This window comes from Lynx canadensis, chromosome B4, assembly GCF_007474595.2.
Source record: "Lynx canadensis isolate LIC74 chromosome B4, mLynCan4.pri.v2, whole genome shotgun sequence".
NCBI classification, from domain to species: domain Eukaryota; kingdom Metazoa; phylum Chordata; class Mammalia; order Carnivora; family Felidae; genus Lynx; species Lynx canadensis.
The window spans coordinates 122,939,134-123,011,222 of NC_044309.1; the positions used below are offsets into that span (position 1 = coordinate 122,939,134).

The following is a 72,089-nucleotide window of genomic DNA, read 5'->3' on the forward strand; positions in this document are numbered from 1 at the left end:
GGAAATAGGACCAGTAAATTAAAAAACCAGAAACTGGGGAAAAGTAAAAGAGAAGAGGGGAAGGGGGTGGAGGGAGAGGCAGAGGGAGGGTGTGGGAAGGAGAAGAATAGAAACCCCAATGCATACTTGATTATTGAATTGGTCTGAGGCAGCATTGACATGTCCACAGTTTCAGAATTGACACACTTGTGCAGTGTCTCCCAATACTGGTTCTTTTACTTTCTAGTTAAAGTCCAAGAAGGGAAAGCAGAATTGTTAAGTATTCAGTGTGCTGTCTAGGGTCAAGAAAAATCCTCCCAAGAGCATCCCTATGCCCTCCCCTGCCTCCCCATTTTGTCCCCTTTCCAGATTCACAACAGGGTATTACCGAGGCCTTATTCGGGGACAGAAACCATTCCGAGTGCTTTACCATGCATTCCTCCATTTAATCCTCGCAACAACCCTAGAATGTAGGTACTGTTAGTAACTCTGTTTTACAGACCGGGAATTTGAGACACAGAGAGGTTGAGTAGCATACCCAAGGCCACACAGCTGTCAAGTGGTAGAGCAGCGTTCAAAGACAGTGTGGCTGCGGTGTCTGTGCTCGCAAATGTATACGTGGCTGTCTGGAATCAGACCCTCTTGGGTCCTCACATATGAGATGGTTAACCTCGGGTGCATCTTTAAACCAAGACTCATCTGGGCATAGAAACAGGTATTGGTTCGAGCATCTGGGTGGCTCAGTCAATTAAGCGTCCAATTTCGGCTCAGGTCATGATATCGCACGCAGTTCGTGAGTTCAAGCTCCACATTGGGCTCTCTGTTGACAGCACAGAGCCCGTTTCAGATCCTCTGTCGCCCTCTCTCTCTCTGTCCCTCCCCTGCTCATGCACATCCTCTCTCTGTCTCTCTCAAAAATAAGTAAACATTAAAAGAAATAGGTATTTGTTTGCCTGAGGTTTGTCAGTGTGTGTGTGTGTGTGTGTGCACGCATGCACACTGTGTAGAACCATATTTTCATATGTACTGAATAAATGAATCCTTCTCAAGTTTTAGCACTTGCTACTGGGAAAAAAAGCCCCAGAAATACAGCTTGTTTAGATTTAATAAGCAGAAGTTTCCAGCTGTTATTCTTTTGAGCTAGCCAAACACTCCATGCTCAATTTGAAATTTGTTTCCTTTAGTTTCCAAGGTCCTGACTGATATGCCAGAATCGAAGTGTCTTTCCTCCTGATATCTTAACTACTTGGTTCTATGTACAGTTAGGACATTTCAGAGTTTCCTTTTGTGAGAAAAGAGACAATATTTGGAGAAAAAAAATCACTCCTTTTTTTCTCATCTATGGCTTATTGAAAAGACTTAAGTGAATGCCTTACCTAAGTTCAGCTGAATTTTAATCCTTAATTACCAATTCTGCATTTTCATTGGTGTATCCTGTATCTCCATTTTCCTATGACTGACTTCTGGAAAAGAAGACCCTTATTTCCGGGAATAATTCATCTAGAAACATTGGGATAATAATTTGATTGAAAATAAATTCATTGAAAATTAAATCATTTAAGATGAAAGAAAAAAAGTTGATGGAATTAGGGGAAAAAGATATAATAGTTATCTTTTATACTGTAAAAGAATATCATGAAAAACCTTACGCCAATAATTTTGAAATCTATATTAAACGCATTAATTTTTGAAAAAAATGTAAAAAGTCTGTACTGACACCAGAAGAAACAGAAACCTTGAATGCCCCACCTATTAAAGATAATGAAATCATATGCATAAAATCCTTTCTCTCCCCTCAAAATAAAGTTCTAACATTCAATTTATTATATCACATGTCATTCAGCTTCTGGAAAGTGAAAGTAAAAAAATAAATAACTCCTTGCAGTGCCTGGGTGGCTCAGTCAATTAAGTGTCCAACATTTGATATCTGTTCAGGGCATGATCTCATGGTTTGTGAGTTCGAGTTCATTGTCGGGCTCCACACTGACAGTGCAGAGCCTGAATGGGATTCACTTCTCTCCTCTTTCTGCCCTTCCCCTGCTTGCGTGTGCATGCTCGTGCACATGTGTGCACACACACACACACACACACACACACACACACTCTCTTTCTCTATCTCAAAATAAATAAATAAATTTTAAAAAATAAACTTAAAAAAACTTTCTTACTATAATTATGAAAATCATTTTTATCTTGCAGACTCCTTGAAAAGGTTACAGGGACCACTAGAAGCTTTCCGACCATACTTGACAACTAGTGATAAATAAACACATCTGACCCTGATCAGGATAATTTTTGACTCTTTTAAGGGATACAACAAAGGTCTGAATAAGATGGAAAATAAATCATTTTCATGGGTAGATTGACAACATTGTTTAAAGTAAATTTCTGTCTCAAAATTGCTCAATGAATACAAAAAATTCCAGCAAGATTTTTGGGGTGGGGGGTGAAGTGGGTGAGGGAATTTAATGAACTCATTCAAAAATGAAAATATTAAAATAGAGGTACACAAATAACAAATTTTTAAGGAGAGCAAAAAAATTTTGTAAGACCACGTAGTTTTACTGAAAACTACTAATTTTTATGTTTAAAGTGCTTTGTTCTCATCTTATCAGAATGTAATTCTACAAAGTTGTGAAACTAAGGGTAAATGATAAAAAACATTGACTGAAGGGGTTGCTATGGAACAACAGTATTTAAATTATAGTGTCATTACCACCAGCCTTGGCCTCCAAAGACAGAAATTGAACAGTGGGAGCAGGAGTTCTCTAGTGCAGTACCATTGGGATGGATAAGATAAAATGGTTTTCCAGTTTAAACATTTCTTCTTTTACAGGGAGCTTGGGTGGCTCAGTTGGTTAAGCGTCCAACTCTTGATTTCGGCTCACGTCATGATCTCACGGTTTGTGAGTCTGAGCCCCATGTTGGGCCCTGCACTGACAGCACGGAACCTGCTTGAGATTTTCTCTCTCCCTCTCTCTCTGCCCCTCTCCCCACTTGTTTGCACATGCCTGTTCTCCCTCTCTCTCTCTCTCTCTCTCTCTCAAAAATAATATAAAATAAAAAATAAACTAAAATAAAATAAACTTTAAAAACTAAATAAACATTTCTTCTTTGAAAAAGTCATGTAATATTAGAGACAGGGCATCAGAACATGACTCTGATCTCCTCAGATTTCTGACTCAAACAAAGCTGTGAAATCTAGTCACATCCCTCAGCTGAGGGCTTGGGACACCCAACTGGCTCCACTCAGTAGATGCTGGAGAGGACCCACACGGCTTAAGCAGTACTCCATCAACAGTATGACCTGATGAAGAGGGAATTCTCATTGGAATTCCAGAAGGTTTGCACTGGCTCAGCAAGCATTCACTTTAAAAGCCTTTCTTTAGCTGTTCCATGGATCCCTCCAAAGTGACCCCACTCAATGGACACACGGGGGAAATAGTCTCTCAGAAAAGTTGGTTCAGTTCATCTTCAGATGTGGTATCAGCAAATGAGGGGACAGTTTTCCTCCTGATCACCAGGGCCAGCTCCCACATGTGAGACTCCCCTTGGCCCTGATGGACATCACCACTTGCCCAAGAATTGACTTGAATTCAGTGTTGTCTTTCACCAGGAGTCTTAAAATGTATCAATACTGCATCAGCTAATTTGTGTAACATACTTAAGATAATATTTATTCATTGAAAGACCAAACATATTTCTATGCAAGATCACTTTTCAAGAGCAAACCACAACTTTTAATTACGCTAGCAAAGTTCATAACTATAATTGTTGTCTTGTATCGTTGCCAGAAAAGAAAAGAAAATAGGCCAAACCATTTTCATTTTGTCTTTTGTTCTTACAGATTTGAGTTTGAAAGCCATAGGGTCAGGTGTTGATTAATACCCCTGTGCAACCCAGACATCCATGTGGGATGTGCTGTTATGTGCTATTCCAATCCCTAGCAAAATGTAAATCTCAGCCCCTCTTTACTTTCCCAGACAGAATCCACTGCCCAGAAGTACAAGTGATTGATAGAGATTTTACTCAAGATTGTAATGAAAAACAGTAAAATCTTTGACATCATACATTCCACAGGAGAGCACAACCTCAAAAATAACTGACTTGTCTTTTCTCCTAGGACCCCCACCTGCTCTCCCAAATAGATATTCTACATTGTTTTGCTCAACACACTGCCCAGTCTTCATACCTTGCTTTCCTTCTTCTCACTTTCTAGGATTCCCCACCCCCACCCCACCCCCAGTATAGCCCTGTCTTCAACTGGGAAAATGAGTTGCATCCCATGCCTTCCAAACTTTTATATTCTTTGTCTGGGTGCTGGGCAAGGAAGAAGCTCTCTGGTGATCACAACCCACTTCCTAGGAAAACAAGGAGGATTCTAAATAATAGCTCAATGCAATTATAACAGTAACATCAACAATAACCTTACTCAATAGAGGCTCAATGAAAAGCAAATAATGGTTGGCCATTTCCACTGATTCACCCTTTCTGCTGCCAGTAGCTGCTCTGCCCAAGATCTTGCTGTACTGAGGGCAACACCAAGATGCTGAGGTATGTGAAGCAGTGAGGAAAATACAAAACAAAAATCTTAACTTGGTCATTACTTTCTAGAAGCTTATTTGTTGACAAAAGTTTATACTCTTGAAAGGTTGCTGTACATAATGTTCACATATTCAAATATTTTTATACCTCTATTCTGAGCCAGAAGCTTAAATCTTAAGGATTTTAATATTCATCTCTTAACAAAAGTCATACCTATTTTTATTGCTGTCATATACAGCACTCTGCCATGTTGGAAATATCTGATTTGTTAACTTACTGCCTTCAAAGGGATCAACTAACCCGGGCTCATGTAGATTATAGAAAATCCATTTAAGAGTCAAAAGGTTATAAATGTAGCACCATTGTTATTTAGGGTGCTTGTTTTTGCCTGTGTTAGGGTTCTCCAGAAAAACAACGAACAGGGTGCATGTGTACACACTCGTGTGTGTGTGTATAATATCTATCTATCTATCTATCTATCTATCTATCTATCTATCATCTATGTATCTATCATCTATGTATCTGTTGCAGCTTCATTCTGTAGGCAGTCTGCTAGCAGAGTCCCCTCCTTCTCTGGGGAGGTCAGTCTTTTCCTTATAGCCCTCGATCGATTGGATGAAGCCCATTTGCATTATGGAGGGTGTTATGGTCCAAATGCTCATGTCCCTCCAAAATTCATATGTTGAAATCCTAACCTCCAATGTGATGGTGCTGTGGGGGAGGGCTTTTCTTGGGATGGTGATTGGTCATCACAGTGGCGCTCTCATGAATTGGATTAGTGCCCTCATAAAAGTCCAAGGAGGTCGCTGGATATAAAATCAACCAAAGCATCAATAACTTAATACCAGCAAAAACACACGAATGATACTCATCTCTCAAAGAGGTGGACCATCACTCCCCATCTTTGATGTTTGGGCTGCGCATAGCAACTTCCTTCCAAAGAGGACAGTATGGAAAGGGAATAAAAAGAGTGACTTTACAGGGGAGGAACCTGACAGTGATTTCTCTCACCTTCTTTCTGCCATGTGGGGACCCAGCAAGAAGATGGCCCAGATGCAACCCAGAGAAGGGCCCTCACTAGAACTTGACCATGGTGGCATCTTGATCATAGACCTCCAGCCTCCAGAACTGTGAGAAATAAATTTCTGTTGCTTACAAGCCACCCAGTATACTTTGTTATAGCAGCCTGAACTAAGATAGAGTATAATCCACTTTGCTCAAAGTCTATTGACTTAAATGTGAATCTCATGTAAAAAATACCTTTAAATCAATATCTAGATGTTTGACCCAATATCTGGGTACCATGGCCTAGCCAAGTTAATACATAAAATTAATCATTATGCTAACAAGTGTAAAAATGGGAAATATTTTCTATGGGAAGCCTCAGAAGCATTTTTGATTATTGATTGGATCTTTTTTACGATAAAGGAAAATGGGGGTGCCTGGATAACTTAGTCTGTTGAACATCCGACTTTGGTTCAGGTCATGATCTCGCGGTTGGTAAGTTCAAGCCCTGCGTTGGGCTCTGTGCTGACAGCTCAGAGCCTGGAGCCTGCTTTGGATTCTGTGTCTCCCTCTTTCTCTGCCTCTCCTCTACTCGTGCTCTATCTCTCTCTCCCAAAAATAAATAAACATTTAAAAAATTTTAAATGGTGTATGAAATTGAAAATAGCTATTTTCAAGATATACTTCTAGAAATAATTTTTTCCCCTCCACTGGACAAAAACAGGCTTTTAAAAAAAATCATGTCTTTTTTTCTCCACTAAGAAAAAAGAGGAAGCAAAAACAGTCCAAGTGGTAATATCACAGACGAAGCATCATGGGATTTGCAAAAATGAAGCCTACACCGTCATCTGGAAGGAAGGCAAAGGGAGCACTGGAGGGAGTTTTGGGGATGCTGGATGGCTTGTCTCTGCTCACCCACTTGGCTCAGGCTGGGCACGTTGTATCTGTCATCAGTATGAGTGAGATGCCCCATCACCTCTTGGTACATGCTGATTCAAAACAGCAGACAAAGACAGGTAGACGAGACAAACCCCTCTTTGGCTGTTCACATTAGCAACGTGGACATTTCACAAAGGCTCTATGTGGGGAAGACACCCCGGGGAGGAGGGTCTGATGACACCTCATGACAATGGTTTTCAAGTTATTCCATAGAAACACCTTTATTATCAGAGGCAAATGACGTGTGTGTGAGTGAGTGCACAGACCCATACACGGAAACCAGGAGGCAGAGCCCAAAGGATCTTGGCCCAAAACGAAAATGTTTTTCCGTTTGGGCTTTAAAATGTCATATGAATGTTTCATTTTTTTTCCCCTATCCTTTTTAATGTAATATAAAACAACATCTCAAACTGACGTCTGAAATTGACAAGGTTCCCCAGCATTCCATCCTGTGCCTCGGCGTGTCACCATCATAATCTGTGGGCATGGAGTGAGGTGCTGACAGAGAACACAAGAGTCAGTGGCTGGTACGAACAGAATCTGTCCACTTGTTCGTGTCCTCAACCGCCATCTGGCTTATCGCCCTCAGTAGAAAATCAACATTCTCAAAAGCAAGTCCAAAGCCCTCATGGTCTGGCCCCCATCAGTGTATCCAACCTCATCTCTGACCACAGTCTCCTCACTCTCTGTGTCCCAGACAAACTGGCCTCACACATGCTAGTTTATCTCCTCTCCATTCTTGGACCAGCTAATGTCCTTCCTGAAATGTCCTTCCCTTTAACCTTGTTTCCCTTTAACTTCTTGTTTCAACCCCCTGAAGAAGTCAATTTTCTCTGAAGCCAACAGCATTGTGTGTCTCCCACCCACTGGTGCTGAGCTCCTTCAGGAGAAAGGTAATGTCTGCTCTGTACCAGTCTGTTTCTCATGCCTCACACCTTCCTTGACATGTAGTAGCTGCTCAATAAATGCTTTATAAATGACAGAATGAATGAGCTAGGAAATCGTTCGTCTTCTTTCAGGTCCAGTAAACTAAAGCCAAGAGAGAATAAGTAACTTGCAAGAATTTTCAAATGCAATGCATATTTTCTTAAAAGTCCATTCTAATTATTAGGATGGAAAAAAAAAAGTTAGCCTGGAACCTTTGTGCCAACTTCATCTAAGGCACAATTTAGGTAACTTTGGGGATAAAGAAGAAATTTGAGTGGCAGAGTCGCGTCTAAACCTTGGGACAGCGGCACCTGGGTGACTCAGTCAGTTAAGCATCCAACTCTTGATTTCAGCTCAGGTCATAATCTCAAAAAGTTCGTGAGTTTGAGCCCCATGTCAGGCTCTGTGCTGACAGTGCAGAGCCTGCTTGGGATTCTCTGTCTCCCTTTCTCTCTCTCTGTCCCTCCCCCACTCGTGTTCTCTCTCCCTCTCTCTCTCTCAAAAATAAATAACATTAAAAAAAGAAAGAAAAAAAAAACTTGTGACAGAGTATATGAATCTTTCCTGAGTTCTGACCCCTGAGTGGTCCTAATCAAAGCTGTCCCCTGAGAACATTAAATGACATGGCAAGGGCTTCTTATCTTTCCAAAATTTCAAAACTGCTGTAGATATAAATAACTATTTGGAGTTTGTGTTTTTTATTCCATCATGCCTATTTGGATGCATAGGGAAACAGAATGTTTTGCTCACGAGCATCATCATCTTTTGACCATGATCTTGTACTGGCTTGAGACAAATCTGAAGGAAAGGGTAGAGTGAACTAAAATTGAAGCTTAGAGCATTCATTCAGTAATCATTCCACTGGCTTTCTGGAGATCCACCTGCTGCCTAGAGATGCAACGGAAGTGACCAACACTCCCCAACCACAGGTGGCTCAGGGCTTTATGGGGAACATGGGCATCATCACAGAGGCGCTAACCATCTGTGATTTGGGTCTGGTTCCTGAACCCTCTCCATCTATTTCCTCACCTGCAAAATTTAGGGAAGTGACAGCACCTACCTCTTAGAATTGCTGTGGGATTAAAAAGATAATGGCTATAAAAGGTTTAGCAATACCTGGCCACAATGATTTACGTCCAATGGAATGCTTTTGCTTATAAGGGGCAGAAAACCCAACTAGTGGTGGCTGAAATCATGTAAACGCTTGTAATTCTGTTGACAAGAAGTCTGGAGGTGGGCTGTCCATCACCTGTTTAGCAATAACAGGGACATTATCCAGCATCTCTGGAACTCTCTTGACCTGCCTATCCAGAGTAAAGACGGCTGCCGCTGCCCTGAACTGGGACTTCTCACATGCCTCTCCTTGAACAATGATGAGTAGACCTTTCCTGAGCAGCCCAACAGATTTCTTTTATGCTCCACTGGTCAGAGGTGTGGATAAAGTGCTTAGCACATACTAAGTAATCAGTACACTTCAGCCATTCATCATTATCAGTATTATTATTTCTATTACTTTGGAATAAAGAGGCAAAACATCTGTAGTTTCTCTTTATGATTAAGACTCAACTTCTAGATGTTTGCCCCTCTTTTCCAAGGCCTGACATAGAGAAGAAAAATAAATGGATCCGCGAGTATGGGAGTGAATTGGAATAAAATCAAGTATTCTATGGGATAGCAAGTAGGAAGGGTGGTGCCGAATAAATGGACGTAGTTAAAACAGGATGGAGAAGGTAGAGTCGAGGGAGGTGGACAAAGCTGGAGAATGCACAGAATCATAGAAAATCAGCTCTGAAAGTCCTTCCCATTTTTCAGATGAGGAATCCAGGGCCAGAGAAGTGAAATAACTTATTCAAGGTAATACAGAATTTAAATTAGAAATCAGGTCTCCTAAAGCTGAGGCTTAAAAAAAATGTAATGAAAATGCGTTCTCGGGGTAACAGAGAAAAAAATACCTAAAACAGACTCAAATTATTTGTGGGATCAATTGCTGTCAATCTGCCAGATTTTTATCCCTCCACCCTGACCCAGGAGGGGTTAATAAGTAGAAGTTTTCTGACTGTTAACAACAGAGAATTCCAAAGTTTCTTCGGTTAGTTGAGTGACACAAAAGCCCAGGGGACATAACTTGCTTTCAAAAGACTTCCTAATCTATAGCATGTGCTTTAATGACAAACTGGACTTTTGATTCCTTGCCCCTGGTAACAAAGAGGAATCTTTTTTTTTTTTTTTTTAACGTTTATTTATTTTTGAGACAGAGAGAGAGCATGAACGGGGGATGGTCAGAGAGAGGGAGACACAGAATCTGAAACAGGCTCCAGGCTCCGAGCTGTCAGCACAGAGCCCGACGCGGGGCTGGAACTCACGGACCGTGAGATCACGACCTGAGCCAAAGTCGGACGCTTAACCGACTGAGCCACCCAGGCGCCCCAAAGAGGAATCTTTAATTCAGTACTCAAATAGATGGTCTGGGTTCCAATCATGGCTTATTTTCCCTTGAAAAAGTCCAGTCTCTTTGTCCCTCTGGAAAGAGAAACAGCCACTCAAATCATAATCCAATGATATTTAATAGTATATATTGGCTTTGTTTCCTGATTTAGCAATTTATCCATGGTCTGGATACATATACAATAGATGAGAAGTAAGTGATGTGTCAAATGCTATCTCAACATGAATACATAAATATCTGATCATTTTTTGGATCCTAAAAATGATGGGATAAACTTGAATATCAGAGAGAGACAAAACACAAAGGCACATCAGAGGCAATGGCAGCCAGAGCTAAATCCTTAGTAATAATAATAATAGCTAATACATGATCAACACCTTCCACGTGTCAGATATTATGCTAAGACTTTGATGTGCATTGTCTATCGAGTTTAATCTTCAGGATGACCCTATAAGGTGGGGACGGCTTTTGACGACCCCACCTGGTAGATGAGGCAACTGAAGTTCAGAGGGCACCACCCAAGTGGAAATGATAGGCCAGGATTTAAGTATATTCAATTCTATACCGTAGAAACCAGACTTCAGTAGCTTAACCAAATGAGTATAATCTTCCTACGTAAGTGGAAATCCAAGGGTAGAGAATTCAGGCTCACACACCAGCTCAGTTTCCTTCCAGCTTTCAGCTGTACCATCCTTGGCTTGTGGCTCTTGTCCTCGGGGTCAGGAGATGGATGGCTGCTCCATCTCTGGGTATTGCATCTGTCATGAAGCAAGAAGGAGAAAAGCAAGGGACAAAGGACATGCCAGCTGAATCTGTTCCCTTTTTTTTCAGGAAAATGGTGGTCTTTCCAGTAGACTTCTGTTTCTAACGAGTTGACCAGAACAGGTTAACACAACTACTCTAGCTACAAGGAAATACGGAGATGAGAATATTTGTAACCCAGCGTATTGTTGCCCTAAATAAAACTGGGGTTCTGTTACTAAGAAGCAGAGAATGAATATTGGGTAGACAATTAGCAGTGCCTGTCACAAATCCGGATGGCTATTGAATACTAAAGCTCAATAAATACATGTGTACATAACCTCTGTGCCAGCACAAAAATCACATATTCTGTCCCCACCCCAAAAATGTTTGAGGCCCACTTGTCACTTGAGTGATCGTTTTTGTTACACTGCCTCTTCTGAAAACCCAGCCCCGGAGTATAGAGGAAGGGGGCCTGAACGGTGTCCAGCCCTCTAATCGCCACTTGCCTCCCATACCCTTTGTCAATGCAGTAAATGACCATCAAGCCTTCTGCTCCCTGATGACCAAACACCGAAAATAATTTTCTTTGAGAAGACTTTGTTCCACCTAATTTGTGAGTAAAATTTCCTAAGGGCAGCAGTGAAAAGCCTAAGATAATGAGGAAGTCTTCAAACTCAGGGGAACGGATGAGCCCTGCTCTCAGAGTTACCATCCACCATTAATCAATTGTTACTAGGCAGAGTCACGGAGCCCAGATAGAGGTCAGCAGATCACATGACCCACGGCCTGCCAAACGGCCAGTGTCCTGCTGCTCCAAGGAGAGCAGGAGTGACTTTGTACCTATTCCCGCTTCGCGGAATTCACAACCCACGCTGATTTCTCATCTCCACCCTTCAGTTCAGACTGCAGAGAGCCACGGAGTAAAACGAAGGAGAAAGCTAGAGGTGGGGGCTAAAAGGTCAGGGTTGGGGCGTCGCAGAGTCAGGCGGGGGACTTGGCCATACAGCTTACAAGAAAAAAAAATTGGAAATACACATTACATTTAGCACTCCATGCAATTTCATTTAACGTGTCCTTATGAGAGTTCTCAGTACTTTCACTCATTATTTTCAATACACATTCAAATTTAATCCTGCCTTCTTTATTTCAACCCAAACCACAGATGCTAGAGTTCATCATTTTGCACAGAGCACGGTATTTTGAGTTTTCAGGCATTTTCTAAACCAGACGCCATTATGCCAGACTTGTGACAGAACTTGCTCTTCATTGACTTCTGTTTGATGCTGCTTATAGGTAAGGCACTTTATTTATAAGTATCTTTAGATGGTTCTGAAGGTAAATACATAAACATCTCAGCATCTCTAACTATTTCTAACGTTAGCAAAACCTCAAATCCAAGCTCCCCGTTAGTTCATTCTTCCTCCGATTCTGACATTTTCTTAATACTGAAGAAAAATATGAAAAAATAAAATAAAAAACAAAGAAAAATACGAATTAGAACGAAAAGTAAAATTACTTATCACAAGGAACAGGGCAATTTTTATTTTATTTTATTTTATTTCATTTCATCTCATTTTATTTCATTTCATTTTATAAATGATTCCCTCCTATCATGGGTCACCGTGTTCTTTGTAGTCATATGTGGGACACAGTCCTTGGCAACAGCCACATTTAATGGAAATACACAAAAGAACATCCAGAGAAACAAACTGGACGATGTTAAGTTTCTGCTTCCATATCAGTTCAGATATGGAACATTAGTGCTGTTTCATTATATATTTGGAAGCTCCCAGTTTTAGTTTCTGAAGTGAGAGAAATCTTCAATTTTGTAAAAACGTTCCCTCAATAAAGAAAAATCTATGTAGATCGAATTCACCATGACAAAAGGTGAAGAGGCAAAATGATTTAATTTAGGATCTCTGGTGTCTATCTTTGTTTAGGCTAAATCTTTTGTAACATCACCTCTTCTTTAAGTTCTGGAAGTCAGAGAGCATGTCAGATGAAACACTTAGCAATCTTTCTGGACAGGGCAAAAGATAATCAAAAGTTAAATCCTGCATGCATTTTGAACAACAATCCCACTTTTAGGAATTGTCATTACAAAAATAACCAGAAAAGTACATATAAGGATATGTAAAATATATTCATCATATTCATCACAAAAAGTATCTGCAGTAGTGAAATTTGGAAGTCCCAAAAATGTCCTAACATAATGAATTGGTTAATTAAATTATGATGGTACAATGAAATTCCGTGTAGGTATTTAAAACGCTATGATAACAACTATTTGTTGATTTGGCAAAGATATCCGCATTCATTGCGATAGGGAAAAAATCCAGACAGTGTGTGCAGTATGGTCTAATTTTTCCAAAAAAAAAAAAAGTGCAAGAAATGTAATAAGCTAAGAAAAAGATATGAAAGGATATGCTCCAAAATGTAAACAATGGTGGTCATTGGGTTATTAGGTCATAGATAACTTCCACTTTTTCCACAACAGACCAGGCATGTCGAAGTCTGAGCATTGTATCTGACACATGGGGAGTGCCGATACATATTAGGTATTATTATTATTAGGCTTTTAGCTCTGTCAGCCATTGCCTCTGATGTGCCACTGTGTTTTTTCCCACTCCAAGTAATTTCTTTTGCCATTCTTTCCTTTTTAACAATAATGATAAAACTATGCAAGAAGTGATTTCCATTTTGAGGAAAAAAAAAGCTGGGGAGAGGTTAGGGGAGAGGTTCCTGCACCAAGGCCAGCCTCCCCATCTGCATGCAAAGGGCCTAAAGGGTGAAGTGGAGGGAAGTGAGGAGGAAGGCTCACCACACTAAATGAAAGGCAAACAGTATGCATATCAGCATCCTAAGACGTACCACTCCGCTGGGAAAACCCAAGACAAAAGAATTATCGGACACAACAGTTCAAAGCATATTGCACCTGTCAAAACGTCTGTCATCTTCTATAGAAATGCACCATTCTGCGAAAGAAAAGGGAAACTTTAGCAAAGTCACTCAGGAACAACAGCTTACTTTGTCTCCTTCCTCTGGCCAACTCCTCCATCTGAAAGCCATTTAGCGCCATGCTAAAGATTGCCTGGAAGGACCGGACAATAGGAAGGTCTCTTTCATTGTCAAGGACAGTTACACTTTGAAGATGACGCTCAAAAGAGGTTAAAATGGGTCAACAAGCAATTGTTGGGCTTATGCAAGGACATGTGAAGAGAATATTGTTAAAGTCACACACACACAAAATCGCGATCTCAAAGAATTCAACTTTAACCTAGAGGAGGTGTGGGAAGGAAGGCACTAACTTGCAATACTGATTTCATCCCAAAGAAAGATTAGAGAGAGGGGAGAGGACTTGTTAATAGTTTGGGGATGGCCTTTGCCATTCCAAACCTCTACCCACAATGCGTATTAGAAATAGAAGTATAATTTGGGGCAAAGTGACAAAATGTGAGTTTTTAAAAAAATGATACAAAATGTGCAAGGGGTGCTAATTCCAAGCAGGCTATGTTTGTAAGAATGATATTTTATGGATGCTCTTTAGGAAATATACGTAGCATTTAGTTGGATGACAGGTAAATGGCGGGGGGGTGGTGTGTATATTTAAATGGAGGTTATTACTTTTGTACAATTTCTTAGCCATCCTTAAAAGGAAAGCCCAGAAACCCCTCTGAGAAGAGCTGGTCAGAGAGAAGCGCTAGGTTTATGGCCTGCATAGGTCACGTGACTTTGGACAACAGCCTGAACCTCACAATTCTGTTTCCACCTGTGCCTAAGGGGGTAACAACGATAAGCCACAGGAGCACCGAGAGGATTAAGGCCTCCAGGAAGAATGAACACAGATGTCTCCCCAAAAACTTGCACACAAATGTTTATAGCAGCATGACTCGTGATAACCAAGAAGTGGGAACAACCCCAGTGTCCATCAACTGAAGAATGAATAAATGCAGTGTGGCAGAGCCACATGAGGGAATATTGTTTGGCCGTGAAAAGGAATGATATATGACACCTGCTTACAACATGGATGAATCGTGATAAATCACATTAAATGGAAAAAGCCAGCCGCAAAACGCCACATATTATATAATCCCATTCATACTGAGTTCCCAGAATAGGGACATTTATAGGGACAGAAAGATTAGTGATCATTTAGAGCAGGGGCAAAGAGGAGGGGTGGAAGATAATAGCTGAGGGGTATAGAGTTTCTATGGGAGCACATTTTCGTGTGATCACTAGCTGTGATCACGGCTGCACAGATCCGTGAATATACTAACAACCGGTAAAATGTACACTATAAGCAGATGATTTGCATGATATGTGAATTATATCTTAAGAAAGCTATTAAAAATAAATAAACAAATAAAAGGAGCCAAGCAGGAATGACCGTCAGATCTTCACGGCAAAAACAAAACACAAGAGAGGAGGGTGGAGATACCCTGTGATAAAGGAATCAGCATAGCACTTGGTCCATAGTGAGTTTGCACAAAACATTGACTATCAGTATTATTTGTATGAATAAATATGAATCATTGTGTATAGCTTTGGAAAAGAGTAGTGCTATGTAGTCTGACTAATAGACTGACATTTCCAATTTAATCTTAAATTACTCATCTCTGAAGGTTTTTTGTAAATGCAAGTGTATCCCCTAAGATCTAAAGACAATCTATGCCTAGTCTATTTAAAAATTTTTTTCAAGTGAAATGCAGCTTTTCCTCTCCTTTAAAGAGCCTGTCATTTAAGTATATTAAATTATTTATGATTGTCAAATCTTCTTGTAGCTTTAGAAGTTGACTAGCTACAGAATCAAACATGGGAAAATTGAGAAAGGTCATTCATTCTGAAATACACTCATAATTGGATTCATTCTTTAAGGAGAAAAAAAACCTCTTTGGACCATTTTTCAAAGGCCATGCATATTACGCCTTGATTAAAAAAAAAGAGTTTATTGTGGTTATCAATTTTCAAAATCTCAAACAATTCAACAGGATGAAAATGGTCAAATTCACTCCTTTCTCCTATGAGAATTCAAGTCTTCTCTCTTTCTTCCTCACCAACATAGATCTACAGGTGTATTTCATTTTGTAAAATAAATGATCTATGCTTTTGGCCTTGCTCAGAGATAGATTTACTAAGAAACAAACAACACTTAAGCTTCAGGGCCTTCCATCTGCAAAGGTTCTTCCCAGGCTGTCTACCCAATAATATCCATAACTTTATATTCTATTCCTTAAAAAGCCCCCCTCAAAATGTGGAAGCTTTAGGCCCCATAAAAGGGAATCTTTTCCTGATTGCTACTTCCCATTCCATTCATTTCTTTGTTCCTTCTCCAAAATCAAAGTTCAAATCCTGCCACAGGAAGCCTTCTACGACTGCTCCAACTCAGACTGACTTCTCCCTTCTCTAAGTTGCCACTGCTTTTATCCATTAGACAACTTCAAAATCCTTTTTCCAAAACCCTCCAGGTTGCGTTCAGGAATTTAAATGTTTTTGTACGTGATAGTGTATAAAATGCCCTATATATTATGTAATGGTGTATAAATTGTGTTTTATGTAACACTACCCATCAGGTCCAAGGTAACCCCCCCTAATCAAATATATTAATGCATCTTTGTCAATATACATTACTATTCACTCCAGTGAGACAAAGCTATACAATGCCTCACCCTGGTTTGGGTCATAACTGATACCAAATGAGGTGTAAAAGAATTTTTCAATTTCCATGGAGCACCTTGGTGGCTTAATAGGTTAAGTGTACGACTTCGGCTCAGGTCATGATCTGCAGTTTATAGGTTCCAGCCCATGACCTGCTCTCTGCTCTCAGTGCAGAGGCCACTTCAGATCCTCTGTCCCCCTCTCTCTCTGCCCCTCCCCTCCTCACATGCTCTCTCTCTCTCTCTCTTTCTCCCTCACTCTCTCTCTCTCTCTCTCTCTCTCTCTCAATTTTAAAAAACTTAAAGAATTGGCAAAAATTTTTAAAAAGAATTTCCAATTTTCAGAGATTTGGGATTCCTGAATTATGACTAAAGGATTATAGACTTTAACATTATTGTGTCATTATTTCATGTCTCACCCCTTAGGTTTTACTTGACCAAGATGACTCTTCAGCTCTATACTGTAATTTGATAGAATGAATGAATGAAAGAACTGAGTCCTATAGCAGGTTGAGCTTGTCAAGGAAAAGGATTGCGTCCTCTTCAGTCAATATCCCCAACACCAAGGCCAGCGTCTGGCACCAATAAATGCTGGTTGAGTGAAACCAGATTTCTCAACTCTCTCGCAATGACTACCTAAACTCGTAGGTACCCGGTAGACGCTGATCCCGATATCGCTGACTTACAAAATCAGGTTGATTCCCACAGGAGTGGGAAAGCACTGGGTAGTGAGGATGGAAGGTGCAAGAGGAGGAAGAGCCTAGACATAGTGACAAACTTGTACGAAAGTACAGGTGCAAGGATTTGTATTCCACAATGACCTTGGCCTGTGCAACAGGGATGCCACATCCTTTCAAAATTCTGGGGCAGTTTTCTCAATGTCAAGTCTCCTCCTGACAACAACCTCTTTCCTGGGTCCCCGTGTGATTTAGAACCCTTGACATCGCATACGTAGTTTACAAAAACGTTGCGTCATTCTGCCCCTTTTCTGGGTAGTTTCAGACTTTTATAGAAAATCAGGCTAAAAGATTAGATGTGATGCTCGATACTGCAGACTGGCATTCTGTGCTCTAAACTGCACTTTTCTGGGGCACCTGGGTGGCTCAGTCGGTTAAGCGTCTGACTTCGACTCAGGTCACGATCTCGCGGTCCGTGAGTTCGAGCCCCGCGTAGGGCTCTGAGCTGATGGCTCAGAGCCTGGAGCCTGCTTCCGATTCTGTGTCTCCCTCTGTCTCTGCCCCTCCCCTGTTCATGCTCTGTCTCTCTCTGTCTCAAAAATAAATAAACCTTAAAAAAAGTTTTTTTTTTTTTTTTAAACTGCACTTTTCTAAATTGGAGGTTCTAAATGGAATGGTTTGTTAATTTATCAACTACATATATTGTTTTTTAATGCACAATGTCTGTAAGCGTGGGTACTGGAGGCAGTCATCATTGCGGCGAATTGGCTTCTCTGTTTCAGTTTCCTCACCAGTAAATGGGATACTATGACTTACCCCAAGCGCTGTGATGAAGGTACAGTACTTCGTAGAGGGACACGATCACATGATCACCAGAAATAGTACTCCCTGGCAGTGTGAGCAGACGTTGGATGAAAAGTCCTTAAATTAGCCCTGCAGAGGGCGCCTGGGTGGCTCCGTCGGTTGGGCGGCTGACTTTGGCTCAGGTCTTGATCTCACCCTTCATGAGTTCAAGCCCCACCTTGGAATCTGTGCTGACAGCTTGGAGCCTGGAGCCTGCTTCGGATTCTGTGTCTCCTTCTCTCTCTGCCCCTCCCCCGCTCACACTCTGTCTTTCTCTCTCAAAAATAAATAAACATTAAAAAAAAAAAAACTTCAGAAAAAATCAGCCCTGCATAACCAATGATAGTGTTGTGCCAGTTACTGTTGGTATTGGTCACCAAAGAAGGACTTGCGTTTGCATAATGTTCTTACTTTTCAAAATGCCTTGATTTGATAGAAAACTTAACTCCCGAAATCACCTTTGCTGTAAACAAAACATGTCATCCCAAATTCACAGTGACGAAAGTCCAGCCAAAGGATGGAGTGACACTGAGTTCAGGTTCACGTATGCCAGAATGCATTCTTGGTTCTCTGGATCCAGGGGGATCTCAGCACCTTAGCTCTTCCTTAACTCCCCGCTCTGCAGCACCCCATCCCTTCCACAAATCTGATGTCAGCTCCAGTAGCCTTGAAAAAGTGCTGCCGTCTTTAATGAGCCTCAAAACCACCTTCTCTTCTTTTATTTTCTGAGCCTTCGTTCACAGAGATGGTGTTTCAAACAAAAAGAACAATGTGATAATAGTCTCAGACCCCACTTTGCTCTTCAAAGTGTTGAAACATATTATATGTCATCAACCCATAGTTACCAACTCCCACTCTGTACCTTGTTATCAGGAGGAAAGGGATAAGAATAGACTTTCTATAGTTACCTCACTTAGGCACCCCTATCATGGTATATTTACAGATTTATAGATGCTGTCTATTGTAAGTGGAATACACACACATATGTACATATATGTCAACTTTAATAATACACTATATAATAATGTAACTTTGTATATCAAATAAATTGCTTAATATATAACATTAATGTAGTTTTTATTTATTTATTTTTATTTTTTAAAATTTATTTTAGCAAGAGAGAGCAAGCTCATGAGCCAGGGAGAGGGGCAGAGGGAGAGAGAGAGGGAGAGAGAGAGAGAGAGAGAGAGAGAGAGAGAGAGAGAGAGAGAATCTTAAGCAGGCTCCACACTCAGTGCGGAGCCTGATTCCTGATGTGGGACTTGCTGTGGGGCTCGACCCCACCACCCTGGGATCATGACCTGAGCTAAAATCGAGAGTTGGATCCTCAACTGACTGAGCCACCCAAGTGCCAGGTGCCCTGCAAAGCTTTTATATATATATGTGTGTGTGTGTGTGTGTGTGTGTGTGTGTGTGTGTGCACGCATATATGTGTTTATATACCTACACATACATATATATGTATCTTACAACTGCTAAAAATAAAGCTTCCTTTATCCATGAAACAGATATAATAATAATAGTGAGTACTTCATAAAGCCATCGTGACTAGATGAATTAATATATGCTAAACACTTACAACAGTCCCTAATACATAATAAACACTTAATAAATGCCACCTGTCATTATAATTATTTACTTTATATATTATCAAAGGATTCCTCATTTGTAAACATTATTCACTGAAGAGTGTGTTAAATATTTAGTTTCTTCAATGCACCAATTTAAAAAATTTATCAATATCTATTTTTTTCTAAGTTCATTTATTTAATTTTTTTTAACGTTTATTTATTTTTGAGATAGAGAGAGACAGAGCATGAATGGGGGAGGGTCAGACAGAGGGAGACACAGAATCCGAAACAGGCTCCAGGCTCTGAGTTGTCAGCACAGAGCCCGACGCGGGGCTCGAACTCACGGACCGAGAGATCATGACCTGAGCCGAAGTCAGCCGCCCAACCGACTGAGCCACCCAGGTGCCCCTTATTTATTTATTTTAAAGAAAGAGCAAGAGCAAGCAGGGAAGGGCAGAGAGAGAGAGAGGAGAGAGAGAGAATCCCAAGCAGACTCCATACTGCCAGCATGGAGCCCAACGTTGGGCTCAAACTCACAAACTGTGAGATCATGACCTGAGCTGAAATGAAGAATTGGATGCTCAGCCAACTGAGCTACCCAGATGTCCCATCAATATCTATTTTCTAATGCAAATTTCAGTAAAACATTTTTTGCTAAAGTGGCATATCATCTTCCTTATAAGACACTTACACTATATGGTAAAATGTACCATAAGTTGAATCACATACCCCTGAAGAAATATAAGCAAGTTGTAATTCAGAACCTTAGTAACAATTATTTTAAACTATAGGACTTCTTTCTATTCCTCAGTGATAGTACTATAAATAAATACATATTATTTATATCCTAAAAGCAATTCATCCTCAATTATGGTTGTTTAATTCAGCATTGTTTTCAGAAATAATGGCATTGAGAAAGATTTAACTGCATTTACATTGGGGCATTTGTGTCTAAGTTCTAATAAAAAAGTAGTCGCCATTCAGAACTGGAACACCCACAGCCCATGAGTGTCACAGTCAAATTGAAAATGTCCCTCATCCATCACTATCAAAGCATGGTCATGGATGGACTGACCAAACTTCTCCCAACCATGTGTATCCAAAATGAGAAAAAAATAACTGGAAACAGCTTGTTACATTCCTCCAAGGAAGAATGTGTTCCTGGAGGTATTTATTAAGGGATGCTTTCTTTCTTCTTTTTTTTTTTAATTAATTTATTTTTGAGAGACAGAATGTGAGCTGGGGAGGGACAAACACACACACACACACACACACACACACACACACACACACACACACACAGAATCTGAAGCAGGCTCCAGGCTGTCAGCACAGAGCCCGACATGGGGCTTGAACTCACGACCTGAGCCGAAGTCTGATGCTGAACCAACTGAGCCACCCAGGCACCCCAAGGGTTTCTTTCTTTAGTTCTGATACTTTCTTTACTACCTTGAAAAGAAATCCTTAATCTGAACCTTACCAGTTTACATGAATTCTGGTATATTTAGAATAGAGTTTAAGCAAAGTTTTCTCACCTGTGTTCCATAGGACACAAGTGCTACAAGATATCGATAGGTGCTATTTAAAAATATATATATTGGGGCACATGGGTGGCTCAGTAGGTGAAGCATCTAACTTTGGCTCAGAGCCTGGAGCCTGCTTCGGATTCTGTCTCCCTCTCTCTCTACCCTCCTGTGCTTGGGTTCTGTCTCTTTCTCTCTCAAAAATAAATAAACATTAAAAATGTGTGTGTGTGTGTGTGTGTGTGTGTGTGTGTGTATACACACAAATGAACACATAAATCAGGATTTGCTGACCAAGGTAAATTGAAAAACACTAAGCTAAACAGAGTTATCAGATTTTTTTATCATGCTAATTTCTGGGGATTCTTAATATGTTACTGTGCTTCTCCAAGAGGGAGCATGCTGGACAACATCCCTCACACGTATTTATCTATAGACCCCCCATCTCACAAAGCATCTTTGTAATTCCAGTGTTCCATGGAACACACTTTGAGAAACCTCTTTACAATATGGCATACCACACATTTCACATCTTTTGCTTGTATCCCTTTTCTCAATTATGAATAGAATTGCTTCCTCTGTATTGTATTTTTAGTAAATTCAGTGTTTCACTTCCACAAGTGAATCTATTGATGATATCAAAAACATTCTCCACCCTTGTAATTAACGATTATAAATTTTTGGTTAATTGGGGCACCTGGGTGGCTCAGTTGGTTAAGCAACCGACTCTTGGTTTCGGCTCAGGTCACGATTTCACAGTTTATGAATTCGAGCCCCCAGTCGGGCTCTGCATTAATAGTGCAGAGCCTGCTTGGGATTCTCTCTCTCCCCTCTCTGCCCTTCCCCCACTCCCTCTCTCTCCCTCTCTCTCTCTCTTTCTCTCTCAATAAGTAAATAAACTTTAAAAAAATTTTCTTGGTTAACTGTTTTACAATCACTTAAAGCAATAGTTTCTTGATCTGAAAAAGTTGTACTAACTCATCATTAGGTAGCAAATTAAAATATCCCAGAATCAAGGGATGCCTGGATGGGTCAGTCGGTTGGGTGTCCAATTTTGGCTCAGGTCATGATCTTACAGTTCGTGGATCTGAGCCCTGCATTGGGCTCTGTGCTGACAGCTCAGAGCCTGGAGCCTGCTTGGGATTCTGTGTGTGTGTGTCTCTCTCTCTGCCCCTCCCCGACTCGTGCTCTGTTTCTGTAACAAAAATAAATAAATATTAAAAAAATAATAATAATAAATATCCCAAAGTCAAAATTTTACGTACACCCAGGAGTTAACCACACATTTCTCTCCAACCAAATGGCATGAAGTTGAACTTATAATTGTCATGTGAACTCTGGTGAGCAGGTGCCACTATCCCCTCAGGAAACAATAGCGACCACCACTGATAACCCATATGCTCTCTTACAATAAAGTCATGTTAATACATAAATACTAAAAATAAAAAATGTATTTATTATAAAACCATAGTCTGGAAGAAGGTAAGCTCTAAAGTTCGGGGATCCTTTTTTTCCTTTAAAGCGCATTACCCCTAGCGAATGCCAGGAAATCAAATCTTCCTCAAAGGACTAACCAGACTTCTAAATGTTAAGCAGTTACTGGTTATTACATTTCATTCCTATTAAAATTTGAGACGTAAATTTGGACGTTAGATTTGATAAGTCTTGAATATAGGCATATTCTACATACTAATTTGAAATGAAGGGGGGGTCAGAATGCAGGAGGATTTATGAACTCCACTTATCAGACTCTCTGAATACAAGCCTGGGGGAGGAAAATAGCAAGGAACTTGAGTGCAAATCTCCATAGGGATGTATTGGTCTCATTGATTCGCGTTTCTCTTTCAACGCTGAGAAAAAGAATACTACATGTAAAAAACTGAAGTAAAATTAAATCATTTGATAGAGTCAGTCTCCGCATTAAATCATGGTGAAAAGACGCTGTGTTTAACCTAAGTTAACCGAAGCAAAAAGTAGTGCCTAAAATGACCAATTTGATAGAATGTTAGCTAAGGTTCTCCAGTGTTTCTTTATCACCAATAAGAGAACTCAGTATGTCTTTTGCATTAAACTTAGTTCCAAGAGTCTCGGGACCTCAAGGGAGGATCCAGCTTCGGGTTTCTGACATAAAGACCTTCATATGGTCTGAAGAATTCCCCTAGGCACCTCAGGAGTAATCAAATTTCATGTTAACTATTAAATTACAGACATTCAATTAGGTGTCCCAACCCTCTGTTTGGAAATTCAAAAGGCCCTTAGAAAACATCCCCTAAACCACAGCTCGAGTTGGCAGATGAAGCCGTTTACCTGCAAGAGCCAAACAGAGAGAGGTCCTCACAGTCCCTGCAGGCGCGGTGCGAAGTGGCACGCCGTGTACCCCATCCCCATTGTGAGGCACAAATTCTTTGTGACACCGGGAGACACCGCAGAACAGAAATACTATTAGAAATGCTTCAAAAGGAACATTTTTGGCGGCGATAGAGACTTTTGACATTATTTATTAGGTTCAAAACTGCTCCACAAAAGCCGAACAATGGTTCTGTGGAAACCAGTACATCTGAGGCCCTTTCTGTTGTTCTGGGCAGGCATTGATTCGAAGATGGGCAGCACTCGCGGACAATTCCCTCGCAGCGGTCAGTGTAAGGGAGCATTCACCCTCGGCCTAGGAGGGGCCTGTGAACAAGCCGTATGGAAACGCTGGGGTGGGCGGCGGGGGGGGGGGGGAGGAGAAGAGCAAACCTTGATTAACCTCTTGGAGGGAGGGTGGGTGGGAGCACCGGCGGGCAGAGGAACGGGCGCCCCTGCCAGATTGCCGTGGAGGGAGGTGTCCGCCTTGGGTCCCCTTTTCTCCCCCCCCCCTTCCCCGGGATGAGGATGCTTGGGGAGCATCTCCGGTGCCATGGCAACCGCGCCCCCCACCCCCCCACCCCCCGGACTTCCGGACGCGCCCCAGGGCCGGCTTTGGAGAGGTGGGTCAGCCAGAGCGACGACTGCGTCTGCCACCCTGTCCTCCAGCTTGGGCTCTGGGGGACTCTGGGAGACCCCCGACGAGGCCAACGGGGCCTGGCTTCTCCTGCAGAGGCCTGTGGCGCTGGGAGGCCTCGCAGGGGAACCTGGAAGGCAGACAGGGAGGAGTGGCACTGAAATGGGTGGAATTCACCCGCCCCGCCGGGACTTGCAGAAGGTCTCCGCTGATGACTGGATGTTTGAGAAATCAACATTTGCAATGTGCTGAGAGCGAGTGAGAGAGCGAGAGCGAGAGCGAGAGCGAGAGAGAGATCCCTGGCATTACCTTCCATGGTTCCCCACATTGCTTTAAGAAAACAAAATGCGATCTATTCCTTTCCTGCTGTTTGAAAGCACCCCCTCCAGGGGCGCACGGTGGCTTAGTTGGTTGAGCATCAGACGTTGGCTCCGGTCAGGATCTCAAGGGTCTTGGGTCTGAGCCCTGCCTGGAGCCTGGTGTCTCAGAGCCTGAAGCCGGCTTCAGTTTCTGTGTCTCCCAGTCTCTATGGCCCTCCCTTGCTCGAGCTCAGTGCCTCTAATCTCTCTCAAAAATAAACATTAAATTTTTTTTAAAAGCACCCCCTCCAAAAAATAGTTTTTACAAGATCCTCATAAACTTTTTTAGTTCAAGGAAAACTGTTCAAAACTGCTAAAGAGAGGGGAAACAGAAGAATCCATGACTAAAATAGAGCCTCCAATTCGGAATCAGGGAAAAGTTTTTGCATGGAAAACCAAGTGGCCTCAGAGAACATACACAACAAGTGGATCCACAGCCCATGTAGACTCCCAACTAGTAATTGAAACATCCAAAAGGCAATACTCCCTACGTTTTATTAGAAGTTTCAAACCATGGGGCTCCTGGGTGACTCAGTCAGTTAAGTGTCCGACTTCGGCTCAGGTCATGATCTCGCGGGGCTCAGGTCAAGATCTTGTGGTTCGTGACTTCCAGCCCCACGTTGGGCTCTGTGCTGACCGCTCAGAGCCTGGAGCCTGCTTCAGATTCTGTGTCTCCCTCTCTCTCTGCCCCTCCCCTGCTCATTCTCTCTCCAAAATAAATAAAAACATTTAAAAATTAAAAAAAAAAAGAAGTTTCAAACCAGCTGAAAATTAAAACAATCCAGGAATTCGCTGATCCAGGTCTATACAACACCTACATACACACTAATATTAATAATAAATTCAGTGATTTTCTTTGCCCAAATACTTCTTATGTAAAAGATGAGATATGTTTACAATACAGCCAATACTCAAAAAGAATATATACATATTCCATATGATTTCCATGTATATCTATTTTTTCCTATGTAGGGTTTTTCCCTGAGAAATTCTGCCCATTTTCCTAATAGCCTAATTCTTCAATAGTACAGTGAGACAAGTTATGTGTTTTAAACCACTTCCCACAAGTTTTTAAAGGACATTGAATAGCGTGTAGATGTACAGAGTATTTGGAACCACCTACGGGATCATTCACATTTCAAAAAATATGCATGAGATTAAAGTGCACAGTACCTTCCTTACAGTGGGTGTCCAAGAGCCAGTCTATCTCTCGCAATTCAATTAGTTCATCGCATACTGTGCCCAGTATGTATTGGGCACCTCCCACTATACTCTCAACATACCTAAGCCAAACACTGAAAAACTTCTAGTGAATTGGATTTTTCAGTGTGAGAATTATTTCCTGGAAATAAAGGTGAAATGGCATTTCTCTATCTCCAGGTAAGTAAAAGCTTTTAGAATGCCGGACACACCACTTTCCGAAAACTAGATGCTTAATAACCATTTGCAGATTTGGACTTGCAGCCTTGGCAGATGACTAATTTGTTGCCTTCAAAAACCAGTGCAAGGGAATTCCACAGAAGAACGTGGATGTGGCTCTGGAACTTTGCGCAATAGAATAAAACCTAGACAGGTCAAGACACATCAAGGCTCGGTCATAAGCAAAGAATAGGAATTCCTTCCCTGAATGCAATGCGGTAATGATGCATTTTGTAACAAACTGTCTTACAGAGAAGTGTGGTGTCATAGAAGAAACAAGCCTTTGGTGTCAGACCATCATAGATCCAAATCCTGGCACATCACTTGCCCTAAGCCTCTTTGTCCTTACCTGAACCATAAGGGTTGTATCACCTACTTCAAAAGGTCACTAATAGGATTAAATTTGTTCATTCATTTGTTCATTCACTAATACTCATCTGTTATATGCCTGCCAGTATTCTAAACATTAGAGATACAGAAAAGAATAAAGCAGGAAACATCCCTGCTCTTATAGAACTTACATCCTAGCTATGGGGAGAGGGGGTGGGGACGGGGAAGTGGACTACTTAATAAGCAAATGAAGAAATGTGTAAGTATCAGCTGGTAATAAAGCCAAAGCAGAGAAATAATGTGGGAAAGGGGGTTAAGAAATGTCACATGTAGGTGACAGCTTCAATAAACACTTGAAGGAAGTGAAAAAGCAAACTTGTTAAGTATCCAAGAGAAGAACATGCTAAAATTAAAGCATCTAGGACGTAGTAAGTGCTCAATCCCCAAGAGCCATTATTGCCATATTCAAAATCAATAGAGGTATACTCTGACCTGGAGTCGAAATGGAGGGCTTGAATCCTGACTCCAGCCCTAAAGTTACAGAATCTCCACGGGCCTCAGATGCTGCATCCAAAGCACGGGAAAATAGCAGTTCCTATCTCAGAGGCTGGCCATATGGATCAAAATTGAAGACGTATGTTCAGAGTTTAGCACATTGCCTTACACGTAATAAGAGAAAAACATGTTAACCAACCAGTATCCTCAGCATCCCATGCTCAAGCCCAGCTTCCCAGAAAAGAAGAAATCTTTGAATCAGCATCTTTGGTAGAAGGTCTACCAGTGCCTCCTTTACCACTTTGAGCCCAAGCAGTACATTCTCCTCTAGTTCAAAGAAAGTTCTTCTTTGTACTGAGTCAAAATCTGTTTCTTTCTTCCATTGGTCAATTCCAGTAAACTATAAACATTTGAAGCGAAATATACCAAAAAGATTTTCAAAAAAAAAAAAAAAGCTATGTAAGACTACTATAATCCTTCTACATGACAGTTCTAGAGTGTCCAGAATATACATTGTTTCCTCACATTTTCTCACCTCCTATCTGAACAACAGCCCCATAAATGCCACCACCACCATCACCACCACCATTCAGTCCCTGCTGTGTTCAGTGAACTTCATTTAGAGCAATCCTCTAATTACATCTCTTCAAGGCAGTAATTGTCATTAGTTGACAGATGAAAATACTGGGCTCAAAGAACATTTATAGGACTTGATCATGGCTACAGAACTGAGATGGGACAAAGCAGTTTGGAACCCACGTCTCCAAGGTTTCGAAGCTCATTCCTTCTGGTCTGTTTCCTTACTTTTAATCATTACTCCTATGAGAATTTTTGACAGGATAATATACATTATCCTGTGCTATGAATTCACAGTTTCATTATCTGTAAAATGGGGATAATAACAATACCTGCCTAAAGGTGTTATACGAGGCTTTCATAAAATAATGTGAAATGCTCAGCACAGTATACGGCACATGGTGAGAGCTTGTTAAATGGGGGATGAAGCAATCGTGATAGTAATAATTGTCATTGTCATTATCACTATCATTATCATTATCAGGTGCAACACTTGATTTATCACATTACTTGTCATCAAATCACACTTGTTCTCTCCTCCAATATGATACCCGGCAACAAGAAGACTTCCATTCAAGACTGACTGATACAGTTCTTATAGAACCTTCTAGAATAAGACCTGCCATTGGGTCAGTAGCTTTGCTGTTTGTATGAGGTTAAAAACAAAATGTGACCAATTGAAAAAAAAAGGAATGAAGAGCCACAAGGTGATCCTTACCAAGTGGGGCAGAATCGCCCCTGGAATCGAAGGAGGGCTGATTGTGAAGCCTCACGTGTCTATTCCTGTGTGTTCCTGCAGCCTCTAGAGGCACAGGCGTGACTGTGACTGGGTCTAATAGGCTTTTTTGTCATGGACTTTTCCAAAAGTGGACGACTCCAGGCCGCATTGGGTGCTCCTCTGGCTCTCTTTTTCATTTCTTGTCTGACAGCAAAGATCAATCGGGTCTCGCCCCATTCACTGGATGGTGTTTGGGAGAAACTGGCCTCTCCATGGCTTTCCTCTTCAGAAAAAGCTGTACTTACAGCAGGAGCAGGAGACCTGGGTATACTGTACTGTTGAGCACAAAGTAGTCTTCTACATGCCCCTGGAGTCTGAACCTTTGCTGGAAACACTGCAAAAAACAAACACATTCATTTAAAAGAATGGACTTCAGTATTACCTACTAAATTAATGATGGGAAGGATGAAATTAAGCAATATTTGATTTTGTTTTTTTGTTCGCTATTTCTATACTGAACAAACAGAAATGACAGAGAAGCCAAGGACCAGGGTACCAAAGTGGAAGAAGTGGAGGAGGGAAAAGATACAGCAAATGAGGCAAAAGGCTGAACATGCTTTTGCTGTAAGCACCATGTGAAGACCTGGACAAGACGAATCAGTCCTCACAAGAACCATGTCTCACAGATGCTATTATTACTCCATTTTACAGGTTAGAAAACTAGTTTGAGGCTAATGGGTTGAACTGTGTCTCCCAAGAAGGTATGTTGAAGCCCCAACCCTCTGCACCTGTGAATGTGACCTTATTTGGAAATAGAGTCTTTGCAGATGCAATCAAGTTGAGGCTGTTAGAGCGAGGCCTCAACCCAATATGACCAGTGTCCTTATCAGACACAGGCACACAGGAAGAACACCACGTCATGACGGAGGCAGAGACTGGAATACGGTATCTCCAAGCCAAAGCACGTCAAGGGTTACGGCAACCACCCACAGCTAAGAGAAAGGCATGGAGTGAATTGTCCCTCAGAACCTTCAGAAGGTGCCAGTCTTGCTGACACCTGGATTTCTGACTTCTGGCTGCCAGAACTGTGAGAAAGCAATTTTAAGCCATCCAGTTGGTAGTTATTTCTTACATCAGGCCTAGGAAACTTGGGGATCCACAATAGTTCCAATTTACCCACGTTGCCCCAGAAGAGTTATTAACAGTCTGGGGGGAAAAATAAGGTGTTCAGATTTGGGGAGTAGAAGGTAGCAAAGAGGAAAAGCCAGGAGGTGTGGGATGGGAAAGGGAAGTGAGTCTATTTCCATGAGTTCTTCTGTGTGGCAGAAATGGTGCCAGGGCACACAAGTTTTTTACCAGATTCCTATTCCCTGTCCTCAAGGTGTTTGTCAAGTGGCGAAGAAGGCGCTGGCCGTGTTAGGTACCAGGAAGCCCTCCTCTTAAACCACAGCCTTGTCTGCAGAAGGAGGAATCAAAGCAAATGTCCCTGCAAGGGGACTTACAGATAACAGAAAGGGGAGAAAGGGCCAAGGAGGGGGTACCCTGGAAGTACATGCCATACTTCCACAGGGGCCGGCCACTTCTCAGACCTTGTTTTATGTGGCCATGAGGGCATGTGAGCCCAGTCTAGATGGATTGTTCTGGATTTTCAGGAGAAGCAGAAGTATATTTTTTATTTATGTAAAAACTTCTGATTTTTAAGTGTTGGTAACTCACTCGAGTTTTTTAAAAAAACACAACGTGGGCTCCACAAAACACATCTGCTCTCTGAATCACCACAGGCCACCAATTTGCATCTTTGGCCTATGGCCAGCCCTGTAAAAGTCACAGTATCATTTGCTTCTGTTCATACCATCTTCATTTCAGAATATGATTTTATAAGTATTCAGCTAGGCACCATGGGAATGCGTATGCAAGCTTTGTGCATAAGCAGATTTGAGGGTTCTAGACGTTTTGTCTACCTCCAACACTTTAGGAAGATTGAGCTTTTATTTTCATTTTAATCGATTGCCTCATTTCATTTTGAAGTCCAGAATTTGAAATGGTGCACAAATCCGTCAGGCTTTCCCGAATGCAAAGAACTATCTAGAATATTTCAAAACAGTAGCTCCGGGACTCTCGATCCCAAAGGAAAACCTACAAAGCTAGAACCAGTGGCATTTGATCTGCCCTTGTTCTGTTGTTCAACCATCAAGAACAGGAGGGAAGTCTCAAAGGCTCTCTACACACCTTCACATACTAAAAGCTATGCGTGGAAAGAGATTTTATAGATTATCTAAAGTTCAACCCCACCACCCTCATCAACCACCTCTGCTTAAATACCTCTAGGAGCCTGAATCTCACTATCTCTGCATCAGGGATTTCATCTTATTAGAAGGGCAAATAAGTAACACTGTATTTGCTATATGATAAGCATACACACACACACACACACACACACACACACATATATATATATATATATACATGGTTATATATAATACTACATACGAGGAATAATATTAAAGCCACCTTGGATGATGTTGGGACAGGTGGTGACTATGCTTATTTAATTGAATAACCAATATTTATTGAGCTCCTGTCATGTACCAGATACTAATCCAATGACAAAAGTTTACTCAGGCCAACAGAATTGATCATTTTGAGACTAAATTGACCAGCTGATATATAGCAAAATGGATTTCAGCACAGAAACCCAGAGCCTCTCAGGTTTATGGACACCAGAGCAAATTTCAAGTTTTCTCTATGACACAACTACCAGGTTGCCTGAATCACACAGAACAACCAGTTGTTTTAGCATTAAACAACCGGAGACTGTGGAAAATGGAAGGTTGTTTCGCAAACTCCAGTGGTTTCCAGTCTTTAAAAAAAAAAAAGTTTTCAAATTTATCTACCAAGATAGTGACAGAACTGGAGCCAAAATCCACTGTTCATGATTTAAAGTCCAGGGCTCTTTGTTAGGTTACACATCTCTTGAATCTAATGCAGTATTTCCCAATCCTGACTGCACATTAGCCAATGTTGGGCATGCTTTAAAAAATACAGATACGTGGTCCCAGGACCCCAGACCTGTGGCTTCGTAAACTCCGCGGGTATTATATTAAGCAATCAGGGAAACACTTGTCTAATTCACTCATCAGAAATTTCAGGTACTGTTATAAATATTAGTCAGTCCAAACAATCATGATCGTGCCAAAGCGTGAAGTCAAAAGTGTCTCTCTCCTCTCTCTCTGTGGACGAGTCTTCATTTCAGAAACCAGCGTTCTGTATCACTTTGCAACTTGTATATTCCTTTATATGTTATGTTTTCCCATCAGTAATCCCACTTGAGCCTGACAATAACCCTCCTGCTTCCTCATTTTTCTGAGGAGGAAACTGAGGTCAGAGGGTAAACACCTTGTCCACATCACTAGCCAAACATCAGAGAAGCTAGCTAGGGTTGGGGACTCAGGTCTTAGATTTTGAGGGGATTTTTGTTTTTCTACTACCCAATCAGTGTCAGCATTGCCAGAGCAAGCTATCATGAAGTGGATTTGGCGAAGGAAGGAATATAAATGCCCACCATAACAGCTAACAAGCTGTGGCACTTGACCATGGACTTGACACTGCCCTGGGACCCATGCCTTGGCCCATAGTAAATGTTATCGGCAGTGCTTCTAATGTGCAGAGGAAGAAAGGGCATCTGCCTGTGGCCCAATGACCGGAATCAGCTTCCATGAAAGCCCGCATTCTAGCCGCTATCCCAGGCTGCCCCTCCAACTTTTCCTATACTTGGGGTCTTTGTTTTCTGGAGTGTTGTTTGTTTAAAAAAAAAATTCTTCCCAATATCCCAGTTTTACAAGTTCTTTTCATGTGTAGGTGACTCTGCCTGTCATCTCGCAGCTAAGGTCTTCCATCCGTTGCTAATTTCATTTGAAGTAATATCGTGGCAGACAGGAGATTTCAAGGTACAATAAAATAAGCCTCAGAGCTGAATGTATTTCACAGAAGCAATTTATCTTTCTCTCAGGCAGCAAAGTAGTTCATGATAAGTCATGACAGATTCTGATTTATTCATTTTATCCATTTTCTGTTCACTAGAAAACGACAAATATGGTGGGGCGCCTGGGTGGCTCAGTCGGTTGAGCGTCTGACTTCGCCCCAGGTCATGATCTCGAGGTTAGTGAGTACGAGCCCCGCGTCGGGCTCTGTGCTGACAGCTCGGAGCCTGGAGCCTGCTTCGGATTCTATGTCTCCCTCTCTCTCTGCCCCTTCCCCACTCACACTCTGTCTGTCTCTCTCTCAAAAATAAATAAACATAAAAAAGTTAAAAAAAAAAAGAAAATGACAAATGTGGTAACTCCCACATATTCAGCCCCTCTAGATGCCAACAAGGAAGGTGCTGCCCCACTTTGTGCCCATGCCTGGCAGCTATCCCTCAGCATATGACTTCTATGTGTCTATATCCTCCCCCTCAGTCTCTTCACTTTCTTGGGCTCCTCACTGGTGTGTTCATGTTATGGGAAAACTAGAGGCAGCTGTCCTGGAAGGATTACTGAAACCCAGGGACCATTAATTCCCCAAGGTACATTTTGCCCTTAACTGTTGGCACCAATTGGGGCTAAAGCTAATTGATGTCATCTCCTATGTATCTAAAATCAAACACAACCCTTAAACAGGTCTTTAATTAATGCTGAGAACTCCAGTGACACACTCTTTAAAAGGATTTTTGACCACGTCGTGAACTTTAATGGAATCCGCCACCTTACACTCGGCATGTCTTCTAGCTGTGGACTGAGTCATTTTTAAGCCAATGGGGTTGAGCCCGCGGTAGGAGTCTGTGAAGCATCAAGCCCTGAGCAGTGGTAGAGCTCAGAGGCCAAGTGTACAAGTTCTGTGCCCAGACTCCTTGGGTCAAAGAAATCTCTGTGTTACCAGGCCAAGCTGCCCCACTGCCCTCTGTCCTCGTTTCCACACTCATAAAATAGCAGTAATGAGAACACCTACCATATGGGGTTCAGATGCAGAGTAGGTTAATAAACAGCTCAGAGCAGTGCCTGCCACACAGGATGTATCCAGCAAGCCTTAGCTCTTATTATTATTGTTGTTGTTATTGACAATGTCCCTTCATCTCTCCTTCTATAGCTCCTGAAGGGCCTGTTTCAGCAATAAGGACTCGAAGGATAAAACGATATCTTTTCCATCCATCCAGAGTTTGCCTCATTTTATTTGTTCAAAAATATTTATTGAATGCCTTCTCTGTGTCTTGCCCTGTGCTTGATCCTGGGAACACAACAGAATAAGACAAACGTGGCCCCTGACCTCATGGAGTTTGCAAGCTCCTGGGGAAGATGCCAAAAATAGGTCACAACTAAGCGATTACAAATTGTAGTGAGTGAAGGCATAGAAAATACAAGGGGCTGACAGAAAGAAACATGGGTGGGGACTCATGAAGGCAACATTTACTCTGACACTGACCTGAAGGTTGAAAAGAACTTAGTTGTTCAGGAGTAGGGAAAAGACAATTTCAGCCTGACAAGGACTGAGTTGTGTTCCCAACACTGCCAGCCCCAGTGTCTGAATGGAAGTCAGCGGGAGCGAAGGAGCAGGTGAGGTCTGGAGGCTGCACAATGTACGATGGAAAGCTACTAACAGTGTCACATAGATGAGCCATGACAGCCACACTCACCTTTGGAAAGATCTCTAAGGGAAGGTGGGCAGGAGGGAACAACAGTGGAAGCCAGTCAGAAGGCAGCTGACAGTCAGCCAAAGGTTGCAGGGATGGCAACTTGGACGCGAATGGTAGTTTATATAGCAGTTCAGAGCTAGCCAGTCGGTGTTAGGTCTGTCTCATCTGTAAAATGGGGATGATGATCATAAAAATGGGGAAAAATACAAGAAATGGACTTCCAGTTTCAGCTCCAGCATGGAAACAGCTTGGAAATTGACATTCTTATCCTTGCAACAGGAAAGAGCTAAACAAAATAAAAATCAACAACTTCACTTGAACCCAGAGAACTGAGTTTGCAGGATAAACTGGCACCCCACCAGGAGACACAGGTGAACCCAGAGAATCAAACCAAGATCAACGTACTTAGAGTAGAAGCCTCTGAAGCCATAAAGTGGTAGGATCATTTAAATGGCAATTTTGATGAAGCTGGAGTCTAAGCGTAGAGCAGCTTGAGAGCGAGAAACTCCTGAGGGCTACAGTTTTATGGGGTCTCTAGACTTCAGTAGGTTTTGCCTAAGAAGAATACTGTCTCCCCACCCCAGTTTCTCAAGCTGAGGATCTGAGAAAGATTCCTTCACAATTCTGACACAGGAAAAGGGAAGAAAAGTCACTGCAAAATATGCCCAGAGCACTCTCCATAAGAAAGGCATACCAGAGCCTTATCCCAGCCAAGGGAAGGGCATTTGTCCCACCATAGCCCCATTTGGCCATCTTGCCTCACATAAGGGGGAGAAAAGAAAAGCCAAGAAATACTTGGGAAGGTCACAACCCAAAAACACAGACCCACTAAAAGACTGAGATTTAATCATAAAATCATAAAATACTTCTCCCCACCTACACCTTATCATTGCACCACTAGGTCTCCAGGGCAATAATAATGTATTACAGCTGGAAAAGCTGAAGATGAAGACTCTCTCTGAGGAAGAATAGTGAGGGAAAGCCCAAGTCCAGAGGGGACACAGAAGCAAGTTCCTATTTCCTCATCTATCAAGATTGGCTTTCAATAAAAAATCATAAGGCATGCCCAAAGGCAAGAACAGAAAACGCAGTTGAAGAGACAAAGCAAGCATAAGAACCAGACTCAGCTATGACACAGCTGTCGGAATTATCAGAGAAGGAATTTAGAATAACTGCAATGAATATGTGATGGGCTCTAATAGAGAAAGCAGACCACAAGAAAGAGCACATAAGTAAGTACCCAGCAAGCCTGTTTCTCTCAGAGAGACAGAAACGCTAATAAAGGATCAAAAAGAAATGCTACTTGATTTCACTTAACTGTGGAATCCAACAAAGTTCAACACACGGAAGCAGAGAGCAGAATACTGGTTACCAGGGACAGAGAAGTGGGGGAAACGAGATGTTAGTCCAAGGGTACAAAGTTGCAGTTATATAGGATGAACACATGTAGAGATCTAGTGTACAGCTTGGTAAGTATAGTTAACAATACTGGAATACTGGAAATTTGCCAAGGGAGTAGATTTCGGGTGCTGTCATTGCACACCAAAAAAAAAAAAAAAAAAAAAAAAAGGTAACTATGTAAGGAGATGGCATGTTAGTTTTAAAGCAGTAATCACTTCTCTGTGTGTGCGTGCGTGTGTGTGTGTGTGTGTGTGTGTGTGCACGCATCAAATCATCATGTTGTACACTATAAATATATACAATTTTTATTAAAAAATGAAAAAAACCCAAAAATGCAACAAAAAAAGAAATGCTGCAAATACAAAACACTGTAACAGAAATAAGGAATGTACTTAATGGGCTCATCAGTACAATGAACATGGCCAAGGAAAGAGTCAGTGAGCATGAAGAGAGGTAGTGAGAACTTCTGAACGAAAATTCAGAGAGAAAGGAATGGGGGAAAAAATTAAAAATTTAATTTTTTTTTAAAAAGAACAGAACATACAGGAAGTAGGGGACAATTTTATAGGCTATAACATACATATCCTATTTGGAATACCATAAGGAGAAAAAAAAGACAGTGAGACCGAAGAAATATTTAAAGTAATGGCTGAGAACTTTCCAAACTTAATGACAGACACCAAACCATAGATCCAGGCTGCCCAAAGAATATTAAGCAAGATAAATGCCAAAAAAGAAAAAAAATTACATCTAACTATGTCATGTTCAAACTGTAGAAAACCAAACACAAAGAGAAGATCTTGAAAGAACAGGGGGTGGGGGAGGCAGGGAGCACCTTTTAGAAGAATAATGATGAGAATCAAAGTGGATTTCACATCAGAAACTATAAGCAGGAAGAGAGTAGAATGAAACATTAACAAAATATTGGAGGACACACACACACACACACACACACACACACAAACACACACACACCAACCTAGAGTTCTATATCCAGCAAAATTATACTTCAACACTTAAGGAGAAATAAGTTTCTCAAATAATAATTTAAAAGTGGAGAAAATTTATTGTCTACAGACTTGGCTTACAAGAAATGCTAAAATCAGTTCTCATTGAGAAGGAAAACAATAGAGGTCATGAACTCAGATCTACATAAAGAAAGGAAGAACTCAGAGAAGAATAAATATCTTAATTTTTTTTATTTTAATTGATCTAAAAGGTAACTGCTTCTAAAAGAAGCTTACTCCCCATTTCATTCCAAGATGGCCTCCCAACTTCCATCATGTCTCCTTTCCCTGTTTGATTTTTATTCAGTATAACAATAGTTTATATATCTAATTGTTTTCAAGTTTATGCCAATCTTCCTGGCTAGAATGTAAGCTTTATGAGGGCAAGTACCATCCCTGAATCATTTTCCACAGTATCTCAAACACTAGGCAGATAGTGCACACTCAGAAACCTCTCCTAGAAAAAACAAATGAGTGAATGAATTGCTCACCCCTCCAATGGATGCTCTCTAGCGTTATAGCATTACCCTTCTCCACGTGCACATCACCCTCCATCCTCCCCTTCAGTAGACCTGTATGAGGGTAACCACTTCCCTTTTCTTTCCTCGGGGAAAGAAAGAGCACATAAGTAAGTACCCAGCAAGCCTGTTTCTCTCAGAGAGACAGTTCACCACAGTCACCAGCTCTAGAGCCTTGTCCCCAATCAAAAGGGCAAACAAGTTTCATCTCAAACACCAGAAGCCCAGTCAGTTTTTAAAGGGAGTTCCAGGTCTGTGCCTTGGTTCATGGGGAAGTTGCTGATACCCACCATGGATGTGGGACAATGAAGTGGCTACTGGAGGAGCAAGCACCTGTCACAGCTCAGGTACTCTGCTGAGTGTGCAGGTGCTTGTCCCTGCATTCTGGAGGAGGGATGGTCTTGTCCTGGTATCACTCTAGTGAAAGGACACAGAGTCCACCTTCCACCTCTCACCACACATCAGAAAGTGACTGAAGGGCATTCAGACGTAACTCACTGTCCTCCCACGACACCACCTCTTTTCCCATGATACTTCAGGCTTACTCGGTTTTTTTTTTTTTAATTTTTTTTTTCAACGTTTATTTATTTTTGGGACAGAGAGAGACAGAGCATGAACGGGGGAGGGACAGAGAGAGAGGGAGACACAGAATCGGAAACAGGCTCCAGGCTCCGAGCCATCAGCCCAGAGCCTGACGCGGGGCTCGAACTCACGTACCGTGAGATCGTGACCTGGCTGAAGTCGGACGCCTAACCGACTGCGCCACCCAGGCGCCCCAACTCGGTTTTTAAGTACACAGAATCACAGAAACTTTTCAACCTAGGGACATAGAAGTGGAATGGAACATTTTGTCTTTAAACGTCTAAGTTAGACTACAGAATCTTTCAAACATGGAGTGTAATTTGAGAGTCAATGCACTTGGTTGCTGGTGGATTCATTGAATGAATGTTTCCAGACCCTGGTTTCCTCATCTATAGATGAATTAAAATGATCTATAAATTATCTTCGAGCCCTCCAGTCCTATGAGTCTCTGAACTACACTAAAAATGTTCTTCTTTATTTTTAGAACACTGTTACCATATGCAATTGCTATTTTGTAGGACAAAAATGGCCAAATGTAGGCAATTTCATATTTTACCACTCAATATGCCCACAAGAGTATATGTGACATATACACATAGTTTAAAGAAAACAAATAGCCACAGACCAACCCAATTTCATTATATAAATATCCACTATTTATTCATCCATTTTCACATTGATGGGTGTTTGGGTGAAATCCAGTTTTGTTTTGTTTTCCAATATTACAAACAAGGCTGCCGTGAACATTTTTGCACACGTCTCTGCTGCGTGTATTCTAGTTTCTCTAGGAGTGGAATAGCCAAGTTACAGGGTATGCACATCTTCCACCTTATTATATAATACCCACTGTTTTCCAGAGTGTTTTTACCAATTTACATTCCCACCAGCTTCTTATTGTTCCGCAACCTTGCCAACACTTGCTACTACTTGATTATGTTTTTCAATCTTTGCCATTCGGGCAGGTATAAAACAGTACTGTGTTGTGGTGTTAGCCTGTACTTTCCTGATAAATAATGAGTTTGAACATCTCTCCTCCCACCAAATCTTTCATCTGAATTGTTTGCAAGCTTTATAATCATGGGTTGAGTTTCAGCCCCTTTGCCTTCTCCTGCTCTTCAAATTCTAACCAGCTGGTGAATAGTGACATAGCCCTGGAGGACACAGTGGGGAGCACTTGGATAATCCACCAACTTGATAACCTGCCCCTAAATAAATAACCAGGAATTGACCCTCGGGGATTGTACTCACACAATTCAACTGCCATGACCCAGTGTAATATTTCATGTCTTGCTAAAACTCTGGCCCGGCACGATTTTGCATGCAACTAAGTACTTGGACAATTCTTTCATCTGAGTGATGAGCTTATCTCAGCCACAGCTTGCTTGAGACACAAAAGGCTTGTGCTACCTGCCTGTGGTATCGCTCCAGATGGCACCTTACTTTCTAACATGAAATGTTTTTTCACATCTTTCACCCTTCCCCCGGGGGATGTGTGGTTTCCGAATGACCCTTTTAAAATGTGATACTAAGACTGGAAAAGAATGGTGATTCAGTAGCACATATTCAGGAAAGGCAACCTTCATGACAGTTATTCTGCTAATAAAAAAAAATAAAAAGTAAAAGTGTTTCCCCTCAAGCTAGAAAATGCCACAGAAATGGTGATCTTTCTTCAGTGATTCTGTGAATAAATAATTCTGACAAATAAAATGAAGGAGAAAGGTGGGGGGGAAAAGTCACACATGGAATCAGGAACAATTGAAAAAGGAATCCAGGCTACCCCTAACCCCGGCCTTTGTTGACGGGCTCACCAGAGATCTATGTAGATATTATTTTGAAATTTAGAGCTTCAACTTGTATGAACATGAATGCCCATGCTGAGTTTCTGCGTGCCTCTGTGAAACAGCAAAAAGAATCCGACAGACCCTATTCTTGCATTAAAGCAACACACTGTGGAAAGCCTGAAAATAAACCATCTATGCTTGATTAATTAGGTTTGTAAGTATTGTTTCAGAACCAAACAATATTTCTAAAGATTTCAATGGTTCAAAGATTGCCCTATGGCCGTCTGGCCAATACATCTTCCAACACACACAGTTTACAAGCATTTTTCTTCCCAATATGTTGTCTTTGGTTGGTGCGACATTGTTTGAGTGCAGGGCTATTTGGGTCATAGTGGTTTTCTCCCCTGCACAGCAGTGGTGCTGAGCACAGCACTTTGACCATACATCTTCCATGTCATTTCCATCAAAGGCACATGATACTTCCCAGTGACCAATCAGGAGTGGTCCAGCATCCTAACAGAGGGCATATTGGCAAACCAAGCTTTCTTAATGACAGCCATTGTTTGAGGCCAACAAAAGGGAGGTCCTGAATATTAACATGTGGCCCTGTGTAAAGGTCACCGGTATGGCACATCCATCATATCTCACAACCGAGAAAGAGAACTTTCTAAGTTCTGTCAGAACCCACTGTTGTCCAAATAAATGTATTAGCCTGATGGCTGACACCAGCAAGGCAAGTGATTTTGAGTGATGATCTCCTCTTTTAACAAGTATCCTTCCACTTCTTTGAATCAGCAGAAGACAATTATGGTGAGAGATCACGTTAAAGAAATACACCTTGAGGCCATAGGGGGTTAGAATAACCAGGCAACCCAATTAAAATATGAATTTAATAACATGTAATCATTAAGACCGAATGGCATCTCCTCCTGACAGGCATAACCTTCCACACTGAAAAGAGAAATCACTTATTTTAACATCTCAGGGTCTTGAATGGTCTTCTTAATAGTAAATACCAACAAGTCCATGAAATTTCTATCAGTGAGATTTGATAAAGTTGGCACAAAAGAACTCAAAGATCTGGGTCATTGACAACACTGAGTCTTGGTTAAAGGCGATCCAAAGTGAAGCGTGATGGCAGAATTGAATAAAGCTAATTGTATCACATGCATTTATTACTAAACCGAAGAGCACGTTGCTAGCTTTCTTATTTGACAGTCTTGGTCAGAATCAGTTTTATGTTCAATATTAGAAATATGGGGTTCTGGTTATTAAGCTCCATCTTAGGAAGGAACTGGAATTTATTTCAAGAGATCTGAAAACAGTGTAAGAGAAAAAATTAGTGAATAAGCATATATCTCTCAGCTCTGTCTCTCTGACCTTAATCATAATCATGGTGGGAGTCAGAAGGGAGAGACAAGAAAGGGAAAGAGAAAGACGACAGAGAGTTCTTTTTAGTTCCTTGGATACATCATACTTCTGACACTGTCTCCTGACATTCAGACATTTTTTTTCTATCTGGCATTTCTTCCACAGACCCTGTTTCTCTGACCAATTTCTACTTCTCTCTTTCTTTTTTTTCTTTCCCCTAACTTCTGAACTGCTTAGCTCCTTCTTCTGTATGTTCTCATAGTTCCTTGGACTAGCTTTATAATAACAATCAACACCTGAAATTGCTTATTGAATTATCTTGTCTTCAAAATTACTCCAACCTTCATAAGGAGAGAGACTGGATATGTCAATTTCATCACTGTGGGTGTTCCATAAAACTTGTACGTAAATAGCAACTTTCAATAATAAAATAGGATCAAACTCTCAACATACCACCTCTTGGCTCATAAGTTTCTGTTAAATAAAAGAAATTTTCATGCTCATTAAGGAAGGAAGGATTCAGCACTGGAGCAATTCTCCTTTATTGTACTGTAGACAAGACACCCACTAACTGCAATACAGCTTCACAAATTCATCAGAACAGGGATAAGCAGATAAGGAATAAAAGGAAGTCAACTTTTGAACTATCTTTATATGGGGCATTTTCTAAGCAAAATAACTGTGTACATAATATATCAGGTACAAAGTTATGCAGAATAATGGTGTTTCAAAACACTCAGCCCCTTGCCTTGGCATTGAGTCCTCCTTTCCACCCCTGTACATTGACTCCACTTAGAATGTCTTCCACTTGGAATACTGTCTACCTGTCTACATCCTATTAGTCTTCAAAGCCCAGGATGAGTACCACTCCTTTTATGAAGCCTTCGCTTGCTGTGCAGGCTCACAGTCCTTTGCCAATACTCAGAGAAAGTGGTTCTAGTTTTTCCTGTATTCTCACTGGACACTAACCTCTTCCTGTATTCTCACTGGACACGAGCACATTGTAATTCAAAGTCTTAGGTGAGTATGCCATTTTTAACCAAAAAAAGTTGTAAATTATTTCAGGAAAGAATCTGCATATTTATGCTTCTCTGAGTCCAGCCCAGTGCCTAGCATGTTGCACTCTGTGAGGGTTCAAGAGGTGTTTTCTAAATAAATGCATTAACATACAAAAGTCATTGTTCTAAGTATTTAAGCAAATTCATAAAGAAGAATTTCTGTTGACAATGCATTATTAAACTTATTTAGTAATCATGTTTTATTCTGTCTGCTCACACACACACACACACACACACACACACACACTTGCTTTAGGCCAATGATCCTAGGAGTCAAAGCAGTTTAAAGAAGAGCTTCCTTATTATTAGAATATTCCCTTCTTCAACTACAATGGGAAAATCATCCAAGTTGGTGCCACACTCCCTGCACATGGTTTTGTGCAACTGACTCAAGCTTGGACAATCAGATTCTCTCAACAGAGTTTTGTTCTTAGGACCTAAAAGACCACATCTCTACTCCTTCCCAAAGAGAGATACTCTGAAATATGAGCTGTGAGTTATTAGAGACCATGTTTTCGTCCTCATTGAAGAAGCTACTCTGAGGAAACAAAGGCAACATGCAGGAAGAATGACAGGTACATGATGGAGGGTCCTAGAGACTCTCAGATTCCCTGGTTCAGATCATCCCTGAGGCTTCACTCCAAATTCCATTTACTTTAGAAAAATAAGATCAATGTAATTCAGATTGATATCCATGTCTACTCAAAATACCTTGAATAAAACTAGCCAGTATAACCATATCACATTAATTATAACTGCACTTCTTTTTAAGTTTGAACTGGTCTCCATCACAAGTGTCTCAATTCATAAGAAAGCTATTAAGCTCATCTGATATTTCTCTTAAATAAATGGAATGCTTATAAAAAGATAGATAAGTTATGAAGTAACTTATTATAAGTCATACTCATAAATATAGTAAAATTTATTACCATCTCTTAATAAATTCAAAATACCAGAGTGATATTGACAAGGTACCAGGTAATGATCTGCATAATTTCCCATTTCCCATTGGAAATACTGCCATGATGCACTATAAGAAAATTAAATTTGCTCTGTTCCACTCGAGGATGACAAAGAAAGAGTTTTAGAGAAGCTAAGAGACATGTGCAAGGTTGTCCAATTCTTCACTGGTAGAAGAACCTTCTAGGCTCCATTCAAAGTGCCGAACACCATGTCTAGCAACCCACAGGTGCACCTATCCATCAGTTCTTCTCCATCAATTTTTCTTCCCAATTCTGGCCTTTCTCCACCACATCACTCCTGAAGACTGTAGGTATTCCTGAGGCTGACTTCTACAACCTCCCTTTCTGACTTAGGGCAACCTCTAATCCTCTCTGCCTCTGCTTCTCATCAGAGGGAAAGAAATAGTTACTATGTTCATCCAACAAAAAGGAAATTAATGGTTGATTAGATGCCTGTTCAACACACTGAGGATGAAAACCAGTCTTCATGGTGAATTATTGAATTAGGGGGCCAACTTACAGTGAGGCTGTGTCTACACAAAGCCAAACATCCAGTCAATTCAGCCAAAAAAAAAATGGTTTAGCGGCAGGAAAAAATGAAATTAGTTGATCAGGACTGTGCAGACAAAATAAAACGAGAAACGAATGGCCCTACAATAGCATGGTAAACGTCCTGGCAGAATTTACAAACTTAAAGGCAAGGAAAGTAAGAGTGAGACTGTTGAAGCTGTCAGAAAAATGAAAAGGTCTTATTGAACAAACAAAAATAGACTCCTTAATTTTGAGTGGAGTTTTACGTTCCTCTGTTTCCTCTGTTATTTCTATTTCATTTTCCACATTCCAGCTGAAGATGGAAATCAAGAAAAATCCAAGCCAGTATCCACAGATCTGAGTCACATATTAGTCCAGGATATTAAAAAGAAGCGCTTTCCTACAGTAAGTCTGGCATATGACATATCATGATGCAATCACTCAATGTGATTCCGTTTCATATCTGGTGAAGTAAATATTCCCTTCATTTTCGACCGGGCAAGAAGTATACTGAGATGCATATTATCTGTGGAGAATTCTGAATAACAAAACTCATTTGATGTTCCCACACTGATTTTCCCAAGTCATTTTTAATACCATGGCAACAATCTGACAATCCTCGGTAAAGTGCGTAATTGTTTTGGTTGACTCTTTATGTAGTAATCATTGACTACTCGGTATTAGTGGTGTATGCGGGCTGGGCTTTTAGGAGATGTCATTTTAATGTCCTGTGTCACTTTTAGAATGATGTTTCCATTACGAGGGCTGTGTTATCACTGTGCTCTAGTATCTACATCCCCTAAGCTCCAAACAGGCTCTAAAACTGCATGAAGTTTTCATAACTATTTCATAACTATTGATTATCACGTAAGGTAGAAAGAGACATAACATATGAGTAATTTCTCCCTTCGTCAAGAATGAGATACAATGAATTAAAATGGTAGGTCTTAATTAATAACTTACTGCATTTAACTCTCCCCCAAACCCTAAAAGAATTAGCCCCAGGAGTTAGACAAAGGAAGCATTCTTCAAGACAAATTGGAAAGTACAGTTTTGTGGACTGAGTCCTGAACCCCAGGAATGAACGCCAGCAGCTGCAACATGAGCTATTTTCTGTTACCTTAAATACTGCTGGGCCATATGGAGCATTTCTGAAGACCTTCTATTTTAAAACGTTCTGTTCATATTTTATGCTTTTCCATATGTCTCATCCTTACTTAGAGTTTCTATTCATTTCCATAAAAATAAGATCTTTGTTTTACAAGAGTTCATTTTTCCCTCTCCCCTCATCCCTATTATAGCCACGAACCTCTACTTGGGTTATTACAGCCACTCTAGGACCCGCTGATTGTGGCAAGATGAATAGAGAATTATTTGAAAGAAAAACAGCAGTAGCAGATGATCCGTGGGGCTGCGGAACTCCTGTTTCTTTGCTCCTTCCAACCGACCCAGGACAGAGGATAATAGACCTGACGCTGGTGGTGAACTGCTTCGAAATGAATAAAATGTTTACAGAAATCGTCGCCGAAACCCTGAAGGCAGAGCTGAAGGAAGAGATCATTTGGTTAAGCGAAAATTAACCAAAATGCGCTCTCTGAAAAAACCGAGCTCCCTGTAGTTTGGGGTTGACTTCGAGCAATTATCCAAACAAAACAGTTGGCGCCTGTGCTGGCGACAAAATAGTGTTTGCATAAAGTAGAGGGAGAAGACAAATATGCATGAAAATTAAATTTAGGCCTCTGGGACTCCCCTTTTCGGGCCATAGAAGAGCTGATTACATGTTCACAGCTGGAATTGGTGTTGGCAGGCAGGCCTTATTCATGGACAGAGGGAGGGACTCCCTTTTTGAGCGCCGCTCCTGTGGCAAAGCAAGAATGGCAGCGTTAAAAGCATCTGATGTTTACAGACCTCAAGGCCCCATGGCCCTGAGCCCTTGAGATCTGGCATCAAGCTGGAGGGTTCTCCACTGAGCAATCAGCTGGCCGAAGAGCAGGCAGCGGCTGGGACACAGGCTCTCTCTTCCACACCTCCCCTCACGCTCTCACGCACCCACACTGCTGTCGGCAACTTCTCCATCCAGAAGGTAGCGACTACAGCCAAGAGAAGAACCAGCGTTCTGGACAGCAGGAAAGCTGAGTCTTGCCACGCCAAGGTTGAAGGTCACAACATCATGCTGAAACCGTCTTGAGGCAGGGTCCTTTGGGCATGTGAGTGGCCACAAGTGGGTGTCCTGGCAGCATTTGACAATAGTTCTCTCGGCATGTCTGCTGGTAGATTGCACAGATGGCCCTAATTCTCCACCCTTCCTCTGCAGCGTGACTTTGCCCCATGTCAGGATAGAGTGTGTTTCCCCACCCCTTAATCTGGGCTGGTCATGTGACTCATTTTGCCACAAGGATGTGGTTAAAGGTAGGAAAGGCTTCCTGTGCCAACTCAAAGCATGATGGATGAGCAGAAATTAGCCTGATGGAGGGGAAATGGACAATAGTGTCCTAAGGCAAAAAAGAGCATGTTATGCTCAATAATGGTCTCTAACATTTATTGGGCGCTCATTATGTGCCAGGAACTGTTCAAAACATTTTCCTTGTATCAACTAATTTAATTCCCCACAACAACTTAATGAGGTAGGTGTAATTATTGCCCTCATTTTATTCAAATTAAGAAAACAAGGCCCAGGGTAGTTAAAAATCTTGGCCAACATCCCACAGATAGTAATTGACAGAGTTGGGATTCAAACCCGAGGCCATTTGGCTTCAGAGCCCATATTCTTTCACCATTATACTGTGGTGCTCTTGAAAAAACTGGAGAAAGATCAGCAAGACAAGAAGAGGTTGTCAAAGGCAAGAACCAAAACTTTGCCAATAGCCTCACAACCAGGGTCCAGTGTCCATTCTTGTGCTCTTCAGTTTATTCTCATTAGAGCCGCCAGAAGGATCCTTTGAAAAGTTAAATCAGATCCTGGTTTCCTCACTAAAACCCTTCCAATCGCATCCCATTGCACTTATCTAAAAAATCAAAATGTCTTATCACAGTCACAAAGCCTTACACAATCTAGGCCCCTCTCATCTCTCTGCCCACATACCTTGCTACTCTCCATCTTTTCAACTCCATTCCAGCTTCTTGACCACTCCAAACTTGTTCCCACCCAGGTTCCATGCCTTTGCTGGTGCCTGTCCTTTAGAATGTTATTTCTCTAGACCTTGGTATCGGCTCAACCTCTTGTCTCCTCCAGGCTCTCTGCCCCCTCTGAGAGGTCTTCTTGAATCATTTCCTCTAAAATGGCATCTCTTAAAAATAAATAAATATAAATAAATAAATAAATAAATGAATGAATAAATAAAATGGTGTCTCTTATTTCTATTGCTTTCATTTTTTTCTTCATAGGACTTACCAGTTCCTGAAATTATGTTATGAAATATTTATTTGTTCGCTTGTCTGTAGTCTGGCTGTCCCACCAGAATGTACATTCTGTAAAGTAGGATCCTTAGTGTTGTTTATTGCCTAGACCAATGCTGCCATATAAAAAACACTCAATACATTCTACAAATTATCCCAGAGCCTTGATGTTGCTTAAGATGGCAAAACTCTCTAAAATTTGGAACACTAGGCAACACAAGTATGCTCAAAGCAGGACAGGTAGGAGTGTAAGAAATGGCTAAAGAAGCGGTCCTCAAACTCCAGGGAACAACAATGCACTTTAGTGTCATAATCTCTAACGTGGGAAGCTCCTAGATGAATCTAATTCAGGTGATATGTGGATAAGGTTGTCAGATTTAGCAAATAACCCATAGGATGCCTAGTTAACGGATAAGCAATGTATTGCAGGGGTCATGCTTATACTAAAAATTAATCGCAGGGGTCATGCTTATACTAAAAATTAATCGGGAGGATAAACTGAGTGTCCTATATTCTATCTGAAAACATTATGTGTCACACTTAGAGAAAAACCCTGTGGTAAAGGAAGTGATGATATTCAGTCTGGAGAAAATAATTTTGATTGAGAAAGAGATATGATTCGCAGGGATGCTCAAATATCTGAAGAGAAAAAGATCTTTAGTCTCTGTGACTCTAGAGGATAGAACTAAGACCAGATGTTGAAGCCATCTTTTCAGTAAGTACAGGTGGGCAATGGTGGAACGGGTTGCCTCTCATGGCAGTGGTTTTCCACCTCCAGGCGTGTGCAAGCCATACTGTTGAAAGACTTGAATGAATGTTGATAAAAGGAGTCTGTTCTGGGTGAGTGTGGATTGGTTCCAAAGCCTGCTCCAACACTAAGAATTCAGTAGGCCAGAAGGGATGAGACCAGACAGACTTCCTCTGTATTAGACGGGACTCCATTCATTGAAAGTAACCAAAATCCAACACAAATGGGCTTAAGCAAAAAACTGGGTTTGTTATTTTGCACTGAAGAAAAAAAAAAGGACATTCTTGATTCAGGAATGAGTGAATTCAGGAGTGTAGGAATTATGTCATCAGAATTCAGATCCATGTCTCAGCACTATTCTTCCCTGCATTGGCTTCCTTCTCAGGCAATCTCCTCTTTCATGGTGATAAAATGATCACCTGTGTTCCAGGCCAACATCCTAACATGTCAGCAATCTAATCAGGAGAAAAGGATTCTTCTTCTTAGTAATTTCAGCAAAATTGCAAGGACATCATCTCATGGCCTGCTTTGGGTCAGATGCCAACCCTCAAACCAATATTACTGTGCCCAGGAGAATCAAGTGCTCTGATGAGACTCTTAAGGTCATGTGCTCATGAAATTGGGAGTAGGGTCAGCCCCACCCAAATTATAGGGACTGAAAGTGGGGGAGAAGGGTGATGTTACCAGAAAAAAAAAGGGTATTGGATGCTGGGCAGATAAAATACCAGAGAGTCCCATATTTCAAGTTCAGTCTACATCGGTGATATTAACAGCATGACACATGCTAACACCCTTTTATTAAAGTCATCCTGCTCCAGCTATGCCTTCACAATTTCAACAAGTTCTTCCTTCACACTAGGAAGATGCGTCTCCCCACCTCCCCAAATCGGCCCCCTTCCCACTGTTCAGTTCCACTGAGTGAAAACAGTTCTTGAACAGGAAACATTTCAATTCTTTAGAAAGACAACCTTTCTAATAAATACAGGTGGACGATGGTGGTATAGGTTGCCTCTAAGGGCAGTGGTTTCCCACCTCCAGGGTTGTGCAAGTCATAGAGGAAGGCAGCCTGTTCTAGGTGATGGTGGGTCAATTTCACAGACCAGTCCAACACTAGGAACTCAGTACCTTGGAAGGAGAGAGAGAGAGAGATGGACCTCCTTTGTATTTCTTGAAAGTTTCTGAATTGAAAATGATTGTTGAGCAGCTAGTATGTCCCCGCTACTGTGTCCCCAAACCAGGAAGACAAAAGTAACTAAAGCATGGTTCATGTACTTCAGACTATCCTGACCTAGTGAGGGAGAGAAAACAAAATGCAGAGATGATAAAATGATGTGATGAGTATAGTGAGGCAGATATGCATTCAAGGCTATGGCAGCCCAGGAGATGGTACTTAACACAAGGGGGCCACATGGAGGGCTCTCATCTCCATGCTTTTCATAATGCAGGGGCCATATGTTTGTGTGCGAGGATTTGCAACATCTTTTAGTTCGTCACCTTGCCATTTCAATGGTCACTAAGATAGTCCAAAAGAGACTAAATGATGAGCCATCGCATCGCTCTTTATAAAACATAAAGGCTTTTAGTTTGCTAATAAAAGCATACATATTCATTGTACAAAATTTGGCAAATAAAGAAAAGACATGGGAAAAGGAGAAAAATACATAACCACTATTAGCACTCTTATGCTATTTTTATCCAATCTTCCTCCTTTCTCTGTCTAAAAATAGACCATTGTAATATACATGTATTAATGTGGTATATATAAAATGTATAATGGATGTGTATGTCCATGGAGATATATATGACACCAATAGTAATATAGATGATTTTATATTCTATTTTTAACTTAACCCTCCATCATTAGACACTTCCAATGCCAATAAATTTCCTTTGAAGACTTTTTTATGACTCTATAATATTGCTGTATGATAATATCACCATTCCTTTTGGACAGTCTTTTTGACAGAAGCAATAAAAAGAAATTGTCAAGTGAAATGACTCATTTTGGCAGGCAAAGACGTCAAATTCAAAACAGACTGAGATTTACAACTCCAAAAAATTTAACAAAATTGAAGTGCCATAAACTTTAAGAGAGATAAAAATGTCATTGGACTTCCTTTGCTCATTTACCTCTCCAAGTATAGAAGCAGTTATGAAATATAATTAACAAATAACTCTCATGTGATTTCATAATGTCTTCCTTCACATTTAGACCAGCATCAAAGCATTCTTTATTATATTTATAGTGGTGGGTTGGGATGAATATCAGTTACTTTTAATACTCCATTGAAAAGAATTTAATGAGTCAATCTTATTCCAGATGGACCTATATACAGAGGCTGTGGTTCTTGACTTCACAGATGTCCATGTGTGTTAAATATCAGTAATGATTTTCAGATTATCTTATCTTATTTTGTAAATTCAAAAATGAGGAGGTAGTTCCATTGGAGGTAAAGGAATTGCACCCAGGAGGGCACAGGGAGTTCTAATAGGATTAGACCCATTAGTCTCAATAAATCCCATGGTGTCAAAGTGTGGATAATCTGTAACCATTAACTTTAAACTGATGTAGTTGGTTGCTCAGGCCACAACATAGAAACACTATTTGGATCTGAATTTTTTTCAGACAGTTGGCCAAGACAAGCATGATTCTGTGGGGAAGGATGAAGGCCATTTGTCCACTGTCACCACTGTTCCCAAATCCTCATCTTCTGCTTTGCAATCGTATTTTTTTGTGATCTTTCTGTGCTCTAACTCCCCGTGGGGCTTTATTTCTCATCACCTGTATTATCTTGAACTACAGGCATCGGTGTCCTTACCTGATTCTTTTGTTTGCAAGGATTATTTATGTCTTCCTCATCTATTTTGTTTCAATGCATCTAAACTTAAGTGTAGGAGGAACTCAATGTCAAGGTCTTACCAGTCCTCTCTCTTTCTCCCTTTTTCAAGACTGGACAGATTATCAGCTATAGGGATCACTGTACCCCAAAGCAGGAAAATAGGATTTATGCCTCCTGCCACACTCCTATTTTCTTCTCTGCCTGCTCTTGTGTGCAGCAGGCTCACTGGTGCCTCCATTACCCATGCTATAAGCACACCAGGCCAAACTGCCACATTCTCCCACCCGGGTTTACCGTTCATTGATCAAACTGAGGCTTTGGTCCTATTCTGGCTCCTGTGTCGATTGCCAATTTGACAGGGAGGGATTAGTGACTGCCTACCTCCAAACCTCTATCACTCCCACTCTATGGAAATATACAAAGGCAGACATGGCTTCAGTGAGAGTGAAATCAGCTTCCTGTACCACACACATACATCACCTCATGGAAAGGCCTTGACCCCATGCCACACTCACTCCCAAAGAGGACTTACAACTTTCAAAGTTCATGTAACAAGGCACTGTTGTCATCTACTACATGCAAGGCATTGTGCTACATGTTGGTCTTTTTTTTTTAATTTTTTTTTCAACGTTTATTTATTTTTGGGACAGAGAGAGACAGAGCATGAAGGGGGGAGGGGCAGAGAGAGAGAGGGAGACACAGAATCGGAAACAGGCTCCAGGCTCTGAGCCATCAGCCCAGAGCCTGACGCGGGGCTCGAACTCACGGACCGCGAGATCGTGACCTGGCTGAAGTCGGACGCTTAACCGACTGCGCCACCCAGGCGCCCCACATGTTGGTCTTAAACCGATAAATAAATGAAGCCCAATCTCTACCCTCTAGAGGCTCCAGCCTAGAGACAGCAAGATAACTAAATAATCACCACATGGTGTGACAAAGGCTGTCATGGAAGCCTGCACCAGTAGGATAGGAGCCTCTCATTGTAGCCCTGGAATATAGAGTCAGCAGACATTAATATTCCCATTTTACAGGTGAGATAACTGAGGCTCAGAAACACTAAGCTCCCCAAAGTTAAATGACACAAGATCATTACGCAGAGCTAGAGAAAGCTCTGGTCCACTGCATTTGCACTACGGAATGGTACCTCTGTGGAATCATAGGACTTCATTTATCCTGGAAGGGAAAGGAAGCTAAGATGATTGAGGATGTCATCCATTATTACCTAAGGCCTCTGTCAGATTGCTTCACCCCATGTTGATACTATGATTCTCTGAACCTCTCTTCTAGACCTTATGGCTCATGGGAAATTACCTAGCATATGATTTCAGGTTCTATTTATCAGTCAGGTTAAGGCTAGGGTATGCTGCAATAACAACCTTCAAGTCTCAGCGCTTCACAGAAAAAAATTTATTCTCGATAATTCACAATTCATGTTCATTAGCAAGTTGGCTTCAGCTCTGCTCCACATCAGTGTCATTCTGGTGTCATGTAGAAGGAACAGTCTCTATGTGGGATACTGCTTGTATCATAACACAGGGGAAAGAGGCCGTGGCTCTCACAGCTTCTGCTCAGAAGTGACACACTTCTGTTCATACTTCACTGGAACAATCACATAGCCAATCCTGATGTCAACGAGGCAGAGAAGCATGAACCTCCCACAATTCAGGACAGTAAATGTTTTAAACAACAACCTACTACCTGTATTCAGGACTGTAGGGGTACAACTAAACCTAGCAACAGAAGACCTGGAGGTGAATACTAGCTTATTCATGACAGGTGAACTGAAACAAAACTCTCTGAAACTTAATAATATCACACATAAGACAAAAATAACTATTGCCATCTATCTCAGGAACTTGATGTGAGAAGGAGGTGACAATGTGTAAGAAAGTTTCTGGTAAACTATCGAACACATTGCTCTTGTTCTAACATATTGCTTCAATTCATGTTCATATTCACGTTCCTACCTATAGACAAGGAGTTACAAACAGAAACATGTAAGTATGGGGCCCCCGGGTGGCTCAGTGGGTTAAGCGTCCGACTTTGGCTCAGGTCATGATCTCGCAGTTCGTGAGTTCCAGTCCCTCGTCGGGCCCTGTGATGGGAGCTTGGAGCTTGGAGCCTGCTTCAGATTCTGTGTCTCCCTCTCTCTGCCCCTTCCCTGCTCATGCTCGCGCTCTCTCTCTCTCTCTCTCTGAAACATTTTTTTAATTTTTTTTTAACGTTTATTTATTTTTGAGACAGAGAGAGACAAAGCATGAACGGGGGAGGGTCAGAGAGAGGGAGACACAGAATCTGAAACAGGCTCCAGGCTCTGAGCTGTCAGCACAGAGCCCGATGCGGGGCTCGAACTCACGGACCGCAAGATCATGACCTGAGCCAAAGTCGGCCGCTTAACCAACTGAGCCACCCAGGCGCCCCTCTCAAACATTTTTTAAAAAAAGAATAGAAACATGTAAGTTACTTGTTCTGAAAACAAAAACTAAAAAACCTTAATATCCTCCTAGTTACACTTTCTTTCCGGTATTGTTCTCTTTCTTCCTTTCTTTTTTCTTTTCCTTTCTTTTCTTTTCTTTTCTTTCCCTTTTCTTTTCTTTCCCTTTTCTTTTCTTTGCTTTTCCTTTCCTTTCCTTTCTTTCCCTCTCCTTCCCTTTCCTTCCTTCTCTTCTTTCTTTCCTTCTACTTTAAGCTGCTTTACAAGGAAAACCAGACATATCTATTGGCCAAATTTGGCCTGTAGAACCACTGCCATCAACTGTATATTTTTTATGGAAAGAGAATAAGACTAATATATCCAACCCACAGCTTCAAGTAAAGTTACTTGTTTAATATTTATTTATTTATTTATTTATTTATTTATTTATTTATTTTGAGAGAGAGAGAGAAAGAAAGAGAGAGCACAAGCACGCAAGGGGTAGAGAGAGGGAGAGAGAAAGAAATGAAAGCAGACTCCACACTGTCAGAGCAGAGCCCAATGTGGGGCTCAGTCTTACAAACCGTGAGATCATGACCTGAGTCAAAATTAAGAGTCAGATGCTTAACTGACTGAGCCACCCAGGCATCCCCTCAACAGTTCTAACTTTCAGAAAATCCCTTATGACATTCATGATGTTCAAGTCCATTATCAAATAAGTACTATTTACCTTATAAAAAAGTATGGGCAACAATCCAGTATAATATATATAAGACTCACATCTGCTAACTGGTGGGTCTTTGTTAAAAAACAAGCAAATTGTCAACATGTAAGATGTAATATATGTCATATGACATAAGAGTTCATGATAACCCTGATGAAAGCATTAACTACTTCAACAGCAAGGAGGAAATCACTTATTTCTCCATAAAATGTTTGAGCAATCGTTATATGGAAGGAGACTATGGCAGGCTATTTCTTCTTTATGTGTGGTGGAAATACAGCAATTTTCATACAATGTAGAAAGTATGAAGATAAGGTAAGCCCAGGGAGCCAAAGGGGAACATAGGAGGAGCATGTGGCCCAGTTCACTGATTGTAAAGGGGTGGAAGCCGTCACATTACAGAGGGAACTGCACTGTGAAAGATGGAAGGCAAGAGATAATGTAGGAGTGAAAAACAGGGCCGTAAGGGGAGCCCAGTATGGGAGTACACCGTGAAGAACAAGGATGCTGAGGAGGTGAGCAGGGCTAAGTCGTGTAGGGTCTTGGCAAATGCGTCACTAGCCTAGACATTTAGAATTAAATACATGAGTTGGAGGTAGAGATAGTTCTTGCCCAAAGAGGAAGGCAGGTTAAGATACCGTGTAGCAGGATAGGCTATGAGGCATGAAGTCCTAAGGAGAGTTAGAATAGAGAAGGGTTCTGACTCCCCACAGTGGGGAGTACAGAAAAAGATGCTCAGCATTTGAGATGGGCTCTGGAAAATGGAGAGGATCTCAATTAATAGAAATTGGGAGGGGAGAATTCTAGGAAAGACATACAGATACAGAAATTAAGAGAATGACAATGAAAGCAATTTGTGCAAAAGGAAGTATAAAGGAGAGGTAAAAGAAGAAAATGAAAAATTGTACCCTGTGGAGAAATTGTTTATCAAGCTCCTGAGAGCTACGCTCTGGGCTTGGTACGATACGCAAGCTGGCTCATTTCACTTTCACAATATTACCATTTCACTGATAACAGTACTGAAGCTTTCTTCAAAAGTTACTTTAAGGTCATAAAGCAAGTGGTGACCTCTCTGGCTTATTCACCACACCAATTTATTCCAGACTCAATAAGTCAGAATGGTGAAATCAGTGTTTGGGGCAAATTCCCTGAGCAACGAAGTGCAAGGTGAATTTGAAGTGTGAGATGAAGGACAGTATGGGGAGGTTGCTGACATTTAAGAGTCCTTAACTATCAAAAATCTCTCCCCTCTCCCCCAAAACAAAAGAGCCCAGGACCAGATGGTTTTGGTCCTGGTGAACTCTACCAAACATTTAAAGAAGAATTAATATCAGTATTCAAAATTTTCAAAACAACTTAAGAGGAGGGAACACTTCAAAACTCATTTTACAAGTCCAGCATACCCTTATACAAAACCAGACAAGGACACTACAAGAAAATGAAATCACAGGCCAATATCCCTGATGAACATAGATGCAAAACCCTCAACGAAGTACTAGCAAACTGAAAGGATCATGAAGCATAGGAAACAAAAGCAAAAATAAACAAAGGAGACTACATTAAACTAAAAGCATCTGCACAGCAAAAGAAACAGTCAACGAAAGGCAATCTATGGAATAATAGAAAATATTTGCAAACCATGTATCCGATAAGGAGTTAACATTTAAAGTATAAAAGGGAATCCATACAACCCAACAGCACAAAAACAAACTGAAACAAACTGATTAAAAACTGAGCACAGGACCTGAATAATCATTTTTCCAAAGAAGACCTACAAATAGCCAACAGGTGCTCATGAAAAGGTGCTCAGTATTACTAATCGCCAGGGAGATGCAAATCAAAACCACAATGAGATACCATCCCACACCTGTTACAATGCCTATTATCAAAAAGTCCTACGATCACAAACGTTGGCAAGGATGTAGAGACGAGGGAACCCCTCTACGCTGTCGGTGGAAATATAAATTGGTACACTCATGGAAAACAATATACATGTTCTTCAAAAAATTTAAAATAAGATACCATATGGTCCAGCAATCCCACTTCTGAGTATATTTCCAAAAGATGAAGATGGAGTGAAGATGTCTGAGAAGATACCTGCACTCCGATGCACACGGCAACCTTATTCAGAACAGCTAAGGTACGGATGTGACGTGTGCATCGGTGGATGAATGGATAATGAAAATGGGGTATGTATGTACAACCACCTTCTGTCTTAAAAAGAAGGAAGTCTGTCATCTGCAACAACATGGATACACCTGGCAGTGTGGAGAACATCATGCCGGGTAACATGAGCCAGACACAGGCAAATAATGCGCAATCTCACTCATATGTAGAATCTCAAAAGCTGAACTCATAGAAACAGAGTAGAAAAGTGCTTCCCAGGGGCCCGGGGCGGGGGGTAGAAGAAATGGGGAGACCTTAGTCCAAGGGTACTAACTTTCAATTACAAGATTAAAAGTTCTGGAGATTTCACGTACAGCATGGCCACTATAGTGGATAATATTGCATTGCATCCTTGAAATTTGCTACAAGAGTATGATTTAAGTGTCCTCACCACATATACACACACTAAACCACAACTAGATAGATAGATAGATAGATAGATAGATAGATAGATCGATGATAGTTAGATACATAGATACAGAGATAGAAGCTATGTGAAATGATAGCTGTGTTAAGTAGCTAGATTTCAGTAATCATTTCACAGTGTATACATATATCAAAACAGCATCTTATACTGTAAGTATATATACTTATACATATATATATACATATATATATATCTTAAATATATATAATTTTTGTCAATCATACCTCAATAAATCTGGGGGAACAAAGGAGGCGTTAACTGACTTCCCCAACTAAAAAAAGTCACTTGAGTTCTTATATTTGTTTGATTTTCTTTATTTCTTTTTTAATGTTTATTTATTTTTGAGAGAGTGCAAGCAGGGGAGAGGCAGAGAGGAGAGACAGAGGATCTGAAGTGGGCTCTGTGCTGATAGCAGCGAGCCTGACGTGGGGCTCGAACTCACGAACCATGAGATTCTGACCTGAGCCAAAGTCAGCCACTCAACCAACTGAGCCACCCAGGTGCCTCCCCTGTTTGATTTTCTAAATAGCACTCATCCCTATCTGAAAATATTTTATGTGCTTATCTTTCTAGTTCACGGAGCCTCCTTAAAGGCAGGACTCTGTGTGGCTGGTTTGTCACTTATCCTCAGTAATGCCTGTCCCATGGTGGGCACTTGTGGTTTGAATTGTGTCCCCAGAAAGCAGATGTTGAAGTCCTAACCACTGGCACCTGGGAATGTGACCTTATTTGAAAAGAGTCTTTAGGGGTCCCTGGGTGGCTCAGTTGGTTAAGTGTCTGACTTTTGATTTCAGGTCATGTCATGATCTCACGGTTTGTGAGTTTAAGCCCCACATTGGGCACAGAGCCAGACTGGGATTCTCTCTCCCTCTCTCTCTGACCCTCCCCTGCTTATGCGTGCATGCACACTCTGTCTCACTCTCTCTCTAAAAATAAATTAATTAACTTAAAAGAAAGGAGTTGGGGCACCTGGGTGGCTCAGTAGGTTAAACATCCAACTTCGGCTCAGGTCATGATCTCGCGGTCTGTGGGTTCGAGCCCCACATCAGGCTCTGTGCTGACAGCTAAGAGTCTGGAGCCTGCTTCGTATTCTGTGTCTCCCTCTCTACCCCTCCCCCTGTTCACACACACACACACACACACACTCACTCTCTCTCTCTCTCTCAAACATAAATAAACATTAAAAAAAACCACACACACAACTAAAACAAATGAGTCAGGGAGCCTGGGTGGCTCAGTTGGTTAAGCGTCCTTCTGCTCAAGTCATGATCTCATGGGCGTGAGATCAAGCATCACATTGGGCTCTTCACTGACAGCACAGAGCCTGCTTGGGATTCTCTCTCTCCCTCTGTCTCTGCCCCTCCTCCTCTGCTCATGAAAGTACATACTCTCTTGCTCTCTCTCTCTCAAAATGGATAAATAAAACTTAAAAAAAAAAAGTCTCTAGAGATGTAATCAAGATGTAAGTTAAGATGAGCTCACACTGGGGGCACCTGGGTGGCTCAGTCGGTTAGGCGGCCGACTTCAGCTCGGGTCATGGTCTCTCGGTCCGTGAGTTCGAGCCCTGTGTCGGGCTCTGTGCTGACGGCTCGGAGCCTGGAGCCTGTTTTGGATTCTGTGTCTCCCTCTCTCTGACCCTCCCCTGTTCATGCTCTGTCTCTGTCTCAAAAATAAATAAAACGTTAAAAAATTAAAAAAAAAAAAAAGATGAGCTCACACTGAAATAGGGAGGGCCTTTAATTTACAATGACCAGTGTCCTTCTAAGACAGGGAGCAGAGACCCAGAGACACACAGACAGAAGGTGGTTTGATGACAGAGGAAGATTAGAGCCACTCACCTGCAAATAAAGGAATGAACACCTAGGACTGCTAGAGAGCACCAGACACCAGAGCCTGGTGCGAGCGCAATGCCCTGCGACACCTTGACCTCAAGCTTCCAGCCTCCAGAACTGTGAGGGAATGAACTTGGGTAAGTCACCTGGTTTGGGCTACTTTTTTATGGCAGCCCTAGGAAACGAATACAGCACTTGACAACTGCCTTCGAAATGAATAGGGGCACCTGGGTGGCTCAGTCAGTTAAGCATCCAGGTTAAGCATCTGACTTCTGCTCAGGTCATGATCTCATGGTTTGTGAGTTCAAGCCCCGCATCAGGCTCTATGCTGACAGCTCAGAGCCTGGAGCCTGCTTTGGAATCTATGACTTCTTCTCTCTCTGTCCCTTTCCTGCTCTCTCTCTGTCCCTCAATAAATAAATAAATGTTAAAAAATTTTTGTTTAATTTAAATGAATGAACTGTGAGGTGATACAAGTTGAAAGAATTGAGAGTTGAATGCGGGAATGGATGGAAAGAATGGGAAGGAGGCACATTGGAAGCATCAACAGGACTCGTTATGAAGGAACCAGTCTGAGTTTCTGTTTCAAAGTTGAAAAGTCATTCTTGAAAGGATTCACTCCAATTTGGGAAGATTCCCATTGTGGATCCTCAACTTCAAGAGTTTAAGATCTGTAGGCAGTATACCAGAATGGTTAAAAGTAAAACATTGAATGAGACAGGCCTAAGAAAAATCTGGGCTTGGTTTCTTATTGGCTGTGTGACTTTGGGTAGTTATTTGACATCTCTGAGCAGGCCCTGTTGTCTACCAGCTTCCTCTTACCTTTAAAAAGCAGACTCTGTTTCAGGAGATCTGGATAAGAGGCTGCATTTCCAACAAGCTCCTGAGTGGTGATGCCCAAGCTGCTGGTCCTCAGACCATACTTTGAGCAGTGAGGGAGGGGCTAGAAAACATTTGTTTTTAAGGCAATCTCAAGGATGGATTCAGCAAGCAAAAGAAGCCCGAAATGAAAAATGACCTGGCTGAAAATATGTTAATACTTGAGCGAACTAGAACACTTGGCCAGCAACAGTGCATAAATCCACAATCTATGGCCCACGGACCAAATCTGGCCCACCTGCGTCCTGCAGATCTCAAATTGCTTACTATCTTGACCTTCACGGAAAAATTTGCTGACCTTGGATTAAAAGGTCTGCTTCTGTTTTGAGAATCAAATAGTCAGGAAGCCACTCCAAACTGCATAACACGGAGCTTGAAGACAACAAAGAGAGGGATTTCGGATGGCAAGAAACGAAACCATAAAATGCTTGTCTCATTGGGCCACAAAGGAAAAGTACACAAATTCGAGAACAGAGTAATGGCTTTTTGCCCAAACCTTACCGAAGGTTAAAAATAAATTTCGGAAACAGGGAAGAAACGTAAGGAAGAACAAAACCCATTTTTCCTTGTTCAGCTCTAAGCAGGTACACTGTGCTCTCACTGTGAGAACTCAGGACAACTTCCCGGATGAGTTGAAAAACTCCCAGTGTCCTCTTTCCCTATTATCTTGTTGTCTTAGAGCCAAACGTGCCATGCTAGAAATTCAAAATGTTAAAAAGTCAAAAGAACAAAACAAAAAAAAAAAGACCTATAATTCTTCCATTTCAAATCACCAAGTGATTTTGCTCACAAATTGTAAACCATAGTTGACAATCAGGATGTGTCTCTGAGGAATTTGCTTGGGAAGTCAATCTCCAGAATTAAGACCAAGAATAATTCCTCATATTTAGGAGGTAGCAGGGCTATAAGTGAAAATAAGAATAGCAGTAAATACTTTCCTGGGGCCATAACTTTGCTGCTCTAACTGCAAGTGTCTCTTAATTAAAATTTCAGTTGCTGAGTGAACAATTTTAGGTAAAGCTGTTTTTACGCATGTAAATGCCCAGTTAATCTCTAACTGGCAACATCTTCTCCTTCTCCCGTTTGGTTTGTTTTGGACAATGTAAAATCCAGAAAGCACCCAAGCTGTGCCTGCACAATGTCCACATTACCCCTGGCTTTCCTGCTGCACTCGATCCTCAGGAGAGGGAAAAAAAAAAAAAAAATAGCCCACACTAACTCCTTTCAGGAGGTTTGAGTATCCCGAATCTAAACCAGCTCTTATCTTAACTTGCCTATGTGAGATTTACAAACGGGAAGAGAACAAATAAAGAGTAATTTAAATTTTAATTTAAAAAACCCTCTATTTTCTTATCCCTTATCAAACTGCCAGCATTTTTCCTGCTGACAATGAGCAAGTGTCATTGGCATAGGCCAGACCCTACCCACAACCAAGGAATCTCTTTCATCTAAAACCCTGATCCCTTTAATAAACAAAATACGAAAAGGCAGTCAAAATTACGCTGTGGCTTTATAAAAGAAGGCAGGGAAATCCTCTGAGTACAATCCCCTGCTTGTTATTTTCACATGCCATGTGACTCCAAGTCATTCTGAAGGATAAAGAGACAGGGGCTGCCACCAGATCCCAGCCATGATTTCCCCTCCGTTCCCAGCCCTGGTCCATCTGTTCTCCAGAGGCCACATGAATGGCATATGTCAAGAGAGTCAGAGCTGTGCAAACTGCCCAAAGAAATCGCTCGGCCAACTTCCCTTTGCTTCCACGGCTTCAGCAATTGTTGCTGGCCAACCACCATATGGCGAATAATGAGTTTTTCGACCCCACTCAAGAAAAATGTCCGCTTCATTGCCAAGCATTAGCAATATGTGTGTTAATGAACAGTGGGAGCTGAATGCCTATACATTAACAAAAGTTGGGTTTTTTTTTTCTTTTCCAGCTTCAAGCTCTGTCTCTTTCGCTCTGCTTCCTTTCAAGTAGGTGACAGTCTAGGAGCAAACTGTAATTTTTTTTTTTTTTAATGAGACGCCACAACCCAATGGGAGAAGCCTAGATTTCAAAACCAAAAATCTTTCTTTTAATCAAATGGCTTTCTACTTTTTTAAAAAGTGACAAATGCAGTCCATATAGATATTGGGACGTCAAAGCCGAGTACCTGCATGCTTTTTGCCCTTGATGCATAAGAGGTTGAATGCCATTAGTGCTGTCTCAAGCAGGATGCACTTTTTAGCCTCTTTAAATAAACACCTACCTCCTTACTCCAACAGAAAATGCACTTGATGTTCTTTAGCAGGAAGATTTAAGAACCCAGTTAAGATTTCAAGTTCACTACCCCAAGAGTAAAAGCCTGAGTAGGCAGATAATTTCTCTCAAGAGAAAAAGATCTTTGTACAGTCAGAAAATAAACATGCATTTAGTATAGATGCTGCAAGACAAAAATACCTAAGTTTGCACCCATTTTTGCATTTTCTAGGGCAACAACACGGATTTACCCCTGACAAGTTGTTTGTGTTTTTTTTTCTTTTGAATCTGACTGCTTTCTGACCTTGGCCTTCACATTCTCTGCATGCAAACATTACAAACCCTGAGAAAAAGAAGATAGGCAATTGACATGTTCTCTAATGCAATTCTCAGAGTCCGGCTATAGGTCAGTGGTTCTCAAATATCTTCAGTTTGCAGACCATTGTACCATGGCAGAAATTCCAAAAGATCCTCCCTCTTATTTGCAGGTAAAAAAAGAAAGGCCTTGCTGGAATAAATCACCAGAGGGGTACTGATTTAATGAGACAGTTGAGAGGAATCTCACAAGCAAACTGTGAGTCAGTGCCAGACACAGTGAATGACTACTGTCATTCTCTTTTTATGTTTGTGATCTCTTAGAATAATACCTGCACCCTCTTCTAAACTATAAACTTATTGGAGACATAGATTGCTTCTTTTTGCTCATTGCTGTATTCTTAGTAGCTAGGGCTCAGTACCAGCTAGATGGTTGGGGTTACGATGGATACGTTTTCAATAAGCAATCGTTGAATAAATACTTTCAATACTTTAAGTCATCTTTTTTTTAATGTTTATTTATTTTTGAGAGAGAGAGGCAGAGCATGAGCAGGGGAGGGGCAGAGAGAGAAAGAGACACAGAATCTGAAGCAGGCTCCAGGTTCTGAGCTGTCAGCACAGAGCCCGAGGCAGGGTTTGAACCCACAAACCATGAGATCATGACCTGAGCCGAAGTCATACACTTAACTGACTGAGCCACCCAGGCGCCCCAATACTTTAAATCATCTTGAATATGACACCAGACGAGTCTAGGACCCATGAGCATTTTATAGATCACAGTTGGAACTCTGCCAGTGGGCACGGTAAGTTGATACTGAACATTACATCTATTTAATGGTATCGTCCTTCTGACTGCCACTGGCCTATAATTATAGTCTTCCTGTGTTTCTGCTCTAAAACTCTAATTGTAAAAGAAAAAAAGAAATAAAATAAAAAAACATGCTCTATTTTGGTCAGAGAGCAGCTGGTATAGTGTTTTCTATACATTTTTTGGCCAGAAAATCTAGGGGCAACAGCATAATTTGAAAGTCATATATCTCACGCTTCACTCCACACTTCACCTTTGACTAACTCCCTCTTGATTCCTCCAAGCCTCAGTTTCCCTATCTGTTGATAAAAGGTGGTAGGAAACAAATAAAATAATGCCTCCTTTGTGGCATTTTGTGGATTAAAATGTAAGTGATGCAAACTACTTAGGGTGGTGCTGAACATATAGATTACAAAGCTTGGCTATTTTTGAGTTCACAATCAATGAATTTATTCTCAAAACATCAAATCTGTCTGATCCCAGAGTTTCTTATTTGAAGGAACTGCTAATAAATGCTAACTTGGAACATGAAAGGAGTTTATTATGGGTCTATTCTCTTATTTTGAGCCAAGCCCCCCCCCCCCCCCCCGTAAGTTATCAACTCATAAAACACTAAAAATGCATCACTGGGGAAAGAAACAGCTTAAAGTAGCCCTCTTCATGGCTCACACAGGGCATTAGAAACAAGCCGCCTTCTGCTTCCATCCTGAAGAGAATTCGCAAAAGCTTGGTCAAACAAAGGATTCTCAAATCTCTGGCATCCTACCTTCATCCTGCTGGTGGGCATCAAACCTGGTTCAAAGTTCAGCCCTTGAGGGAAAGTTGGGGTGCTTCGCCAATGAAACTGCTCTTAATGGAAATACTTCTGCTGCATAACCAAAAACGTGATCCTGCAAAGTTACAGTGAAATGAGCTGGAAACTTATTAAAGCAGAGTTGCTGTTCTGATCGGTCTACAGCCGAGAAAGGTATTCAAGGAGAAACCAAAGCCAAAAGTGTCAAGTCCACTGTAACTGAGAAGATCACTGCTGGCAGACCTCCTCTGTCCTGGTGCTGTCTGCTCCTTTGTGCACAGCTGAAAAGTTTGTTCCGACCCGGCAGCTTAGGAGTCCCTGGTGTAGGGCTGGGGACGAGGGTCTGGGACCATGCAGAGGAGCAGACAGGAACCTGGGAGGGCCAGGGAATTTTAATGTAAGATGTGGTTTCTCCCTTGGACTGTGTCCCCCTGGCTGGGTCTCCTCTAGTAAGCCACACGCACCATGCCCACCCCCCACCAGTCCAAGCCCAGTCTCTTCTTCCCTCTCCATGCTCATGCTACCCAGCCTCCCTAATCCATGGTTAAATGACTGCTGTGTAAAAATGATTCTCTGAATATTCCCCTGAGGAAGACTGCCCTGCTTTGAACGAGCTGATTGGGTACATGGGAGGTGACAATCGGGGTTAATACTACAGAGTTTGGAGTGGGTCCTGACCCACATGCGGTGAGCTGACCTGTGCTCTAAGGTCTCCTTGCCCTTCCCAACGTGTGTCTTTACTTGGGCTCACTAGGTTACCCTGGAATTCTTACTCTTACATACTCATGGTCTTGGGGTTAAGATATTGCCTCTAGAAGTTCTCCATTAGAAGGCCAACATTTTATTTGGAAGGGGATGCTGCATGGGTTCCTTCTCACTCTACTTCATCTCTGTGGACTTGCCATGGTAGCCATGCAAACTTCCTCTGCTTTCCTCAAGCCCAGAACCTCATCCCCAGCCTGAGCCTTACCCCACCCAGTAGACTAAGCCTTCTACCATGAACCCCTTTATGGACTTCCTCTGTCTGCCTCTACCCAGCCACTCTTTGTCCTCTCCTCCTTGTCAGGACACAGGTGAGCCTCTACCTGGCCTCTTCCTTTCATCCCCTGCTACCTCTCCCATCACCTCATTGTGTCGACTGTCCCCATTCCTGTTGGAAATCTCCATCTCTTCTGTACCTATAGACAACTCAGATCTTTTAGCTCTGATACTGCTATCTGACCTTTCTTTTTTCCTGTACAACCAAAACTTTTGGGGAAAGGGCGTCCTCTCCATTCCGAATGCCTCCATTTTCTCACCCCCAACTTAGTCCTTAATCCTTCTATTTGAATTCTGCCTCCACACCTGACACTGTTCTCCTGATGTCCATCACCACACCACAGTCCCCCAGCCCAGCAACCACTTCTCTGTCCTCTTCCTTCTTGTCCACCAGGCAGCATTTCACTGTATTTTTTTTTTTTTGCAGCATTTTGCCATTTTGTATGTTTCTTGCTTCCACGACTGTCCTTTCTCTTTAGACATTGCCTTCTCTGCTTCACCCTCCATATTTCTGATTTTCTCATTTTCTGTCTACTGGCTCTCCTTCCATCTCTGTCTAACCCTCCACCTGTCTAAAACATAAGCATCTCCTAAAGCAGCACTGTATGAGAACTTTCTGCACAGATGGAAATGTTCTGTCCAATGCAGCAGCCACTAGCCAGATGTGGCTGATAATACAGGACATGTGGTTAATGCAACCGAAGAACTAAATTTTACATCTTATTTTACTTAAGTTGCATTTAAATTGCTAGATGTGGGCGCCTGGGTGGCGCAGTCGGTTAAGCGTCCGACTTCAGCCAGGTCACAATCTCGCGGTCTGTGAGTTCGAGCCCCGCGTCGGGCTCTGGGCTGATGGCTCAGAGCCTGGAGCCTGTTTCCGATTCTGTGTCTCCCTCTCTCTCTGCCCCTCCCCTGTTCATGCTCTGTCTCTCTCTGTCCCAAAAATAAATAAACGTTGAAAAAAAAAAATTAAAAAAAAAAATAAATTGCTAGATGTTACTAGTGGCTAGTATCTTAAGCAGCACAGCCACAGAGTTCTGTCTCTTCTTTGGTATATCCTTCCTTAGAGACTTTACCCTCTCTTGTATCTGGCCCTATCTCTTCTCTTCAGAGGACAACCATACTCTCTAACAGGACAAAGAAACAGCCCCATGTTTCCTGGTTGCCTTTGAAAATCTATTCACAACTCTCTGACCAACACCTGGAACTCGACATTTCAGATTCTGTGTTTTACTGCTATACTGACGCACTTGAAACCGATGTCATCCCGGCAAAGTTCAGAGTAGTGTCTGGCTTCTGTACAGCAAGCTGTTCTAATGAGGACTGAAGCAGTGTTTCCTGGTCACTTGGGATTGCTCTGTTGCATTTAATCTTTAGAATCCTGTCCTTCCAGATTGTAGAGCTTCATAAAGCCCTTTCTCAAGGTAAGAGCTTCTTCATGTGTTTCTATTTTCTTCCAACACTTTACTCCTTTCCGTTTTCAGACCACAGCTTCACCTCGTTGCCTATAGTTCTTGGGTCCCTGGCAAGTGTCCAATAACAGAGGTGCTTGGTGGATCCTCTAGCTGATTCTCAGTTCATGAAGGCTGGTGATATATCCATTTGCAGACAGAGAGGTTGGAATGGGAAGCAGGGTGGCAGGAGTGGGGACCAGAGAGGAGGACAATGACAGGAGACATTGTGACTAATTGCTCAACACTTTCACCAAATTATTAGCTGAATCCAATTCTGTTAAGCCACCTAGTCTCAGGGCACGAACTTCTGTCTCTTTTATGGTAAAGATTGATATAAAAGCACGTTTTTAATTTTTTTAATGTTTTATGTGTTTTTAAGACAGAGAGAGACAGAGCATGAGCAGGGGAGGGGCAGAGAGAGAGGGAGACACAGAATCTGAAGCAGACTCCAGGCTCCGAGGTGTCAGCACAGAGCCCGACGTGGGGCTCGAACTCACAAACCTCAAGATTATGACCTGAGCCGAAGTCGGACGCTTAACCCACTGAGCCACCCAGGCGCCCCAGAAAAGCACATTTTTAGAAGAGCCATCTGGAATATTTGTTTGAATTAATTAATGTAAATATGCCCAAGTTCCATCATTTTCCTGATTTTTAAACTCCAAAGAGATTACATTTAGAAGACTTCTCTTTTCTTAACTTTCACAATAAGAATAATTTAAGACATAAATATTTTTTTCCATTTTGGGTCTCTAAGGTAGGATGACATACTGAGATGCATATATTATTGGGTAAATTCAAATATACATAGTATTTGACTTTACATTTCATCTTCGTGCTTCTCTAGCAAGGATATTTATTTCAGAACTGCAAGTGATATTCAAAAGATCCACTGCACTCAAATAATTCAATCGGAATTTAAGTAAAATAAACTATCATCACATTATAAAATGCATTGAACAGTGTTTCTTGGGAAGCGGAGAAGACTTCTTAAAAGCTGTTGGGAAAAAAATTTACAAGTAAATCAGAAAGCACAGTGACACTGGAGGGGTGACAGAGACGGAGGTGATCCTTGAGACTGTCCAGCTTACCACCCTCACAGAGCCCTGAGCCTTGGCACCCTGGTGGCACCCAATAGGGGAACCTTGGCAAACAATTTGAACAGTCAATTCACCCAAGAAGATCTGTGGATAACAAATTAGCATGTGAAAAGATTCTCAACATTAGTCATTAACATGCAAATTTAAGCCATTACTCACCTGTGTGAATGGGAATCAAAACCAGTGAACTCTTGGGGGAGATTATGGAGCAACTAGAACTTTCACCACTGCTGCTGGAACTTTACAAAGATCAACGTGAAGAAATAAAGTTAAACTACCAGACAATCGAACCATTCCCCTAATAGGTATTTATCCAGGAGAAATGAAAACATATGTCCATATGAAGGTTTGTACACAAACGTTTGTACACTAACTTTATTTGTAATAGTTCTGAACTGGAAACAACCCAATCCCTTTCAACAGGTGAATGAATAAACCGTGATGTACTACAAAACGCTACACTCCTGAGCAAGGATGAGGAACAAACCCCCGGTATGTGCAACACCATGGATGAATCTCAAAATAATGACATTGAAAGATGACAGGTCCTCTCCCCCGCAAAAAAACCAACCAACCAAACAAACAAACAAAAAAACACAGCACATACTGCTTGTTACACCATTGTCATAAAATTCTAGAAAATGCAAACTAGCCTTTAGTGACAGAAAGCAGACCAATGAGTGGTTGCCCCGGGGAAGGGAAGCATGGAGGGATGGGAAGGAGGGATTACAAAAGAAAAATGAGGAAACTTGGGGGGTGATGGGTATGTTCACTGTCATGAAGTGAGCTGGAGGTTTCACAGGTGTATACATAGGTCAAAATTTATTATATTTGTGTACCTTAAATATGTGCAGTTTATTTTATGCCAATTATGCCTTGATTAAAAGATTGCCTAACTTAAGTCCATTTTACATTTTAAAAAGAAAGAGAGAAAAGTTCCCTTAACTAGAGGGAATGTACTTTGGTGTTATAGGCCCATCATCTTTCAGTTTCTTCCTAGTCTATGATATTCACTACCTACCATGCTAGTATAATCAATACTTTAAATAAATAAATAGATGATGATGATAAAGAAGAAGAGGAAGAGGAGAAAGAATAAAAACTAGAAGAAAAAAAGAAGAAAGAAAGAAGAAAGAAAGAAAGAAGAAGAAAGAAAAGGAAAGAAGGAAGGAAGGAAGAAGGAGGGAAGGAAGGAAGGAAGGAAGGAAGGAAGGAAGGAAGGAAGGAAGCCGCTTCCTTCCTCCTTCTCCCTCCCTCCCTCCCTCCTCCCCTCCCTCCCTCCCTCCCCCCCTTCCTCCCTTCCTTCCCTTCCTTCCTTCCTTCCTTCCTTCTTCCCTTCCTTCTCCCTCCAAACAAGTTAAGAAGAAATGGCTGGCTGGCTGGCTGGCTGGACAGATGGATAAAACATCTACACCAAACTGATCAATTTGCAAGCATGTTTGCATTTCTACAGATCTCCCGGCTAGAAGGGTACTGGGTTGGATACCTCTGGCACATGATGAACCTCAAGACTCAGTAAATACTCAAAACACTTATGGGCCTTCTCAGCCTTTTAACAGAAGAAACAATCTCCTAAGACTGAAAAGCTTATAAAGAGATCAAGCAGCAGTGTCACACTTCATCTCTCATCCCGTGTAGTCTGGCATTATGGAGATCTAGACAAGGAAGGATGCCTTACCGGATCCCATTACAAATGATGCTCAAATACAGAGGTGACAGAGAAAAATGAATATATATTGAGAACCTACTGTACTGGGCACCGAACTAGGTATTCTATATATACAATCTCCAGTCCTCAAATGTACCTGAGTATTATTACCTCATAATACATGCTCCTTAAGAAACTTGAGCGAAGTTAATCTGAAAACTTGTTAACTAGAAAACACCCTTGCTCTTTGAAGATAAAAAAAAACCAAAAATGCAAATTCAAAGACCACATACGCATTTTCCTCTATCTTTCTATAAAAACAAGCCCACTCTTGAACAAAACTCCACGATAGAGGCTACAGAATGCAGAGACAGCTGGACAAATTAAATTACAGAGATGACGTCAGTTTCTGAGGGTCAGCATTGATAGGAAAACCTCATTGTCCTGTCACCAGGTCTCTGCCACCCTTCCAGATGCCAGAAAGAAAATAACCAGACAAGCACCGGGGACAGATTCAAGGGCACTGCTTGAGAGCACTTTGCCTGCTCCCCTGTTTACAACTCCTACTCTGTGTCCAGAGGGCAGAGAGCTTTAAAAACCTGTCAGAGATGTTGTAATATTGAAAAAAATAAAAGGAAAATACATAACTGTTAGAATTTTAGTACAAATCCAAATACAGTGATCCACTTTCAAAATTTCAATGTTTGTGGCCAACGTTATATAACAAAATGAAGTTCTAATGCTCATGAATGAAAGCAAAGCTCTTCTATATTCCAGCAGACACACAATGATTCCCCCAAATAACTTCCTGTAAAAAAAAGGAGATATTTAATATCTTCTTTCAATTTGTTTCCATATAGGCATTTGAAGCACAAAATCAATTCGAGTTGACTTCTTTTTACCCTGCGAGGGGTTGGGGGAAGATTCAGTGCCGCAAGATTAAAACTTTGCTTTAAAAAGGGAAAAATCAAAGCTCTTTCTCAAATCAGACTGTGGACAAAGTTCCCCATTTGAAACAGGATATTTATAAAAGTCATCATGTAGTTGAACATCTTAACAGAAGCAGTAGGGTCAGCTAAGGAATACTTCCTGAGATGCATTTTAATGCCATTTCAGAAACCAGAATTGTAGTAATGCTTGAAAAGAATCACGGGGAGAAAGTCCAACATTTTTCTCCAGGGCTGCTAGTTTTAATGGTACAATCTTATTGAACTGGCACCACAATAAGCACTACCAATTAGTATATCTATGTGCCCTGAATGTACATATCCAGAAGGAAAGGTTTTTATCTTTTTCATCTTTAAATCTGGACAAGAAGTAGTGGTCAAGTTCAAGCATGTTACCAGCTGATGTGACCACAATAGAGAAAGGCCATGCATCTGAAGCCTCTCCTTCAGTCAGTTAAGCGTCGGACTCTTGATTTCAGCTCGGATCGTGATCCCAGGGTCATGAGATCAAACCCCACACTGGGCTCTGTGCTGAGTGTAGAGGCTGCTTAATGTTCTGTTTCTCACCCTTCCTCTGCTCCTCCCCCACTTGTACTCTCTCTCTCTTTCTCTCTCTAAAAAAACTAAATTGTTTTCGGTGGTTTTCATCTTTGTTATACAAATAAATAGGGAAGGTGGGGCAGCCGGGTCTTGGATCAAAATAAATCTGCCGGACCTCATCCACAAAGACGAAAATTAATCTAATCAAATGTCCCCAAGCTGTGTTCTCATGGCACAAAGGGGGCCACTGCTGAAATGGTCATGATGATGCCAGAGCATGGCCAATGGACACTGAAGTCTTCCAGGAGTCTTCACTGTGTGTGAGAACTCTGTGGGCTGATCAACAAAAGCACCAGTAGGTGGCAAGGCAGTCCTTGTCCTCTCCTTGGGAAGCTCTGAGGTTTGCCTACCTGATTCCAGTCAGTAACAAATACGTCACCCTCTGCTTTGCTGCCCATACCCCTCCTGAGAGAAACAGGCCCACCACAGCCTTGTACCATGTGACCCACACTCACCCAGCGTGGGTGGTTGGATAATCCTGGGCCAGATTGGACCAAACAGACCCTCCAGTCTCAGAAATCTGAAATCCAGACCCAGGGACTAAATCAACTGGCCGAAAAGTCTGGTAGACCCGGGGACAAGGGCACACTTGGGGCTGCCTGTGATAGTTCAAGCATAAGTGCAGCAGAGGAAGGTGGTCTACAGAAGCAGAGTGAAGCGGGTGTGGGTGGAGTAAGAAGGAGAGAGAGAGAGAGAAAGCGAGTGCACGTGAGCAACCCCGGAAAAGGGGATGAGAAAAGACAGTTGAAATCACAACAGGGTGCGGGAAAGGGCATTTGCCTAGGAGAAAGCAGATGCCTTCCAATCCAGGATCTTCTGCTGTTCATGAGGTAGCTCCGTATAAATCATTTGACTTTGCTCAATTCTGGTTCCATGCTGACAGTATAGCTCACAGCTAAGCTCTCTTCAGCAACTTTGGGGTCTGGCAAAGTTGGGTTTAAATCTGTGCTTTGATCTTCACAAGCACTGTGACCTCAGTCACCTGACTTGTCCTCTTTGACTTCAAATACTTCACATGAAAAATTGAAATTCTACCCCTAATAAGGATTTGGGGAGGAATAAATAAAAGGATACATGTAAAGCAGTTAGTAAAGTCAATGACATGAGGTATCCAAGAACTACCAGCTCTACAATAATAAGGAATTATTAACCTCTCTGTGTATGTTTCCACTTCTACAAAATAAAAATAATAACGATATCTAACTCACAGCGTTGCTGTAAGAACACAGAAAGCACAGAGAAGAGCGCCTGGCATAAAGTGAAGGCTCATAAATTTTATTTGTCATTATTAGCATTGTTGACATTGTTGTTAATTACTACTGCTATTATTACTGTCATCCCAGTGCTTTGCAGAACCCGGCAGTGCTTTCAACATCACCATTTTTGCAGATTAAGCTAGTTCATCAGCAAATGATAGAATTATTCTTGCCTCCGTTCAGGACTTTGTAAATCTTGGATGCTTCATTAGGGCTATTCTTGCTGACACTCCTATTAAGTATGCTGACACAGAGCAATAGTTTATGTTAATGTGGTTCTTGAATTCTATCCAGGCAAGCATTTCAAAGTTATTCATGAAAGGAAAAAAATGAATAAAAGCAACCTGTTTGTCCCATAAGGGAGAGATGCTTAATTCAATGATGGAAAGCCAACTGGGTATAGCACTGTTGAACCATTAAAAGAATGTGTAAAAATGGGGGCGCATGGGTGGCTCAGTTGGCTGAGCATCCGACTCTTGATTTCGGCTCAGATCATGATCTCGAGGTTCATGGGATTGAGTCCTGCATCAGGCTCTGTGCTGATAGCATGGAGCCTGCTTGGGATTCTCTCTGCCCCTCTCTCTCTCCTTCCTCTGCTTGTTCTCTCTCTCTCTCTCTCAAAATAAATATTTTTTTAAAAAAATATGTAAAAATGTTTGTTGGACAACACGATGAGGCATTATAGAAAAATGATGTGATGGTAAATTAAAGCAGAATATATACAGTTTTACATTTTCTGTGATTGAAGTTCTGGTAATACCTACACATATGGGGAAAGTCTAAATAAGTCTTTGAAACAATGATAAGTTTTGTCAAGTCAGGAGGATCTGAAAACTCACTGCTTTGGCCATACTTTCTGCAATGACTTTTTCATAATAATACAAATAATTATATTGTGATCTATTAATTAGATTCTTCCAACATTTAATGATGAAAAAGTCATAGAAAACAAGTCCTGTTGTTTTCAAATATAGAGGAAGCTTATGATAATCCGCCATAGTTTTTTTTTTAACGTGTTGCTTTTTTTGAATTTTTTTAAGTTCACTATTTTGAGAGAGAGAGAGAGAGCACAAGCAGGAGAAGGGCAGAGAGAAGGAGAGACAGAATCCCAAGCAGACTCCATGCCATCACCACAGAGCCTGATGTGGGGCTTGAATCCACAAACTGTGAGATCATGACCTGCGTTTAGATCAAGAGTTGGATGTTTAACTTAAATGTGCCACCCAGGTAACCCATTCCTCCATAGTTTTGACAGTGATCACTTTCCTTAATGACACTCCATTAAATGTTAAATTAAAATCTGTCAAAGTTTAAATCTTTAAATAAATAATATGTTATTGCTGATGTAACTGTGGGCTAACTCACCTTAATTCATTGCAGCATATAACTGTGGTGCATGAGTGGATAAACATTATAAACACTAGCACTTAACTATATACAGTTAACCCTCGAACAACTTGGGGTTAAGTGCACCAGCCCTTGAGCAGTAACTTTTGACTCCCCAAAAACTTAACTGTTGATAGCCTACTCTTGGCCAGAAGTCTTACCAATAACATAAGCAGCCGATTAGCACATATTTTGTATGTTATATGTATTATATACTACATTCTTACAATAAAATAAACTAGTGCAAAGAAAATGTTATTAAGGAAATCATAAGGCAGAGAAAATATTTTTACAGTACTGTATATTGTTTTTAAAAATCACATATAAGTGGACCTATGTGGTTTAAACTTATGTTGCTCAAGACTCAAATGTGCAAAAGAGCTTTCTTTTTATAAATCATCTCAATGCCATGCTAGAAAATGTTGAAATCAAGTAAGCCTCTAACAGATGTAGTTAGCAAAGAAGAATTTTCAT

The 72,089-nt window shown here is 41.4% G+C and overlaps 1 protein-coding gene across 1 annotated transcript; it reads right to left on the bottom strand.

Annotated features, from left to right (window-relative positions):
* Window positions 1-23,487: 23,487 nt before the first annotated feature.
* CB4H12orf42 (chromosome B4 C12orf42 homolog) lies at window positions 23,488-45,709 on the bottom strand. The gene is made up of 4 exons (XM_030322306.1): window positions 45,695-45,709; window positions 44,662-44,809; window positions 27,828-28,127; window positions 23,488-23,966 (listed from the first exon to the last, which is right to left on the bottom strand). The coding sequence occupies exons 1-4, from the start codon at window positions 45,707-45,709 to the stop codon at window positions 23,488-23,490; spliced, it is 942 nt and encodes a 313-aa protein (XP_030178166.1).
* Between the last annotated feature and the right edge of the window lie 26,380 nt (window positions 45,710-72,089).

Excerpts from the sequence above, each read along its gene's own strand:
- CB4H12orf42 (XM_030322306.1), bottom strand. Across the intron at positions 28,128-44,661 it reads AGTTGCCGACAGCAGTGTGG|TGTTTCCAGCAAAGGTTCAG; the intron begins GTGCGTGAGAGC and ends TGTTTTTTGCAG. Across the intron at positions 23,967-27,827 it reads ACCCAGTCACAGTCACGCCT|GTTCCCCTGCGAGGCCTCCC; the intron begins GTGCCTCTAGAG and ends TCTGCCTTCCAG.